The sequence below is a fragment of the Castanea sativa genome, chromosome 8, assembly GCF_040712315.1.
Source record: "Castanea sativa cultivar Marrone di Chiusa Pesio chromosome 8, ASM4071231v1".
Taxonomy (NCBI): domain Eukaryota; kingdom Viridiplantae; phylum Streptophyta; class Magnoliopsida; order Fagales; family Fagaceae; genus Castanea; species Castanea sativa.
Window position 1 is genome coordinate 41,930,858 of NC_134020.1, and position 69,674 is coordinate 42,000,531.

General features: G+C 34.8%; 10 protein-coding genes across 13 annotated transcripts; 5 read left to right on the plus strand and 5 right to left on the minus strand.

The window, feature by feature from the left end:
• Window positions 1–1,461: 1,461 nt before the first annotated feature.
• Window positions 1,462–4,426, minus strand: LOC142606346 (UDP-glycosyltransferase 86A2). The gene is made up of 2 exons (XM_075777712.1): window positions 3,859–4,426; window positions 1,462–2,381 (listed from the first exon to the last, which is right to left on the minus strand). The coding sequence occupies exons 1-2, from the start codon at window positions 4,391–4,393 to the stop codon at window positions 1,462–1,464; spliced, it is 1,455 nt and encodes a 484-aa protein (XP_075633827.1). The 5' UTR covers window positions 4,394–4,426.
• A 5,035-nt stretch (window positions 4,427–9,461) lies between these two features.
• LOC142606347 (uncharacterized) lies at window positions 9,462–9,980 on the plus strand. Its single transcript, XM_075777713.1, has one exon. It carries the CDS (start codon window positions 9,462–9,464, stop codon window positions 9,978–9,980), a length of 519 nt encoding a protein of 172 aa, XP_075633828.1.
• Window positions 9,981–13,329: 3,349 nt separating this feature from the next.
• LOC142606348 (uncharacterized) lies at window positions 13,330–15,383 on the plus strand. The gene is made up of 4 exons (XM_075777714.1): window positions 13,330–13,522; window positions 13,972–14,027; window positions 14,506–14,578; window positions 14,698–15,383. The coding sequence occupies exons 1-4, from the start codon at window positions 13,330–13,332 to the stop codon at window positions 15,381–15,383; spliced, it is 1,008 nt and encodes a 335-aa protein (XP_075633829.1).
• A 4,717-nt stretch (window positions 15,384–20,100) lies between these two features.
• On the minus strand, window positions 20,101–22,097 carry LOC142606865 (cytochrome P450 71AU50-like). The gene is made up of 2 exons (XM_075778228.1): window positions 21,188–22,097; window positions 20,101–20,798 (listed from the first exon to the last, which is right to left on the minus strand). The coding sequence occupies exons 1-2, from the start codon at window positions 22,058–22,060 to the stop codon at window positions 20,184–20,186; spliced, it is 1,488 nt and encodes a 495-aa protein (XP_075634343.1). The 5' UTR covers window positions 22,061–22,097; the 3' UTR covers window positions 20,101–20,183.
• A 3,238-nt stretch (window positions 22,098–25,335) lies between these two features.
• On the minus strand, window positions 25,336–29,196 carry LOC142606350 (uncharacterized). The gene is made up of 3 exons (XM_075777715.1): window positions 29,165–29,196; window positions 25,775–25,952; window positions 25,336–25,645 (listed from the first exon to the last, which is right to left on the minus strand). Exons 1-3 carry the CDS (start codon window positions 29,194–29,196, stop codon window positions 25,457–25,459), a joined length of 399 nt encoding a protein of 132 aa, XP_075633830.1. The 3' UTR covers window positions 25,336–25,456.
• A 3,851-nt stretch (window positions 29,197–33,047) lies between these two features.
• On the plus strand, window positions 33,048–41,457 carry LOC142608411 (dolichol kinase EVAN). 4 transcript variants are annotated; one of them, XM_075780184.1, is made up of 15 exons: window positions 33,676–33,787; window positions 33,867–33,950; window positions 34,063–34,192; window positions 34,879–35,085; window positions 35,318–35,422; window positions 35,852–35,922; window positions 36,000–36,083; window positions 36,159–36,370; window positions 37,792–37,981; window positions 38,074–38,139; window positions 38,401–38,489; window positions 38,588–38,702; window positions 40,074–40,125; window positions 40,240–40,340; window positions 40,912–41,457. In XM_075780184.1, the coding sequence occupies exons 4-15, from the start codon at window positions 34,896–34,898 to the stop codon at window positions 41,023–41,025; spliced, it is 1,389 nt and encodes a 462-aa protein (XP_075636299.1). In that variant the 5' UTR covers window positions 33,676–33,787; window positions 33,867–33,950; window positions 34,063–34,192; window positions 34,879–34,895; the 3' UTR covers window positions 41,026–41,457. The 4 variants fall into 4 exon arrangements, with proteins under 4 accessions (XP_075636297.1, XP_075636298.1, XP_075636299.1 ...); XM_075780182.1 differs by lacking the exons at window positions 33,867–33,950; window positions 34,063–34,192 and adding an exon at window positions 33,048–33,466 and having other exon boundaries at window positions 33,675–33,787; XM_075780183.1 differs by lacking the exons at window positions 33,867–33,950; window positions 34,063–34,192 and adding an exon at window positions 33,049–33,466 and having other exon boundaries at window positions 33,675–33,787; window positions 36,003–36,083.
• Window positions 41,458–45,834: 4,377 nt separating this feature from the next.
• LOC142606351 (uncharacterized) lies at window positions 45,835–47,386 on the minus strand. The gene is made up of 2 exons (XM_075777716.1): window positions 47,382–47,386; window positions 45,835–46,426 (listed from the first exon to the last, which is right to left on the minus strand). The coding sequence occupies exons 1-2, from the start codon at window positions 47,384–47,386 to the stop codon at window positions 45,835–45,837; spliced, it is 597 nt and encodes a 198-aa protein (XP_075633831.1).
• A 3,986-nt stretch (window positions 47,387–51,372) lies between these two features.
• On the plus strand, window positions 51,373–51,896 carry LOC142605664 (auxin-responsive protein SAUR50). The gene has a single exon (XM_075777095.1). It carries the CDS (start codon window positions 51,405–51,407, stop codon window positions 51,789–51,791), a length of 387 nt encoding a protein of 128 aa, XP_075633210.1. The 5' UTR covers window positions 51,373–51,404; the 3' UTR covers window positions 51,792–51,896.
• A 6,642-nt stretch (window positions 51,897–58,538) lies between these two features.
• On the minus strand, window positions 58,539–63,644 carry LOC142607618 (ABC transporter F family member 1). The gene is made up of 6 exons (XM_075779172.1): window positions 63,400–63,644; window positions 63,065–63,293; window positions 61,422–61,495; window positions 61,120–61,330; window positions 60,798–61,032; window positions 58,539–60,053 (listed from the first exon to the last, which is right to left on the minus strand). Exons 2-6 carry the CDS (start codon window positions 63,284–63,286, stop codon window positions 58,996–58,998), a joined length of 1,800 nt encoding a protein of 599 aa, XP_075635287.1. The 5' UTR covers window positions 63,287–63,293; window positions 63,400–63,644; the 3' UTR covers window positions 58,539–58,995.
• Window positions 63,645–63,926: 282 nt separating this feature from the next.
• Window positions 63,927–68,919, plus strand: LOC142607619 (large ribosomal subunit protein uL18c). The gene is made up of 2 exons (XM_075779173.1): window positions 63,927–64,088; window positions 68,319–68,919. The coding sequence occupies exon 2, from the start codon at window positions 68,331–68,333 to the stop codon at window positions 68,709–68,711; it is 381 nt and encodes a 126-aa protein (XP_075635288.1). The 5' UTR covers window positions 63,927–64,088; window positions 68,319–68,330; the 3' UTR covers window positions 68,712–68,919.
• The last annotated feature ends 755 nt before the right edge of the window (window positions 68,920–69,674 follow it).

The following is a 69,674-nucleotide window of genomic DNA, read 5'->3' on the forward strand; positions in this document are numbered from 1 at the left end:
CCCCATCTCCCTCTTCGTCATCTTCCTCCTCATCCCATAAATTTCTTCAAACACAATACACACCCAACACAAACCAAACTCATAAATCACCAAAACCAAAATAATCTTATCTCTCTCTTCGCCATCTTCCTCTTCATTCCATAAATTTCTTATTTGTAAGGGAAAAAAAAAACAGAGAAGAAGAAGACGACGCAGCAGGGGTTGCACCAAGTTGAAGTAGTAGCTTACCAACACAAGTCGCGGGTCATGGTGTCACGCTTTCCTCCTCCATCTTCTTCTTTTTCTCCTTCTCTTTCTTTTGTCCGTCTCTGGTCACTATTGTAGTTTCTCTCTTTTTGTTTTTGTACTCTTTTTTATGTTTTCAAAGCCTCCACGTGACTTTTTTATTTATTTTGAGAGTCGAAAAGGGTGGTCACTTGTGTAATAAAAGATGGGCAAAATGTTTTAGCCATTAGTTTTTTTTAGCTTTGAGCCCAACGTGATGTGAGACGTGTAGTGATGATACTAATCGATTGACATGCAACAAATATCTTAAGTACTTTTAATTCTTATATTATTATCTATGTTTACTTATTTATATAAATAAATAAGTAATTTTTGTTTAAATAATATTTTTCATTTAGTAATTGAATGTTTAGTATTGACTATAGGATAGGCAATTTTGAGATTGTAATCCTAACGTGCAACATTCATTTTTTGTGATGAGAGTTAGATATCTGTTAGTATTACATTAGATATTTATTTGCTTCTTAAATATATCAAATATGACTCTCACTTTCACAAAACGTAAGGTATCATATTTACAAAACTTCATACAAGATTTTCTTTATTTGTGAAAAAAATTTCAAATCCATTTCATGGGTTTGTCTTAGGTTTTAAGGCTGTTAAGCACTGTCATAACTGATAGCTTAACAGCTTTCCCGTATATTGCACGAGTTAGCGACTAATATTTACAAAATTAATATACCACTTAACATAATTAATATAACAAAATAAATGTATTTATCCCATTAGTAATCTCAAAAAAAAGTTTATTATATAAAATTTATAAAAATAATCATATAAATTCCTCTAATATAAATAATTATTATATACATTTATTTCATTGGTTAATTCAATGAACTAATACTTTGATATAAATGTAAAATTTATTAAGGTGAAAGAATAAATAAAAAATTCTCAAGAATACGTTATATGACTCCAGAACCTCATACTATAGTATAAGGTATTTTTTTTAAATAAATAAATAAATATATATATAGTGATTGATTGAATTGTGTACAAGTGAATGACATGATAACGGCCACAGGGCACAACTGATAACATCCTAGTCTGAGACATTCCCTAACCACAAAATTAACCATATTAGAGACTGTGTATATATCTATATTATTCTTGCTAAGCTTGAAGGATATCATATTAACCATATAAAAGGTCCAATGGATATTTATATTATTCCTGCTAGGCCTGAAGGATATCATATTTTTCTTGTATCTTAGCCTTTAGATCTTTGATGAACTTGCCCATATTCTTCTCTGAAGATCCATTTGGTTTCAATGCATTCTCCAATGTGTTCCCAACCTGGATGATTGCTTTCTTATTTGCCTTCCCTAGCGGACTCATCAAACGTTTAACATTGTTTGAAACTTCCTCCTTAGTGATTAACTTTCTGTTGCTTAGGTTAATCCCAATCTTCCAATCATTAACCACTAATTTGCGATTAGTGAATTGATCAGTCAGCAAAGGAAAGCATAGTAATGGGACTTTACACCAAATACTTTCTAATATCGAGTTCCACCCACAATGTGTTAAGAACCCTCCGATTGCCGGGTGGGTCAACACTGTGTTCTGACAACACCAAGGTATAATCATCGAACGGTCAGCAACTTCCTCTCTAAATCCAACGGGCAATGGATCAGCATCATCAGAGCTCACAATATCAGGCCGGAGTGCCCAAACGAAGTTCACTTTGCTAAGTGAGAGGCCATTGGCTATTTCTATAAGGTCCTTTTCTGAAACATGGGCATAGCTACCAAATGAGACATACAAGACCGACCCACGAGGCTTATTGTTGAGCCATTGGGTGCAGTCTGACTCGGACCATAGGCTCGTGGCCACATTACTCTTGGTGAACCCAGATGGGAAAATTGGCCCAATGGCATAGAATGGCATTTTGGCTTGTAGAGCTGATATGGTCTCAGGTTCAAGCTCCTCTATTGTGTTACATAGAACAAAATCAGCACTTCTAGCATCCTCAAACGCCCTGAAGATTATTTGGTGGCATACAGTTGATGTATCGGTGTCTTGAAGATATGAGGTCATGTTCTTTGGATCCATGGCTTGGACACCTGGTATGTAGTCTATGGGGTCCTCTCGAACATCTGATCACAAAAGTAAAAAAAAATATAACATATATTAGAAGAATCTATATATATAATAATAGGTAAAGTAGAGAGAAAATTCAATTAAATTTTGAATGAAATTCAATAAGAGTATAATTTTGGGCTATCTGTCTCATCTAATCTAAATTTTAAAATTTCGTGTCAAGTGAGTTAATTTAGTATAAAAAATTGAATTTCAATTAGAGTTTAATTTTGGGTTAGGTGTCTCATCTAATCTAAATTTTTTAATTTTTGTGCTAAATTAGTTAATTTAGCGTAGAAAACGAGGAGTCCAATATAATAAACTATAAAAAAATAATCATATAGCTAAAAAAAAATCAAATTTATAAGTCATCTATATACATTTATATTAATAGGTAAAACTTAGAGAAAGTTGAATTAAAATTTGAAATTATAATCCAATTTTGCATGTGTCTAAATTTATATGTGGACTATACCATAATTATCTACTTAAACATGTGTCATATGTTTGCTTATATACTAAGAATCTAATATTAATGAACTATAAATTTAAAAAAAAAATACATATACTCAATAAAAATCACCGCATTTTTCTCAATAAATAAATAAAATAAAAATCACCACACGTTCTATCTTATCAAAATTAGAAAAAAAAAGATTATAAGTAGTATTAAATTTAGATAAGAATTTTAATATGTGACTAATTATATTTACTTTAGAAAAATAATTCGAATAATTTCTATATTTTATGATAAAAATTGTATTTAATTTTAAATGTATCTATACGTATGCATGAATGCATGTGTTATATGTTTTTGTTTTTGAAAAAATAATAATAATTTGACTAATTATTTATATTTTTATAATAAAATATTTTGTTTAATTTTAAATGCATCTATGCATTTGCATGGAATTACATACTAGTATATATATAACATCGCTTGTGATATACAATAACATGTAGTAATAATTGATTCCCACAAGATACATCCATGCATATGACTTTACAAATAATAATCATCTTTTGGGTTCTATTATACACAGCTATACTTAGAGATTATGACTTTACATATGTGTATTTGTATAAGTTATTAAAAAATTGTATTTTGAGTTTAAAATAAGCCTATGTAAAAGAGTTATGAGTTATGGTTTCAAAAGAGAGTTTTGAATTTTAAAAACACACTTTTAATCTCCTAAAATGCCTAACTAAACGAAAAATAAGCACAATTCAGTATATATATAGATATTCGTTAACATGTTGAAAACCATTTATATTCACAATTCCTTTGATTGGCATAGTCAAAAATTTTTAACTTTGTAATTTATGAGTGAGAAAATAAGGAAAATTATTGTCTCACATCAAGAATATCCCATATAAAATGACATCAGCTATGTATATTTTAATATCCACATTTATCCTATCAAAAAAAAAAAAATCCACATTTATAAGTGAAAATTAGAACATGCGCAAATGAAAAAACATGAGGGTGCTTACCTTGACAACCAAAATGACCATTAAGCCTAAGAAGATTGAGATGATAATACAAGGTGAAGACCAAAGCAGGCTCTGTCCAGAAAGAAACATAAGACAGCCCAAACTTCCTAGCTATCATTGATGGCCACACGAAAAAAGTGTCCGCAATCAGACAACAAACTCGTGGCTTTGCCGACCTCACAATCTTCTCCACCACCTCCTCCGCATGCGCCGAATACACGTGCAACAAGGCGGCCATGAACTGGTCGTGGTTGAGCGAGCGGTCGAACTCCACGGGGAGGCCGTCGGAGACGGTGGTGTAGCGTATGTCGAGGCCGGAGTCGCGGGCGGAGGAGAAGATGTCATCGTTGGTGTTGGTTTTGGGTTTGGCTCTGGAGGTGTTGTGGTGGATGTATTGGGTGTTGATGAAGGTGATGGTGAAGCCTCTTGATGCTAGCTTGATGGCTAGATGTACGGATGGGGTCACGTGGCCTTGAAGAGGGTAGGGAATGAAGATTGCGTGAGGCTTTTGGAGTGTGTCTTCTGAGTTTGCCATTGTTGCAGAGAGAGAGAGAGAGAGATAGAGAGAGAGAGATGGATGTTAAGGGTGCATATAATTAATGGAGAATTGTATGGCACACATGTACACTTTGATTCAAACAATCATTGTCTAAAATGACGGAGTCGTATAGAAATTTGTGGATGATAAACAAATCATTTGGAGCCAAAAGAAAAATAGCAGGTGTCAGATGCATGCTCTTATATATATAATAAAAATAATAATAAAGAGTATTAAAAAGAAAAAGAAAAATAATAATCACATATATATGCACAAGTTTTTAGATAGAGGGTGTTCTACCATAATTTCATTATGTACTTCTTAGTTGATATAGTCAGTTTTTTAAAATTAGTCTTCAATATTTCCTCTTAAAAAAAAACCTTATACATAAGTTAATTAGAATTTCTACAATGAAATTAAGTATGTTGTTTGTTTTTGAAGCTTCTAAACAGTTTTCTTTTCTACCTTTTCTATTGTTAGAGGTTCAAACAGGTGAGTTTTACTGTAAACATTCTCATACAATAAAATATAAGAGCAATGTAACCAATATAACTGTTTTCACAACAAATTTTATAACTTCTTAGTTGGTTATTGTCGATTCTTATATAGGTATTTTTTTATCCACAATTAATAAGTTTCTACTTTAAACTATTATTAAAAATATAAAGTACAAAGTAATACAAAGATAAAAAAAACTTGGAGGGATTTTTTTTTTTTCTGCATGGTTTATTCACAAGCGTTGTACATTCTGTCAGGTTTATACGTGTTTCAAAAGGAAGAAGAATTGAGTTTTAAGACTTGTAATATTTGTACAAATCAAATAACTAAGATGATTAAGCTTATGTTTATCTCAACGAACTCTAGTAGTACAAATATAGGAACTATATGAGCTAGAGTTAGTCCTACATGAGCTTACAATACATTATTGGGCCTCTTAGGCCATTATGCATTAATAAACACATAATAAACTAACATTTTTAACAACTTACATTACATGCACATAGTTCTATTAGTATTTAGTTTTTTTTTTCCTCCTCCATTTCACCCCTATCGTGTCCCAAAAAAAAAAGGTATACAAAAAATTAGGACAAATGTCATATAGGATTTCCCATTCTTGTCGATTTGCTCTCGTTGTGACGAAAAGATACGCACATCTGTGATTTTCGCGATAGACTTGTGCCTAAGCATTATATCATATATTCTATAGTTGTGCCATGGGAGCTCTGCACTCAGTCATACACAAAAACAGAATAGATGGTGTAAGACTGATGATATGATTAGTCTCTCTATCTCTCGTCGTCCCATCTCTCTAGATAAGCCTCCAACAGCATCTATATACTTCAGACACTTGTCCCAAGATGCAAAAGCAGTTGCCTGTGTCATTTTTCCTTCACAAATGTTTTTTGAAGTTGAAGCACAAATTAAAGCCAATGCAGAAATCAACAACTCAACCATTTGGATAAACATCATAGCTCTCAGTCACCAAGGGAGGAAGACTACCCAAACATTATTTGAGTTCCCTATCGAAAAGTTAGCAAACATTACAGTTTTTTTGTTTTTGTTTTTTTGGGTTTTATTGTTTTAAGTGAAAAGCAACATAATAGACGACATGCAAAAGGGGGAGATTTGTGTATTTACGAATTTCTTGAATCAATACTGTTTATTCAGCAGCTCAGCTGGATAAGGGGATCGACGAATGACATGTTGGGGTTCTCTAGGGAACTTACCTCACTTTGTTTCAATCAACGCAACCATATCAGAAAGCATGAGGAATTGCGAACCATTGTTGGATGCTCTCTCTTGCTGCTTCTTCTTGAGGTGGTGAAACATTTTTTATTTTTATCTCAGCTTTTTAGTTGAGTACTTAGTTTGCTTAATTTGTCGAACGAATTTGGCGAGCTCAGATTGAGATTGCTGGATGCTTTGGAACATTTCATACAATAGCGTAGTTTGAGGGTTCACCATCTCATACGTCGGGCTGCACTCGTACTACAGTGGAGAATTATGTGGTTTAGCTCTCTATTATGGACTGCATGTTGGGATCAATGGTTCTTTCAGTGAGCTTCATGCTTTTGGTGGCATGGTTTCTTTGACTAAGCTACTCGACTCCATAGTGGGGTTACTAAGAATGTTAGTTAGGTTAACTTTTGCTACATTACCTTGTGTTGTGTGTAGATGGGGTTGCCTTTTTTTTTTTGTTGGTAAATAAAAAATGGTTAGAAGGGGTGTTCAACGTGGCTTCTCTACTTGGGCGTGACCATAGTAGTACATTAACTACTTCTGAGTTAAAATCTCACACCATAGTCATTAATGAATTAAGTAAACAGCCGGCAAGTGGGATATAAGAAGCCACAACATGGTGCTCATTAATGGGAAACTCAAACCCAAATGCCTTGAAACATGTTGACCCAAACCCTTACCACTAAGCCAACCAACGTATTGGCATAGGGTTGACCTTTTGTACCGATGTCCAAAATGGAAAAGTAAACTACTTACATCAACACTTGTGGGTAATAATGGCTAAATATGTGCTTTAAGGATCCCAAAAAGACAACTACTCACAATAACAATTAATACCAAACTTGTTTGATAAATTATAATTACTTTTATTACTTAAAATGTGGGTGCGTTTGAAAAAATAGATGGTGAAAAAGAGGGCCCTACTTGTGTGTCCAAAACACCAAAAAGAGAAAAAGAAAAAGAAAAAGGTAGACGAGTCAGTTAAATGAATAAGGTAGATGGGAACTTGATTAATGCTTTTGCTTGGTCATTCCCTTAAAGAGGCTCAAGGCTTCATCTAAGATCCATTTTAGGCAAAGAGGAAGGCTTTTGGTTCTTGGATTTTTTGAGAGGATGACAATTTTGAGTAGTGAGCTTCATCTTGCAATAATCTAGTTTAATGTTAAATTGGGTAAGTTGGTTAGCCAAAGTGTATACTTGGTTTGCTTTATTGAATTGAAGGGATTGGTTCCTCCTAAAATTTCTAATTTAACGGGTCGTGTTAATAAATATTAAATGATGACATACAAGCTCTTCCATGCTTAGAGGCAATTTGGGTGAGAATTAAGGTGATAAAGTAGATTTTTAGAGTTGGTTTATCATATATCAAGGCTTGTATGCAAGTTTGGTAATAGGTTTGTGGGTTTTAAAAGTGCTTCAAGCCCATTTTGTAAAACCTCCATTTGACCAATGGGTAAGCTTAAAATAACTCAATCCATATTATACTCCTTCCAACTTATCTAATAATTATTCGTATGGACACCATGTTTTTGAAATCTGGACTGGATCACACAGTCCGACCTGGTTAACCATGAACTGTTCATTAAGATGGTTTTTTTAACTTCAAAAATCGTTCTTTGTAAAAAAAAAAAAAAAAAACAGTAAAGCATGTGAACTGTGGTTGAACCACTCGAATTTGAGAACCGTGGATGGTTCTTGCGGTTCATTTCAGGATAGAGTTAAAAAAAAAAAATTGAAGAAGAAGAAGGTATTTACAACGCCTTATCACCATTGTTAAGGAAACCTCCAAGAAAAATCAATCAATACAAAGAACTGAAATGAAAATAGCAGTATAAGATCTAACTAAATCTCCGATATTCTACATTCACAAGTCGCCAGTTGCCAGTCAGCTTCTGCCCTTGTTGTCCGCTGTAACCTCCAATCAACGACCGGCGATCGGATCTCTCCAAAGTCTAAACTAGTGGTAGTAACAGTTATGGCTTTCTCTCTCTTTCTCCCTTCCTCTCACTGTTTTGTTTTCATTTTGCTAAGACATCTTTGTTTTGTTTGATAAAGCTGTTGTAGGGATGGCAGGCCCAGAAGCGTATGTTGGGTCATAGGCCTTGTCCAAGAACACTTATTAGTCCGAAGACAAGTAAACGTTGCTGTAGAAGTGCGGGTTGGTGAATGGAGGAAGGTGACTGGTCATGAGAGTTCAGGAAGGTGGTTCGAGGATAAACTCCTCCTCGACTTTGGCGGTGTAGAGGTCAGAAGGGTTGACCTACTATCAAGAGTAACGTTCTAGGCAGTTCCACTGTTAAGGATAAGCATTAGGAATGAATAAGACAAGGGGAAGGTAAGAAGTATCTGAGGGAAAGCTACTACCATTGCATTAAATGCTTTGTAGCTAACTTTCTGGCCGCATTAATGTGGAAGTAATGCCTGAACAGTGATGTTTAGCCTTACAACTACCACTAAAAGTTTTAGGAAGGTGCTGATGGGATAAGGACAAAAGCCAGCCATTTGATCTACACGTGGAGGGCTGAGATAGAGAAAAGGGGGGTAATATAAAGGAGAAGAAGCCCATTACATAGGGGGCATCTAATAATTGAAAAAATATAAATACTATAGCACGAAGAACTGTAATTGTAACCAAGTCTAAGAGAAATATAGATATCCAAGAATTACTTTCCTCTGACATTGCCGAGGAAGAATTTCTTTGCACAAGCTTGTTTTTTGATTGTTTTTCTTGCTTTCTCACTATTTTTGGTCTATTGTGAGTGTTGTTCGATTCATTGAAGCCTAATTTTTAGCCCATTCTCTACAAATTTATTGTATTGGGCTCTTTGGACCTTAATCGATCTATCTTTTGGGATGGGAATACAAAACTCGCCTTTACAATTGGCACCGTCTTTGGGGATTTCTTGTGCTTCAGTGAGTTCAACGTTCAGTTATGGTAGGTTCAGGTACTAACCAAGGGGAGTCCGTTGGTTCCCAACGTCAAAACCATTTTCTAAATCTTGAGCGAAGAAGGGATCGAGAGATTGTGTGCATGCTACGCATACTAGTACGAGTCAGCCTCGGAGTGGGAGTTGCCTTTCTCATGAAGATAATACTAGAAGTATGTAGCTAGAGATTGATCGCTTGCAGAGGAGTCTGCGCCGCGAGCGACGGAGAAGGACTCCTTCAAACTCTGACTTTTCTTCTAATGATGATAGAGATGGCAGTTATAGACCCAGGTCTAGGACTCCCCCCCCCCCCCAGTGAGTCTTTCTTGTGTGATGAGGATCACCATCATAAGCGCAAGAATGCGGGCCCGTCTAGTGAAGGTTTGGGAAACAACGCTATGAGTAGGGCATTAAACCAAATTTCCAAATCACCTTTCACACGTAGAATTGAAGGAGGAAAACTCCCTTGGCGGTTTACTCAGCCAACATTCACCATGTACAATGGCCGAACAGACCCTGTGGAGCATATGAGCCACTTCAATCAGAGAATGACTATTCATTCTAAGAATGAGGCCTTGATGTGCAAGCTATTCCCATCCAATTTGGGGCCTGTGGCGATGAGATGGTTTAATGGCTTGGGAGTAGGTTTTATTAATTCCTTCAAAGAGCTCACTTGGGTGTTCGGATCTCGTTTTGTTACTTGCAGCCGAGTTCCTCAACCTTTGGACTTTTTGTGTTCCATGACCATGCGAGAGGGGGAGACCCTAAAAACATACTCTGATAGATACTGGGAGATGTTCAATGAGATTGATGAGAATTTCGATAATGTGGCCATAAGGACTTTCAAGGTCGGCCTGCTTGCCGAGCATGATTTGAGAAAATCTATGACAAGGAAGCCTGTTAAAAGCGTGTGTTAGCTCATGGACCGTATTGATGAGTATAAATGGGTAGAGGAGGACTAACAGTAAGGGAAGGGGAAGGCTATGGTGATTCCTCAGGATATGAGGGATTTCAGGTTGGACAAATACAACAACAACCGGCCCCAAAGAGACTTTGCTGGGCAATCTGGGTCTACTGCTACTCAGATGATTGGCATAGTGTTCCGGGAACCAGAACATCAAGTCTTAGAAAAAAAATAAAGAATGAGCCATAGTTTAAATGGCCAAATAAGATGGGAGAAGACCCCACGAAGCGCAATCAAAGCCTTCATTTCCAATACCACCAGGAACGAGGACACACCACAAGAGATTGCAGAACTTTATGGAGTTATTTGGAGCAGTTGGTTAGGAGTGGAAAGTTAAAGCAATTTCTGTATCAGCCTAGTGGGCAAGGAGGCCAGGCAGGATTGGGATCTAAGAGAGATGCTCCTTCAAGAGCATCTTTGGGCACAATTAATGTTATTCTCCCTGCTCCAAGAAGGACCGGTTCTCATCCCTCCAGGGTGATGTCTATAGCTCGGCCACTCGCAGAGGATTCGTCTCTTGAGCTGAAGAGGGGTAGGATGGAATATTGACCAGCATTGAGTTTTTCTGACGAAGACAAAATTGGAATCTTTCAGCCACATGATGATGCACTAGTGGTCACCCTTAGGATATGAGGGTATGATGTGAAGAGGGTGTTGGTAGATTAGGGCAGTAGTGCAGAGATCATGTACCTTGATTTGTATAAAGGGCTAAAATTGAAGCCTGAAGACTTGGCATGCGATGATTCACCTCTAATAGGCTTCGACGAGAAGGTTGTTATTCCAAGGCGCCAAATTAAACTACCTGTGCAGGTGAGTTTAGAAGTGGTGGAGGTGGACTTCATTATGGTGGATGCTTATTCTCCCTACACGGCCATTATAGCTAGACCCTGGCTTTATGCCATGGGGGCCGTTTTGCCCACCCTACACTTGAAAGTGAAATATCTGTTCGGGGACCAAGTTGGGGAGCTGATTGGGAGCCAGCCTATGGCTAGGCAGTGCTTGGTGGCTGCAATTAGATATTAGACTGAAGGTGAGTCCTCGGCTTGTGTTACGCAGGGGTTATAGCAATCAAGGGTGCCGGTGTTGTCTATGGACATGGTAGTAGAGCGGGCAAAGTGTGAGGAAATTATTGATGAAGATAAGGAGAAATTTTTCCAGGTTAGAGTTCAGTTGCCTCTTCTGGAGAGGGAAGAGCTGATAGTTTTTCTTAGAAAAAATATAGATGTGTTTGCATGGAATGCTTACGAGGCTCCTAGAGTGGACCCAAGTTTCATATGCCATCATTTAAACGTCATTCCATCTGTCCTCCCCAAAAGGCAACCTCCTCGACACTCGTCTAAGGAGCACTCTAATGATGTCAAGGAGGAGGTGCTCAAGCTTAAACGAGCTGAGGCCATAAAAGAGGTGTTTTACCCTGAGTGGTTGGCCAATACTGTGGTTATGAAGAAGAAGACTGGGAAATGACGAGTATGTGTGGACTTCACAGATTTGAACAAGGTTTGCCCGAAAGACCCTTTCCCCATGCCTCGGATAGATCAATTAGTGGATGCAACTGTAAGCCATCCTCGGATGAGCTTTTTGGATGTCTTTCAAGGGTACCATCAAATACCATTGGCTTTGGGTGATCAAGAGAACACAATATTTGTTACTCCTACTGGAAATTACCATTATAAGGTGATGCCTTTTGGATTGAAGAATGCAGGGTTTACCTATCAGAGGATGATGACCAAGATGTTCGAACCACAACTAGGCAGTGGTAAAAATTAAGGTGGCGTCTGAGCACGTGGGTAACCTCGGGAATATTTTTGAAATACTAAAGAGGCACAAACTGCGCCTCAATGCTTCCAAGTGTTCTTTTAGCGTTGGCTCAGGTAATTTTCTAGGATACATGGTCACTCATCGGGGAATTGAAGTCAACCCTGATCAGATTGAGGTAATTAAAAATTTGCAACCAATTCGGAATCCTAAAAAGGTCTAGAAGTTGACAAGGATGATTGCTGCTCTAAACCGATTTATGTCTCGGTCAGCGGTAGGGGTGTCAAATGGGTGGGTTTGGGTTGGGTATAATTGGGTTGGGTATATAAAACCCATTTACCCATTAAAACCCATTTAATTAATTGTTTCTAACCCAAACCCAACCCAACCCAATTATAATGGGTAAACCCCTGCTCACCCAATTACCCAATTAATAAAATTACCAAAATACCCCTCTAACATCAAAATTTTAATTTTCCGTCACTTTCCGTCACTTTCTCGTTGATTTTCTCACTCTGCTCCTCCTCTTTGACTTTCTGATCTTACTCATCCAATTTCGCCACCTTCACCTCCTCGCTCTTCTTCGTCTCAGCCTTGGCAGTTGAGTCCGTGTGATCTTGTTTAGTGACTAACCCATTAAAATTGTCCTTTTTCTTCGGGGTAGTGACTTGCCGGAGCTCGACCACAACGTCGGTGATGGAGTGGTACTTCTGCATCTGGAGCACCGGGATCCAGTTCAGCCTCTGGCGGTGTATTGCAGCGAACATCGCGTCATATTCCAACGACGCCACCCCTCCAACTCCGGCACCAGCCAACTGAGGCAGGTGCGCGCACAGCGCGTCAATGATCGCGTTCGTTGCCGCGAACTCCTCACGGTGCCACGCGAGAATCGCGTCTCGGGCGATTGAGTCCAATATCATCATTGGATTCTAGATCGGAGAATCACGTTATATTCTTCTTCTTCTTTTTCTTTTTTTTTAAAATTTTTTTTTATTTGTGAGTAATATTCTGTTTGGTTGGAGACAAAATGCTGGAAAGGATAAAGAGAATTTGTATATTTGAGTTTCAAATGTTCTCTTAAATTTCTTAAAAATTGGGACTCTGTTTGGTTGCTGAGAAAATCTCACAAGATGGTTAATTTTCTTTTGTTTAGTCTAGATTTTTTATTATTAAAAACAATGTTTTATTCTTTTTTATTTTTATTTTTATGAGAAGGACTGGGTTGAATTTGAGTATATTGTTTTTGGGTTAAATGGGCTTCAATGGGTTTTTAGTTAAAACCCAATAATCATTAGGTCTAATTGGGTTGATGCCCATTTAACCCAACTAATAATTGGGTGGGTTTGGGTTCAATTAGAGTCGGTCAGTTTGGGTGGGCAAATGGGTTTGGGCGGGCAAATGAGTTTGGGCTTAGTTTGCCACCTTTAGTCAGCAGATAGGTGTAGGCCTTTCTTTTGATTGTTGTATAAGTGGAAAGGATTTGAGTGGATTGAGGAGTGTGCCCTAGCCTTCCAGCAGTTGAGGAATACCTTTCTCGGCTACCTATTATGTCATGGCCTGAGAAAGAGGAAGTCCTGTTTGCTTATGTTGCTGTGGCCTCTTATGCGGTAAGCTTAGTACTGCTACGAGTTGACAATGGAGTGCAGAGGCCAGTTTATTATGTGAGCAAGTCACTGCATGAGGCCGAGGTTCGTTACCTACCACTAGAGAAGGCCATTTTGGCAGTGGTTCATGCCACACGTAAGCTCCCTTACTACTTACAAGCTCACACAATTGTGGTTTTAATCCAACTTCCGCTTCAATCACTACTTTGCAGAGCTGATTACGCATAAAGTATTGCCAAGTGGAGCACGATCCTAGGGACTTTTGATATCAAGTATATGCCTCGTACCTCTATTAAGGGCTAGGTCCTCGCAGATCTAGTGGCCGAGTTTACTAAATCACTACTGGAAGAGGAGGGAGAAAAGCATACCATGGATGAAAAATTAGTTGGTGTAGTCTCCCTGCAAGAGCCTTCATCCTAGAGAGCATACATTGATGGCACAGCAAATCAAAGAGGATCCGTAATGGGGCTAGTTGTAGTATCTCCTAAAAAGATCATCATTGAGAAATCCCTAAGGTTGGGCTTCTTGGCCATGAACAATAAGGCTGAGTATGAGGCTTTGTTAATGGGAATGACTATGGTTCAGAAATCGGAGGAAAAATAATGGAGGTGTTTTCAGATTCGAGATTGGTTGTAGACCAGGTAAGAGGAGAATTAGAAGCTAGGGATTTGAGAATGCAGGAGTATCTGAATCAGATTTGACACTTACAATCAAGGTTTGAGTCTTTCACCCTACAAAAAATCCCTAGGAGTAGGAATTCACATGCTGATTATCTTGCCACTCTCACAACCTCCTCGGCGCAGAGCTTACCTCAGATTATCCTTGTTGAGGACTTATGCAAACCCACTGAGATGAATAGGGAAAAGGTCCAAATTCATAAAATTATGGTGGGACTTAGCTGGATGGATTCTATCATGCTATTCCTTAAGGAGGATATCTTGCCTGAGGAAAGGGCTGAGGCTGACAAAGTGCGAAGAAAGGCTTCTCGATTTTGGTTGTTCAAGGATCAAAAATTGTACAAGCGCTCATTTTCTGGGCCATATTTGCTATGCATACACCCTGAGGCAATAGAGCCACTCTTAGAAAAGTTACATGAAGGGATTTATGAATGTTATATAGGAGGCAGATCCTTGTCTCATTGAGCCCTCACCCAGGGATATTGGTGGTCGAATATGCAGAAGGAAGTACAAGAGTACGTGAAGAAGTGTGACCAATGTCAAAGACTTGCTCCAAATATTCATCAACCAGAGGGTGTCCTCAATCCTCTATCTAGCCCTTGACCTTTTGTTCAATGGAGATTGGATATTGTAGGGCATTTCTCTAAGGCAGCAGGGAATAAGAGATGGCTGCTGGTCGGCACGGATTACTTCACCAAGTGGGTTAAAGTTGAACCATTGTCAAATATCAAGGAATTGGATGCCAAGAGATTTGTGTGGAAAAATATTGTTACTCGGTTTGAGATCCTTCATACCCTCATCTCAGACAATGGTCTTCAATTTGATAGCAAAGCCTTCAGGAGGTATTGCTGTGACTTGGGTATTAAGAATAGGTGCTCTACCCCGGCTTATCCACAGGGGAATGGACAGGCCAAGACTGTCAATAAGGTCATAGTGACTGGACTCAAGAAGATGCTGGAAGACGCAAAGGGTAAATGGGTGGAAGAGTTGTCGTATGTTCTTTGGATATACCGGACTATTCCTTATAGGTCAAGAGGGGAGACACCATTTTCAATGACTTATGGGGCTGAGGCTGTGATCCCCCTGGAGATTGGGCTCCCAACATTGAGGACAAGCTTGTTCACTCCACATAGCAATGACAACCTACTAGAGAAAGGCTTGGATTTAATTGAAGAATGGAGGGAAAATGCCACGGTTCAGTTGGCGTACTATCAGCAGAAGCTCAAGCAGAGGTACGACTCAAATGTGAGGTTAAGGCCATTAGCTCCTAGAGACTTGGTATTAAGAAAAGTTCTGGGTACTGCAAAAAACCTAGCTTAGGAAAAGTTAGGGCCCAATGGGAAGGGCCATACCGTATCACCTCGGTGGCTGGTATAGGTGCATACTTCTTGGAAGATCTAGATGAAAATATTATACCACGTCCCTAGAATGTAAATAACGTGCGAATGTATTATTATTAACAAAAGGCATTTCTGCCATGTCTTTATTTATGACATTATGTGTTACATTGATGGTTTGTTTAAGTATTAAGCAAAACCTTGGTCATGCCTAGTTCCTCAGACCACATACCTTGGGTAAATTAATACTCCTTATCATTTTTTAAGTATTAAACAGAACCTTAGTCATGTCTGGCTCATCAGATCACATACCTTGGATAAATTAATACTCTTTATATCTTGTTTAAGTAATAAACAGAACCTTGGTCATGCCTGACTTCTTAGACTACATACCTTGGGTAAATTAATACTCCTTGTCATTTGTTTAAGTATTAAATAGAACTTTAGTCATGCCTGGCTCCTTGGACCACATACCTTAGGTAAATTAATACTCCTTATTACTTGTTTAAGTATTAAATTGGTCATGCTTGGCTCCTCGGACCACATACTTTGGGTAAATTAATTCTCCTTATTACTTGTCTAATTATTAAATTGAACCTTTGTCATATTTGGTTCCTTAGACCATCTACTATGGGTAAAATAACACCTATCTTTGTTTTGGTGTGCTGTCAAGTGGATGATCAGGTAAAATTGTAAGTAAATACATGGTACACCATTATTTAATGTTAAGAGGAATAGCCTAAAGCATGTCTGGTAATGTAAGCAGCTTGTTTCAAGCATGGCAAATATGTTTTTGAAGCTGAAATTACTTTTTATTACAGATTATAGACTTGAAAGTTTTAATTTGTCATGGTATTAATGGTATAAAGTTTAGCAACTATACCACCACTTGTACGGATGATTGTTGAAATCAAGGGTGTGGGAATATCTCAAGTTGAATGAAGCTATATGTCATTTATATATCAATTAAGTGCAAGGTAATGCAAATGTTATATCAGAATTTATGCGAGTACCAGGAATATAAAATAAAGCTCATAATTATCATTAAGTTGAGCTTTAGAAAAGGAAAAATGATTACAACCTTGAAAATTTAAACAGTCATTACAAAAAAAAAAAAAAACTACTACAAAATGTGTCTAAGCACTACTTGATCTTCAATAGGGGGTTTTCCTTCCCTGTGGCCTTGGGGGGATTGGCAGCTTCAGCAATAGTAGAGGCCGGACCTTTGCCCTTAGGGTCTTCCTTGGTAGGTACGGGAAGGGTAGCAAGAACAATTTCTAATTGCCGAGGAGTTTCTCTGCTCTAGAAGGATCCTTAGGTGCAGTTGGAGGCTTGGTGGTATTAGGAATCACTCCCTTGGATGGGTCTTTGTCATTTTTAGTGGCCTTGACTTGTTCTGCTTCCTTAGGAGGACTGGTAGAGGAAAGAGGGATCTTAGTCGGGCTGCCCTTGTCTTCATCTGCCTTTTTGGAGATAGTGGTGGCCTAGAGGCCTGAAAAGCTTGGAAGGCTGCATGCGCGAATTGCTGGGGGATAGTAAACATTCTCTACTCTCCTAAAAGCAGAGGAGGCCTCAACCCCAGCCTGGTTGAGGGCCTCGTTTCACACTTGGAGGCAGTATGTCCTACACACTCCTGAGACCTCAGCCCTGAGAGCCTCTTTGGTCAATACTACCCCCACATCGTAGCCATCCTGCTTGGCTTAGTCCTTGGCTTTCTTGGCCTCTTTAAGCTTCTTCTTCAGACCCGTGATCTGCTCTTTGGCTACAGACAGTTGGTCCTCGGCTTGGCGGAGCTGCTAATATTGGCTCTTCGCCTACCTTTCAGCTCCTTAGAGGGTAACCACAGTGCTTTTCTTGTCTCTGTCAGTCTCATTTAGCTTCGAGGTCAGCTTTTGAGTCTTCTTCTCTACCATGTTGAAAGCCTCCATAGATGCGATGCTCCTCCTTTCCTTATCCTTCATCTGCCTATGGGACAAGTTTTCCATCTCCTCAGCCCTGTATGTGGCTTGAATAGCCTGCCAAGGAAAGAAGTATAATAGTAAAAAAGGAAGAAGGGGTAAAAAGGGGTGCAATTTTAAAAGTAGGGAAATTGGTTGAAGGACTTACCATGACAAGGTCCCTCTTCAAGCTGAGGAACACTTCGTGCTTCCTCATTGGCCTAAGGTCAGTCATATTAGTGGGCTGCAACCTCCAGTCGACGACCGGCGATCGGATCTCTCCAAAGTCCAAACCAGTGGTAGTAACGGTTATGGCTCTCTCTCTTTCTCCCTTCCTCTCACTGTTTTGTTTTCATTCTGCTAAGACATCTTTGTTTTGTTTGATAAAACTGTTGTAGGGATGGCATGCCCAGAAGCGTATGTTGGGCCGTGGGCCCTATCCGAGAACACTTATTAGTCCGAGGACAAGTAAACGCTGATGTAGAAGTGCGGGCTGGTGAATGGAGGAAGGTGATTGGTCATGAGAGTTCAGGAAGGTGGTCTAGGGTTAAACTCCTCCTTGACTTTGGCAGTGCAGAGGTTAAAAGGGTTGACCTGCTATCAAAAGTAACGTTCCGGGCAGTTCCACTGTTAAGGATAAGCATCAGGAATGAATGAGACAAGGGGAAGGTAAGACATATCTGAGGGAAAGCTGCTACCATCGCATATTAGTGGGCTGCAACCTCCAGTCAACGACCGGCGATCGGATCTCTCCAAAGTCCAAACCAGTGGTAGTAATGGTTATGGCTCTCTCTCTTTCTCCCTTCCTCTCACTGTTTTGTTTTCATTCTGCTGAGACATCTTTGTTTTGTTTGATAAAACTGTTGTAAGGATGGCATGCCTAGAAGCGTATGTTGGGCCGTGGGCCCTATCCGAGAACACTTATTAGTCCGAGGACAAGTAAACGCTGATGTAGAAGTGTGGGCTGGTGAATGGAGGAAGGTGACTGGTTATGAGAGTTCAGGAAGGTGATCCAGGGTTAAACTCCTCCTCGACTTTGGCAATGCAGAGGTCAAAAGGGTTGACCTGCTATCAAGAGCAACGTTCCGACAGTTCCACTGTTAAGGATAAGCATCAGGAATGAATGAGACAAGGGGAAGGTAAGACGTATCTGAGGGAAAGCTGCTACCATCGCATTAAATGCTCTGTGGCTAACTCTCTGGCCGCATTAATGTAGAAGTGATGCCTGAACAGTGATGTTCAACCTTACAGCTACCACTAAAAGTTTCAGGAAGGTGCTGATGGGATAAGGACAAAAGCCAGCCATTTGATCTATACATGGAGGGCTGAGATAAAGCAAAGGGGGGGTAATATAAAGGAGAAGGAGCCCATTACAAAGGGAGCATCTGATAATTGAAAGAAAAAAAAAATACTGTAGCACAAAGAACTATAATTGTAACCGAGTCTATGAGAAATATAGATATCAAAGAATTACTCTCCTCGGACGTTGCCGAGGAATAATTTCTTTGCACAAGCTTGTTTTTTCATTGTATTGAACTCTTTGGGCCTTAATTCATCTATCCTTTGGGATGAGGATACAAAACTTGCCCTTACAGTTGTAATAGGTATGTAATACATAGCCTAGTTAAAAACGCCTTGATAGTCTCGCCCATTCTGTACCACAGATGTCAGATCATATAATATATATATTTATTCATTTTTTTGATGAGATTAATATATTTATTATATAATTAGTTTTAATCTTTGTTGATATTTATTCTATTCATGCATTACAGTACTAGTGTTCCACTGTCCCACATTATATAGTACTAGTGTGCTACTACTACAATAGCTTTAAGCTTCATCAACTATCCTCCTTAATATTTTAATAATATTTTATATTAGATTTCAAATTGATAATAATGGTTTACTATTTGGTATGGTTAGTGATTTAAGTAAATATCAATATATAATCTGTAAATCAACTTTGACATGGTTATGTACTTATATACTTGCTTATTTATTATGTTTGCTTTTTATTTAATTTTTTTTAATTTATCATATGAACAATACATTTGAAATATAGATCTTTATATTTATTTAGGGATTATTTTAGTCAAATTTTATATTTATATTAATTTATATTTAAATAATTATTAAATTAATTATGACGTTATTACGGTTCGACTTTAAAAATCTTGAACCTCTCATTTTTACGGTTCATTGAATGGTCCGGGTCTGAAAACCATGGTTCTAACGTTTGATAATCACTAGGTCTAACATCTCTATAAAGAAAAGAGAGAAATTAATCAATTGTCTAAAACTGGAAACCATTAGTTTAACCCACTCTTTCAAACTTTTTTTTATCTTTCTTCTATTTGAGAAACAATCTCCTTCAAACTTAGGACCACTTAGCTCGGTACAATCATAAATTATTAGTAATCCCATTTATTAAATTGTTAAGAAATAATGAATTTTATATTCAAGTATTATTGTAACCGGTAAGCAGAAATGCGAACTGGCTTTATGGATAAAGTGCGTCAGGAACTTCCATCAAGTTTTTACCTACGCATTTGAGCATTTGGATCTTCTCACATGCATGTATGGTTGTATAAGAGGAACAGCAAAACAAACCGCAAAATTAAATGATGTAAAATCAAGATTAATTAATTCTTCGACACTTTTCCATGAGTAAGGAATACCAGGTATATGGTAGCTTGTAGAGTTGTACATGATAGGTACGTACAGCAGAAAATATGATCCACAAAATGAGCAAATGCAGTAGAAGTAAACAACCACAAATCTAGACATTCATACTGGCACTTTAATTAGTAGTCTAGACAACAAAAACCAAAAAGAACACATTGTCACTTGTGAAGGCGATAAGTAGGAATAGCAAGTAGGTGCTTGGCTCTAGGAGTTGTGAGACCAAACTCTTCGGTCATGTCCAACTCCGTTGGCAACATGTCATTAGGAAGCTCCCAATCAAAGCAATGAACAAGTTGTGCTAACACTAGCCGAACCACAGTTAGACCCAATTGCATTCCTGGACAGCTTCTTCTCCCAGACCCAAATGGGATAAGCTCAAAGTCATGTCCTCTAAGATCTATGCTACTGCCAACAAATCTCTCTGGATTAAACTTATCTGGCTCGGTCCAAACACTTGGGTCTCTCCCAATTGCCCATACATTTATTAAGAGTCTAGACTTACGAGGTATGTGGTAATCATTGATAGTGCAATCTTCCAATGACTCGTGAGGTATCAACAAAGGTGCTACTGGATGTAGCCTCATGGTTTCTTTTACAACCATGTCCAAGTACTCCAAGCTATCCAAGTCAGATTCATCTACCATCCTCTCTAAGCCCACCACATTTTCCAACTCCTTTTGAACTTTCTTCATTATACGAGGATGCCTGATTAGTTCCGTGAGCATCCAATCAATTGCTGTTGCTGAAGTGTCCATTGAGGCGATAAGCATATCCTGTAAGAAAATCATTGTTAGAAAATTAAAACAAACAAGTCTTAATCCCAAAATTATTGGGATCAACTAGTAAAGAAACTACACTAGAATAAAATTTTGATTCTAGCAAATGATGCCGCTTTAGCTTCAACTTGATTAATTCTTATAAAAATTAGTGTTTAAGTAGATAGTAGGATAGTATAAATAAAAATAATAATTAGAAATCATATTGTATACACCAGATTATATTTGGTACATAATTGAATTCTACACACAAATATATAGAATCGTTTTTTTTCCCTAATACACAAACATAAAGAATCAGTTTTGACTATATTATTAATTTAACGATTTGATATATGATGTGTTTGACTCCTTACTACTATCATGTGAGTTCTTTGAATAATTACCAAGATTATAGCTTTGATATTGGGCCGTTCAATTCGGTACTCAGATCCCATGAAGCCCAACATGACATCAACAAAGTCCTTGGTCTTATTTTCATCCTTGGATTGGACATGCTCATCAATGGTCTTCTCCAAAAAGGGATCAAAGATCTTACTCACAGCCTTCATGCGCTGAGTTAGCCCTTGAAGGTCAAGGGATGCAACAGAAGGAATGTAATCACCTAAGTTAGGAGTTGCAGTTAGCTGCATACCCTCTTGGATTACAGACTTGAATCCCCTCTCATCAAACTCCTTGTCCATGAACTTCTTCCCAAACACCAAACGGCAACTCATATCTGCGCTGAGAGATGAAACCTTGGCACTGAGATCAACAGCAACATGTTCATGTGCTGCCTCTTGAATGAACTTTATCAATAGGTCAAGCTCTTCTTTTCTCATGGATTTGAAAGAATTGATTTTGAGGTTGCTAAGTAATTCAAGGGTGCACATCTTACGTATATTGCGCCAATAAGAACCATATGGAGCAAAGGCCAAGCTCTTTTGCTCATAAGAGATGTGCTTTGCAGCCTCATTAAGTGGTCTGCTAGCAAAAACAAGGTCATGTGTTTTAAGGAATAGCTTGGCAGCTTGAGGGGATGAGACAACAATGGTAGGTACCATCCCTAAGCGCAAATGCATGATAGGACCGTGTTTTTGAGCTAGTTGATGAAGATCTTGATGAGGGAATTCTCCAAACATATGAAGGTTCCCAAAGATAGGGAACCCTCTTGGACCAGGAGGTAATTTCTTCTTCTTGGTTTTGCTTTTCCATTGTACTAGGATATAAGTAAGCAAAACAAGTGAGAGTATGATCCATGTCCAAGCCATGGTGGGCATTTTTAAGGCTGAGCGCACTGGGTGGTGAAGGCAAGCTCAGTTCATCAGTTGCAACATATGGAGTTGTTATTTATAACACGGAAATCGTACAAACGGACAATAAACTTTAAATAAGTTTGATGCTGACGTATGTGGAAGATTTTTTTTTTCTTTTTCTTCTTTTACTAAATATAGTAAGTATTAGGTGTCAAGTAATTGGACAAGGAGTTGATTGGATAAAGTTTATAAGGTGGTTCTCACTCATACCTCGGCAATTTGAGATTTAGTCTATACCATTTCCATCATTGATTTTTTATTTATTTATTTATTTATTTATTTATAGTTTTTCCTCTTTTGCTAATTGAGTGAGAAATAAGAGTAATTACTTTTAAAATTCAAGAGTAAGGGTTAAAAAAGAGAGTAATTATTTAGTATTTTTGTTGATGTGAAGTTATTGTATTCTAGGATTATCCGATAAATTTCTATTATGATGAAATATCATCTACTTCTCATTTCTCTCTCCGATTGAGTATATTTTTAGTTGTTTAATTATCATTTTCTCTTCTCTTTTACTGTTTGAGTAATTTTTTTAGTTGTTTAATTAAAAGAATGGTAAATGTATAGGATAAAAAAAATAAGAAAGTGATCTTATTCTAAAAATTTGAAATAGGATTTTCACTATTAAAACTTTATTTCTTAGATATAAAGGTTTACAAACTGAATCGTAATTTAAAATGACTTAGTAATCTACACACTTTTAAGTTTATAATATTTAATCTAAATTATAAAGTAAATCAATTCTAAATGCAGATGATCATTTTTCACAAATTTTACTTATATAAATTTTATAAATTGATGTGTTATTCATAAAAAATCTATATATTCTTGATATAAAAAAGAGAGTAAAGATATGTATGTGTATGTGTATGTGTGCATGTGCAATATATTATCTCTATATATTAAGAAAATTTAGAAAGTTAATTATAACTTCAAAAATGTCAAAAATACCCCATAATCTAATTAGATAATCCTTGTAAGTGCACAATTGCACCTGGTCCCAAGACCAGTTATGGGCTCAGGCCCAATGAGCCTTAAACAATATGAAGTTGTAGAGTGTGGGCTTGAAACCCGGGTTAGAAGTGTGTGAGGATTAAATGACAAACTAAAGATTGCAAGTCTTGGAAACAATAGGAATATTGTAAATCGAACATCGGATGTAAGCCGAGAGTTGTTCTTATATTATATCTTTCTCTTTTTTTCTTTTTCCTTTTAGGTTACAAAAAGTCCGTCCCCCTTTTTGTATTCTAGGTTGCCCCTTAAATACTCCTCTCTTTGATACTTTGTACACGTGTTGTCCCATCTCCCCCTTAACCTAGATATTTCTTTTCTCAGTGCCTTTGAATAGTAACCAGAAGTTTCCCTTCCACTGTTCAGGTGTCACTTCCCCATTAATGCGGCCAGGGTAGTAGGTGCAGGGTCTTTAATGCGGATGTGGCAACCTTTATCCTTGACATTTCTCCAACACCGGTGCTTCTGGGGCATTCTAGGGTTCCCCCCTTTTAACCATTGGCCTTAACCGTGTCATCCCCTAATCTTTACTATGAAATTCCGAGTTCTTCGGTGTCCATCCGAGGGTAAGTTCACCCTCGGCTGGATCCTCGGCGTATGGGCCGACCCATAGTACTAACAAATTCTAAACCCAGGAGTAGGTCGGCCTTCCTTAACACCGCCCAAAAGGCCCACATTTCCATCAGGATCTTTTTACCCCCCACAATCCTTATTCTTAAAAAATTGAAATTAGGGTTAAAATTGTAATTCAAAAAAATTCAAAAATTCAAAAAAAAAAACTACCGAAGAAACTTTTTTTTCCTAAAAATTAGCACACTCTATTTAAATATAGATATCTCACGCATGCTTGATACATTTTTTTCCCTAAAAGCTATCACATACTAAACCAAGCGGTTTACTTCATTTTAAATCATAAATTTTAGTTTATTAAAAATCCCTTTCAATATAACCCTACTAACAATAGATAAATTCAAATGAAAAAATTACATTAAACTCAAAAAAAAAAAAAAAAGTCTCATATGTGGAGCATATGTGATGAGGTTAATGTATATTTTGTTGTTGAAATATTAAGCATTGTCAAGTTAATTTGTAAGTCATTTTTTTAAATTAAAAAAAGTTGATAATAATTTTAACATTTTATGAAGAAAAAAAAAATTGGAGATTTGCAAATCTGATTTCAAGTTGTGCTAACTACCAACTACGGACTGCCTCAAGGATTCAAGATAAGCTCGTCTTTGTTTGTGGATTGTACGAAAAAACAGTGAGAATGGCTTGGACTTTAATGTTTAAACGCCACATTTTTTGACTAGAAAATTAAATGCGAATACGATAGCGCGTGAGTTAAAACACTCCTCCGTGTAAAAGATTTTGGACCCTATAAACATTATCAACAACTTTATTTGTTTGTCCTGTATATAAAAAAAAAAAAAACTTTATTGGTTAAATATTATCTATACTACAATTTAAGTGGTTTTTCTTATTTAAATCAATTTTTTTTGTTTCAAAACACCCTTATTCATGAACAAAATTGGAGGACAATCAAATAAAATTACATTTCTAACTTTTAAACAACCCAATTTTTATTTTTATTTTGTTTTGACCCTTAAAATAAAATTTTGAACACTCTAATACTAAATTTTGTTTAAACTCAATTGAAATCAACTTGAAATATGATTATATTAGTGCTATTTTCACAATATTTTTACAATAAAGGTTAAATGACAAGTTGTAATTGACTTTTTATCTAAACTCATAACTGACATTATTTTTTTACATACTTTTACAACTTACTATCTAGATTTTATTGCGTAAATGTTTTGTCAATAATACTACTATTAAAATTGCTCATTTGATAAAAATAAATAAACCTTATCTCTACTGTTGAGGGTAGAATAAAACTATTTTGGGTAGGGTAAACTACAAAGTTAGTTTCTGTCCTTTACATTATATGTGAATTTGGTCCTTAACCTTTCAATTGTATCAATTTAGTCCTTAACATTTTCAGTGTTGTGTTAATTTGATCCTTATAGTTATATTTTGCATGGAAAAATTTATTGTGTCAAACAGAATAACAAAAAATAATTTTTCATGACATATCATTTGGCAACTATACTGCCGCATCAAATTATTTTTTTTTTAAAAATGAAATTTTCTATTCACACCTAAGATCAAATTTGGGGAAAACTAAACTTTAAAATCCCTAACTCTGTCTCTCTCTCTCTCTCTGTCTCGTTGGATCTGCGAAAGAAATATCTGGATTCAAATATGAAGAATTAAATGATGTGATAAGTCAAAACAAAAAAAACAAAATTACAAGAATCACACACTCAATCCGACTTCCATTTTTGTTTACACGGAGAGTATGTTACAAAATGGAATACAGACTAATGAAAAAAAATTCCAAAGAGTTGTGCCTTCATAAATTGTGCTCAGTCTGTGCCTAAAGGAACAAACCGCCATCTTAGCTCTTCTAGAAGTAAATCTCTGCAACTTCTTGATTGACCCAGGCACCAGCTCGAGATAATCCACCAGCACCAACTACACCTGATGGCTTGGATTCAAAAACAAAGGACTTTTTTGTATCATTAGGTCCATACCCATAATTATTATACTCAAACCCATTATTATATAATCTTGTTATAATTTTCTGAAGAAACCGATTTATTAAACCCCAAGAATACGAGCCTTCTTGCAGCAATGACTATCAATTCTCGACGCACTTTGAAGAGCCACGCTGAATTTAATAGCCAAAGTGGCCATATCCGACATGGTCAAGCGCTGTTGAAGCTGAGCCACAGGAAGCACAAAGTAGATTTGGTTAGCCTCAAGTTCATCGTTCAAATTTCTTTAGTAACCTATGTTACTGGGCTGTTAGATATTTTTTAGGAAGTTATGGCAAGGAAATTGCAATTGATTGTGTAAGTAGGGAGGGCGGTTTTGGTTTTGCACGCGGAGTGAGAGTTTTCTTGATGGAGAGTTTTTTTTTTTTTTTTTTTTTTTGGGATAAGGATAAGAAAGGGTTTTTCTTTTTAAACCAACTTAACGTGAAGGGGAGGGGAAAAAAAAAAAAAAAAAAAAGAGATCTTGCAAAAAAGGATTTTTTTTAATGATGGGATAAGGATAATAATTATAGATAAAAAAAAAAAAGGATAAGAATAAGGGTTTTCCCCCATATATATATATATATAAATAAAATAAAAATAAAATAAAAAAAGTAAGAGTTTTAAAAAAAAACTAACTTAACGTGAAGGAGAGGAGAAAAAAAGAAGATCTTGCAAAAGAGATTTTTTTTTTTTAGAGAAGATAAAGAAGAAGAAGAGAGTTGGTTGCCGTATTTTAATAGGAGTAATTGTAGCAAATTTGAATTTAAGTAGTGGTTTATTGGATGTGAAGTTATTTTGTAGTGGGTAGGAGTCATTATAGCAAATTGAATTTTAGTAGTAATTTAGTAGATGTAAAGTTATTTTGTAGTGGGTAGGAGTCATTATAGCAAATTGAATTTTAGTAGTAGTTTAGTAGATGTAAAGTTTGAATTTAAGTAGTGGTTTATTGGATGTGAAGTTATTTTGTAGTGGGTAGGAGTCATTATAGCAAATTGAATTTTAGTAGTAGTTTAGTAGATGTAAAGTTATTCTTGAGATCTTCTAAAGTTCTTAAGGTACTCTACCATGTAGAGTTATTTTAATCTTAACCTTTCATTTATAATAAAATGTTTAGATTTTGCCATATCATTAATCCACTAACAAATCTACAAAAATAATGATTTTAAAAAATAATTGCTCATAAATGATAGGTATTACCTTAAATGCGAATAGTGGCTATGACATTGCAGCATTAAATACAAAAGAAATTTGCTTATTTAGAAAATTGATTATTATGCACATAGACCAAGAAGCATATATATATATATATATATATATATATATATAATTGATATATGAATGGTAGAGACACTTGAGTTTTCATTCCAATTTTTTTAGTCTTCTATTAATTTTATTAAAATTAAGCATATAAATGTTTTTCCTTTCTTTTCAAGTACATGATTGGCACTTAGGATCATAAAATATAATTTTTCTATGTCCCATTTCAGTCGAACCTATGCTTTGAAATTAACAACCAAAATGATTTAAGTAACAAATTGAAAAATGAAGAGGGGAAGGAGAAGATGACTTCACGTTTTCCTAGAAACCTGATTTAGGTAAAAGAGGTAAGGCAATAATTATCATTTATGAGTAGTTATTTTTTAAACCATTATTTTAGGGGATTTGTTAGTGGATTAATGGTATGGAAAAATTTGGACCTTTTATTATAAATGAATGGTTAAAATTAATAGAACTCTACATAGTAGAGTACCCTAGGAACTCTAGAGGATCTCAATCCTATTTTGTAGTGGGTTGTTTAAAAGTTAGAAATGTAATTTTACTTGATTGTCCTCCAATTTTGTTCATGGGTAAGGGTATTTTGGAACAAAAAAAATTGATTTAAACAAAAAAAACCTCTTAAATAGTAGTATAGATAATATTTATCCAATAAAGTTTTTTTTTTATTTTTATACAGGACAAACAATTAAAGTTGTTGATAATGTTCATAGGGTCCAAAATCTTTTACACGGAGGAGTGTTTTAACTCACGCGCTATCGTATTCGCATTTAATTTTCTAGTCAAAAAATGTGGCGTTTAAACATTAAAGTCCAAGCCATTCTCACTGTTTTTTCGTACAGTCCACAAACAAAGACGAGCTTATCTTGAATCCTTGAGGCAGTCCGTAGTTGGTAGTTAGCACAACTTGAAATCAGATTTGCAACATACTCTCCGTGTAAACAAAAATGGAAGTCGGATTGAGTGTGTGATTCTTGTAATTTTTTTGTTTTTGTTTTGACTTATCACATCATTTAATTCTTCATATTTGAATCCAGATATTTCTTTCGCAGATCCAACGAGAGAGAGAGAGAGAGAGTTAGGGATTTTAAAGTTTAGTTTTCCCCAAATTTGATCTTAGGTGTGAATAGAAAATTTCATTTTAAAAAAAAAAAATAATTTGATGTGGCAGTATAGTTGCCAAATGATATGTCATGAAAAATTATTTTTTGTTATTCTGTTTGACACAATAAATTTTTCCATCCAAAAGATAACTATAAGGATCAAATTAACACAATACTAAAAATGTTAAGGACCAAATTGATACAACTGAAAGGTTAAGGACCAAATTCATATATAGTGTAAAGGACAGAGACTAACCTTGTAGTTTACCCAAAATAGTTTTATTACCCTCAACAGTAGAGATAAGGTTTATTTATTTTTATCAAATGAGCAATTTTAATAGTAGTGTTATTGACAAAACATTTACGCAATAAAATCTAGATAGTAAGTTGTTAAAAGTATGTAAAAAAATAATGTCAGTTATGGGTTTAGATAAAAAGTCAATTACAACTTGTCATTTAACCTTTATTATAAAAATATTGTGAAAATAACACTAATATAATCATATTTTAAGTTGATTTCAATTGAGTTTAAACAAAATTTAGTATTAGAGCGTTCAAAATTTTATTTTAAGGGTCAAAACAAAATAAAAATAAAAATTATATATATAATTTGAAGCCCTGAGCTGGCTGTAGAGCCGCCCCTGTTTAAAACGATATAAATATGCATGCCATGCACATCAGGCTGGATGTAGAGCCGCCCCTGTTTAAAAGTATATAAATATGCATGTCATGCATATCATGCTGTCCATTCTTGCTTTTCTCTGATTTTTTTTTTTTTTTTTGATCATAACTTTTCTCTGATTTGTTTCTTTCATTTTCTTTCTATTGCAGGTGTAACACGTTTGCAGGAACAGAGACCCTAAGATTTGGAGGATCAGAAAAATTGAAGGCAATAGCAAATTGTAAAACAAAAATGCTTTACGCGGCACGGCTGTCATTTTCATATTTGACGAAGGAGATGAGCCTGCGACATATTTATGCATGGGACCAAGATTTATTGCAAGAATGTGTCATATAAAAGTCGGTCCCAGATTTATTTATTTTATTATTATTATAGACTCATTGTCTGTCATTACTTCATTGGCGCCACGGTTAATTGCATCGACATCGATAGCTGGCAAATTTTACCAAGTTAATTTTCTAATAATTTTTTGTTTGTCTTTTTCTTTTCTAACCGTTCATGGGGTTCCTATCACGTACACTCAGTGGCGGAGCCAAGAATTTAGGTTAGGAGCCAAAATTAAAAGACAAGATTGGAAGTAAAAAATTAATCAATATTAATAACAAAATAAGTAAATAACTATATGATAATATAATTGTTACAACTATATTATAATTGACCAAAGAAAAGTAGCGTACAGAAGGACGAAGTGGAGGAAGGAATTGTTGAAATAATAAAAGTTATAAAAATATTTGTGATGATTATCTGAGGTACCAGAATCTGGAATTACAGAATTACAAAAGTTGGTAAGAATTCAGAAACCTTTGAAAATTACATGGGCTCGCCTTGAATCTAGTTTGGTCAGAAACCATTGAAAAATTTCTATGTTCTAATGAGGCTAATGATCGAGAAGGATCTTTTCTTTGATCTAGAATAGGCCCATTAGGTTGATAGTTACAAATTTTTATTCTTAAACCAGGATCCGTGGGAAGATTTGCAACATCCACTTCGATACAAGTTCGTTTAGGATTTGATCCGGACTCATTATTATGATCAAGATTCTTCATAATCTCAATTAACTACAAATATATATGTCATATCATTAAAATAAAGAAAAAAATTACAATCTATGATTAAGAATAATCAAATGAGGAGATCATTATAAATACAAATAGTTTAAACATATAATTTGAATTATAAATTTATGGTTAAGAATAGTCAAATTAAGAGACCCATCTAAATATAAACAGTTTAAACTTTAAACATATAATTTGATTCTTTAAAAAAAAATAAATAAATAAATCAAAGCAAAAGTATTAAGAGTATGCATACCTATAAATATTTGAATGTAACTTAAAAACCTAACTTGAATGCTTTTAAAAACTGCACAGCAACTCTGAGATCCAAAGAAAGAAACTGGATTGAAAAGGAATTTTTTCGTTGGGATGGGAGGCGTGCCTTGTTTGCATTATATATACTTTTTTTTTTTCCAGAGTTCTACTGACTTCTAATCGGGGTAGGTGTAGCAAAGTTGTTATAGAGATTAGAGATCATTAGAATTGTACTACTTCTAGGGGTAGAAGTCTACTACTACTAGGAAAGCAGGAAAGGTTTTATCACTTCTGTCAAAAAAAAAAAAAAAAAAAAAGCTAGAAAGGAAAAGTAACGTGACTTAATTGATTTCATTTTTTTTTTTTTTTTTTTTTTTTTTTTTTTGTAGAGGGGGGTGGGGGGCAAATATGGTATTTCATAGTCAAAACAATTGAAATTTGGGGGGCACCTTGCCCCCCCCCCCCCCCGGCCCCCCCTCCCACTGCCCCTGCGTACACTATTGGAAAAGGGTAAAAGGAAAAGGAAAAAAATAGTGAAAGAATGGAAGGGTTTATGACATATTATATATATAATATACTATATAATAAAGTTGAGTTTAGAAGTCGTAATTGCGTCAAGTGACTTCACTAAATTATATAATTTAAAAAAAAATACATATATATATATAATTTTTCTTCTCCTATAATTTTTAAGTTGATAAAAATATTAATTTGATTACAATACAAACTCTTCATCTAATCCTACGTAAAAAATGTCCATGTAATCCATATATATATTTTTTTAAAATTATAATACTACACGTAAGATTTGCAATTTTTTTTAGATCTATAAAAAAAAATAGATATAATTTTTTTTTCTTATCTTCTTCTTCTCCTATAATTTTTAAGTTAATAAAAACCTTAATTTGATTACCATCTAACTTAATTTCATCTAATCCTTATCTTAAAAGTACACATTTAGGTCCATCTAATCCTTATTTTTTAATTACTACACGTAAACAAAAAAAAACAACAACGTATAGCTAATAAAGTTTATTTTCAAGCAAATTATCTTTAATATAATTTAAGAGTGTAATTTTGAATAAATTTTCTTTATTTTAATGTACAACCATTCTTTTTACTAAAAAAAAAAATTGTTCTCTTGGGTCTATCCAAAAAAAATCTCTTAAGGAGTGAGAACTGAGTACATATCCAGATGTCCTGCCATCAAAAAAGTAAAATCAATTCTAATTAAACTTTTTGTCTCAAACTCAAACTCTTATTAATTAAATTTTCCCACCATGTTACTGTTAGGGTTTATGCCCTAAAATCCAAAAAGAGAGCCCTACTTGTGTGTTCAAAACACCAAAAAGAGAAAAAGAAAAAGAAAAATTCTCTTAAATCTGTTGTTTATAAAAATGATGAATTGACTTTGAGTCAATTAAATGAATAAGGTAGATGGGAACTTGATTAATGCTTTTGCTTGGTCATTCTTTTAAAGAGGCTCAAGGCGACATATCTAAGATCCATTTTAGGCAGTGAGGAAGGCTTTTGGTTCTTGGATTTTTTGAGAGGATGACAATTTTGAGTAGTGAGCTTCATCTTGCAATAATCTAGTTTGATGTCAAATTGGGTAAACTGGTTAGCCAAACTATACTTGGTTTCCTTTATTGAAGGGATTGGTCGCTCCTAAAATTTATAAATTTAAGGGGTCGTGTTAATAAATATTAAATGATGACATACAAGCTTTTCCATGGTTAGAGGAAATTTAGGTGAGAATTAAGGTGATAGAGTAGATTTTTAGAGTTGGTTTATCATATATCAAGGCTTGCATGCAAGTTTGGTAATAGGTTTATGGGTTTTAAAAGTACTTCAAGCCCATTTTGTAAAACCTCCCTTAGACCAATGTGTAAGCTTAAGATAACTCAAATCCATATTATACTTCTTCCAAATAATCTAATAATTATTCATATGGACATGGGTAACATGGCCCATGGGTATGAAAAAAGAAGAAGAAAAATAATGGACCCAAAAGTTTTTGGGCTTTGCCATGTATTGGGTTCTACAAATATGAGCATGAACAGTGAGGAAAGTAATAAATTCAGAAAAAAAAAGAGAAAAAATAAAACCTACCAAAAAAGAACACAGCACAAGTCATGGCTTAGCGGCGCGTTATTGTGTTCGGACTTTGGCCCAGTCAAGTCAGTCTCCCATTGGTTCCAAAAGTCGTCTCTTACACAATACGAAGCAAATTCCGCGTGGTTGTTTCGCCGTTGCAACCACGCGTAGATCATTACCCACTACGTTTGAAATGTTTCACGTTATGGCGGTAATCACATGTGTTGTGGCTACACAGTTGGCAGTTGGGTAGAGACGAGAGAGGCCTCCTGTGTAACCTTTTTATTGTTTTGTTTTGTTTTGTTTTCTAAATTTAACTAGAGCAATGCAACCAACACAAATTTTCTATTTTTTTCACAATTAATTAATATTTTTTCACCTAAATTAACTACTTATATTTATTTTTAAATTTTTATAATTTATTAATCACAACAATTTACACTAACGGTTATGAAATTTTATATCTTATAAATGTTATTATTATTATTTTTTTGTGATGTATCGTTTTCCTAAAAGAAACACCTTTTACAAAGTATAGTCAATATCAAGCTAATTAGCTATCATTTAAACTTTAATAAAAAAAAATTAAGGTAATTATCAAGTAGTAGTTTAATGTAACAAAATATGACAAAAATCTAATCGTTGAATAGCATATTTTTTATATTCTTAAAGTATATGTAAAATTTTGTGTCAATTAGAGTAAAAATCTTATTTTTTATACATAATTTTAGATTAAAAAATTTTAAAATTTAAATATTTAATTGATAATATAGTTAATTTTTGATAATTTAAAAATTTTCCAAATTTCAAAAAATAGTCTGCAGTAGGATAGCTCAACGGGTTATAAAAACCAAAGCCGCGGGCTAAGTCTGTGGTAGGTGGGTCCCATTCTATGTTCCCTCAACCTAACGGAAACAACCGTATTAACGAAGCCTGAATTAAGCAAACCCAAACTCTCTCAAAGACGATTAACAATGAAAACCATATTATGATTATCACTCCAATTCCTATCTCTGATTTAACAAAAAAAAAAACTGAAAAAAGTTTTGAAATTTAGAGAGTGAATTTTTTTGTTTTTTGTTTTGGCGAGCAATGGCGGCGGCGGTATTGAATGGGGAGAGAGTGGTGGTGGTTCTATTCATCGGTCTCGTTCTCTTCTCTCTCCCTCTCTCTCTCCTCCTTCACGGCGTCGCTCTCTCTCTCCTCGCCCTCTCCGCCCTCTTCATCGAGATCCGCGCCGAGGATGATGCCTCCTCCTCCTCCTCTTCCCTTTCTCTCTTCAAAACCAGGTCACAATTCGAATTTTGTTGCTTTCCTGTTTGGTTCCTGAGAAACCGTAGGAAAATTTCTATAAACGTAATTCAAAAGTTCAATTTCGTGTTGGTCTTCTAAATTCTTAATTTTTTTTTTCCCTTTGGATTGAGTTGTAATTTAAGAGTCAATGAGGGATTAGGGTTTTTGTGAAATTGAATTGTGAATGTTTTGGATTTCATGTAGGCCTGGCGTTTCATCTGGAATATTTCTTGGGGCAGTAACACTTCCTGTGGTTATGCTTTCAAAGTTGATACAGCTTTCGCGAGCATTGTCGTTGCGTCAAGTTCCGCTTGAAGGTACTACCACCACGCATTGATCCCTTTTTTTTAAGTTAATCACAACATGAACTTATGTATTTCAAAAAAATGAGTGCAGCTGAAATGTGAATGTTAAGATCGATAACTGGAAATACCTGGAAAGATAGGATTTTGAAATGAGACGATTTTATTAAAAGTACAGGTACCCTCTCTTTTGATTTAAATATGATCAAATGGGTTAAGTGGTGTCGCGTGGTATTTGTTTTAAACGTTGCAATTGCGTACGAATACTTATGTTAGTTGGGCTTGAACAGAGACATTTGGTATGCCCCATGGCATAATGGGAGGGAATTGTGGAATTGGCTTCTACGAGGGAGAGTTGCTTGAGATGGTTTGTTCATGGCGGGATAGTGAGTTGATTTAAGTAAAGGGAACAAAAAAAAGGTAGAGTAAGACCTAAAATAACATAGTAAAAGTAGTAAAAAAAGAAATTTCATTTAATGAGGTGATAGAGAGTATGATTTTGGATAGGACAAAATGGCGAAATAAAGATAAATATGACTGACCCTGATTTGGTTGTTGTTATTGTTGGAGAAATGTTGGATAGTAAAATGAATGTGTCATCCGCATTTGGCAGTTGAAATGTAATAACTAAAGAGCTAGATTCGATAGAATAGCACCTATGATGTTTCTACGTTGTAATACTATTTTCTAAGATTTAACTCTGTGATAAGGAGTCATGACTTGTTGATACAAGAGCCAGTAATCATTTGTGGCTTGGGTTTTTGACTCCTTATAATAGCACCTATGATGTTATAGAAACCATTGTCTTTATTTTGGATGAGAATGGTATGCTTGATGTTAACTTGCAGGGTCCATTTTCTAACTGTCTGTCTCCATCACCAAAATTTCTACTATTCCATTTTCTTAATGGAGAAAAGGTTGTAACTTGTTAGGTTTTCTGCATATAACAGGCCATCCTCCGTCATGTAAATTGTTTTTCTTTTATCTTGTAATACAAATTCTTGGCTTTCTGATTTTCGCTTCCCAATTTTCTTCCTCCTTTGTTGAATGTGTTTTATTACAATACCACCCAGTATATGACAATGTGTTCAATTTTCTCTGTATAGAGCTTGAATATCTGACAATGCAATACTGGGCCACATCTGCCAGCAGCTTGAGCGTACTTGTGTTCCTCTGCATGGTTATATGGGGTTCACCTGACCGTACACGCCCGCCTTATACGCGTGGTTTAGTGGATGCAAAGCTGAGTTTAAGTGGAATTGTCTTATTTGCAGTGGTGTGCTGCGTGTCTATTGCTGCAACATCCCATACTGGTGAGTTTGTAATTCCGCATCCTTTTTGACTGTTTTCTCTCTAATAATTTTCTGTGATGTCATGTAGTGTTTAAGATAGGAAGATAAATATGAGAAAATGAATTACATCTAACATTTATTTTTAAATTTAGTTCAGGGGGGAAAAAAGAAAAAGAAAAAGAGAACTCTGTTAGATAAACAATTACCACCTTTTTAATTATGATTGTTATATATATAAATTTTTTTTTTACAGGCTTTCACGCAGTATTGAAGTTATTGTGGGTGCTTTTGCATGGATTGGCAGCAGTGAAATTAATTCAGCATGTTCTTAGTACTTTTCCCTCTTGTGCTTCTATTGGTATGTGTCTTATTACCTTTTTTTGGGGGCCTTGTTTTCTTCTCTTATTGCATGTAATGATTTTGCCTATTCTAAATTTGGAGCATTAAGAAGTGTTGACCAGCTCCCTTCTTTTTAGTAGTATATAGGTAATTGATACAAGTGTAGCTTGCATATTGTTAATTTTTATTTAACAATATGCAAGCCACACTTGTATCAATTAGCAGATCAGTTTGTAAAATTTATTTAGTGGATCAATTTCTAATAAATGTAAATTACAATTCATAGAAACTACATAAATTTTTAGTGCCTAAATTTAATTAGTGGAATCCCTGTGGCATTGGCATAGATCAAATCTCACTTATTTTGGAAAAATATTCTTATTATCTAATCAGTTTCACCGGGCTATCTCTTGTACTCCTTATTTATCACTGCTCATCATCTTTTTAGGGGAAGCGCTTTTGGTGACCGCAGGCATTGTTCTTTATTTTGGTGACATGTTGGCATGTACGATTGCAAAGGTTAGTGGAATTATACCTTCAGTAATTATTCTCCCTGGGAAAAATGGATGTACACACGTTTTATTGGTATTTTTTAGCAGGTTACTGGATACGTGGATTCATTGGAGTTGGTTTCTGCACAATATGGAGTCAAGAGAAGTAAAATAAGCATAATTATTCAGGTATGATTATTTTAAAGTGATGAAAATGATTATAATTGATGTAATTAGGTAGCTAAGGTTCTTCTCTTCTTGCAGGGGGTGCTACTAGGCCTTCTTCTTTTTCCAATGGTCTTTAAATTTGTTCTTCGAATATGGGAATGCTCTTCAATTAGTGCTAACTCTGAATCAAGAACATACAAGATAGGGAAATCTCTTATATTCTTTGCATCCCTTGGATTTATCTTGATTGTGGTAATCCCATCATGGATGCAGTTTGCTCAGGATTTTAGCGTACATCCGTTGTTATGGTATTACTTCTATCAACACATAACTGAATATGATGCTTGTTTTTCTTCTTTGCGTTGTGTTATCAACATATCATCAAACTGATTTGGTGGTAATGGGGTAATTGAGTAGTTAGCGTTGTTTTCACAAACCATGGGTAGGAGATGGGGTATCATGTGCTGGTATTTGATAGTGCATGGATTAGCATGCTTTTCCATTGTATTCCAGCAGAAAATATAAGCTGCTCCCTCAGTGCCATTATGGTGCTAGTACTTGAATTATTAAGACATTAACAGCACTAGGCCTTAGGGATTCAAGTCAGTTTGTGCTGCAGTGTTTTAATTAATTGAATCTCTGAGCTGATAAGATTTTAAAGAACTATTCTTTTCCCTCAGTTTTTTGGAAACTTGTTTTCCTTTTCCATAAGTTTTTCAACTTTAACGTTCACTTATTAAATTTGCAAATTGTTTTCATAATTAACAACTTCACCATTACAGATGAGATTGACTTGTTATCCCGATAAAATTATTTCTTTCTATGTGCATAATAAACACAAAAGGTTATTAGTTCTATCCATTTAAATGTTGAGCGCTATATTTGCATCAACAAGATAACCAACTTGAACTTAGAATCTTGGTATGTTCCAGTTTCAACTATTCAGCATCACGAGAAGCATCATCATATTTCTTTATCATCAACTGGAACTATGTGGTCACTCATCCTATCATGATTTTCTGGTACAACTTGGTTGATTGAAGCTCTAGGTGATGTAGGAAAAAACCAAAATGATGCTACAATAAATTGAAAAAACAGAAAATTAAAGGATAGATAACCTTGTATTCAACACCAGGCAAGAGAGAATCTCTAGGAGTCAGTACTTAGGGTTGGCTAAAGTCAGCACCAGACCATTGGAAAGGGAGAATGAAGCATCTTTGGCCACTAACTTTGATAGGGTAGTTCTCCTACCATTAACAGACCTAGACAAGGGAGAATTGCAAGCAGCTTTCTAATTTAGAAGCACATTTGCTGTGTGGAACATTCTCCATGGCATCTAGCTTTCTTTTTATGTTGTAAAATTTTCATTGGATGGCATTTTGTCCACCTTTTGTCTTTGATCCCTTGTTGGAAACTTCTTATTATGGGGGTTAGAATCATAATTTACATTGAAATTTTACTGGTAATCCATGCTATTGACTATATATGTCACAATGATTACTTGAATGCTTTTCCTCATACCAAGTGGCCTGAGTCATTTGGATGATTTGCTTGGTGAAATGACCGCAAGTCTTAACTTTGTCTAGTCTTTAATTTTTTATCCTATGCTATGTCTGTAAATTACCTATCAAAAAAAAAAAAAGCTATGTCTGTAAATCAATTTACATCACCATTATCTGGCCATTCCTCAGCTTATCTTCTTATGTTTGCACCATATCTTTTTTGACAGGGTAATCTCGTTTGTTTTTTCTGAGCCACTGAAAAGACTATCTTTATGTATGTACTGGGTGTGTGTGATATATGTGTCTGTTTTGTGGTTCTACAACATTTCCAAGAATAACAAGATTGAAAGGATTCTTCTCCGAAAATACTACCATCTGATGGCTGTTTCAATGTTTCTGCCTGCTCTTATCTTCCAGGTGATTAGGACTATGAAGGATGTATCTTTTGTGCTAGTCCATTCTAGTAATGGTTTGTTTAATTATACTGCTGACTGGCATTTGCTTTTCAGCCAAAGTTTCTCGATCTAGCATTTGGTGCAGCTCTGGCAGTTTTCTTGGTGGTAGAAATTATTCGAGTAAGTTCACCATCCAGCCACAGTAATTGATGTTGAAAAATTTGTTATTTATCTTATTCCATAAACAAAATGATTTCACTAATTGTTTCATTTGGGTCAGTCTTTTCTGGCCTGTATCTCTCCAAAATGATGTAAACTTGCTATGACCATGTTATTGACAACTTATAAGCTGGGTACTAGTGTTTATTGCAAACAGTGAAACTGGTTTAATTTTTTGTTATAGCTTTGGTCGATCTTCCATAACTATATTTTTTTAGCCAGGTGTGGAGAATTTGGCCTTTGGGACAACTTGTACATCAATTTATGAATGCTTTCACAGACCATCGTGATTCTGACCTTCTTATTGTAAGGTATGGCATGTTATTTTCCATGTAGCTCAAACCTGTAAGCATATGTTTGATACATACAGTTTTTAATTCTTCTTTCTTTATGTTATCTGCTTTTTTAGCCATTTCTCTCTCTTATTGGGTTGCGCACTTCCAATTTGGATGTCTTCTGGATTCAATGATCGACCACTTGCCCCTTTTGCTGGAATTTTGAGTCTTGGAATTGGAGATACAATGGTGAGTCAGCTTGTTGCCATGTATGATTATGTTGATTTCTATAAATGCTTTAATATTTCAGACCATTAAATTTATCAAGTAACATGTTGCCATGTATTATTATGTTGATTTCTATAAATGCTTTAATATTTCAGACCATTAAATTTATCAAGTAACATGTCAAGGTCCAATATATTTACTAGAAAGCTTGCTTAATTGGATTCAAGGTGCATTATCTATTATGCATATATGAAATACGGTTCAAATTAAACAGTGCAAAATTAGTTAGATTCTTAAGTTGTTGGCCTTTCCTAAATTTAAAAAATGAGTCATCATGTGTAAGGTTAAATTTTGGAGGGAGATTTGCAAGCTATACTGCATTTTTCAATTACTTTTATTGTTTATTTGTATTATCATCATCATCATCATCATCTTTGACTTATGCATAATAGGATTCGAGGTGCATTATCTATTATGCATACATGATATACAGTGAGAATTAAACAATGCAAAATAAGTTAGATTCTTAAGTTGTTGGCCTTTCATGACTTTAAAAATTGAGTCATCATGTGTAAGGTTAAATTTTGGAGGGAGATTTGCAAGCTACACTGCACTTTTCAGTTACTTTTATTGTTTATTTGTAGTATTATTATTATCATCTTTAACTTTGACTTCAGGGAAGTGGAATTTACTTGTGGAACATGTTGAAGTACAGGTTTTTAAATCATGATGTTGTTGTAATGAGGGAAATGATGTTATCAGTACATTCCCTGTAACCATACACTGTCACTGTCGTTTTTAAAATTGTTTTGTCCAATAGAAGTATAATGAATTTTTTTTAGTGAGGAGACGCTATGGAAAAGGTACCTCAATAAGATCTAGAGCAGTTTTCTTGCTGTATGCCTTTATGTACTTGTCCAGAAGCCATAGATCTTCTTTCTTCCTTATAACCAAAGTCCCTTTGAAAGGAGTTGAAGTTCACTCAAGGCATTCCTCATTTTTGGTTTTCATTGCTATTAATAAAACTTCTAACAGTTGACTTTTTATGACAACAATCTTACTCCTGGTGCAATGCCTGTGGTCAATTTGGCATGTAGATCTTTTGATCTTGCGGTTTGGCATATAGATCTAGAGCAGAATGATTCTTCTTTGTAGAAGACAATGGCAAACCCAATTTATTATTGCACTATGGTATTGCTAAGTGATTTGCTAATCCAAGAAATGACAAGCGAAATAACATTGATGAGAAGAATTGTGAACATGTATTTGGCAGAAGTATGCTATAAGAAAACAATTTAATGATAAGATCTACCATGCATGCTGTATGACTACCATCATACTATTCTTTTAGTTGTATCTCATTATGAAAACATAACTATGGTTATGCTCCAGGCGTCAATGGTTGGCCACAAGTATGGTGCCCTCAGGTGCAGTAAAACTGGCAGTAAGTCCCCTCACCCTTTGACCCTGATTATCATCCTTTAATATTTTTTAATTTACTTATTTTGCCTAATAGGGCTAATTTCCTGACATATGTGGTATTCTTTCCAATCACTAGAGAAAACTATTGAAGGGACTGCAGCTGGTATAACATCTATGCTGGCTGCTTGCTCAATTCTGCTTCCACTTCTAGCATCTACTGGATATATTTTTACCCAGGTCCTCTCTCTATCACACTCTCTCTTGCTTGTGGCTTTATTGGACTTAATTTGCTTACATAACTGAACTGCCTGAATCAATTGATTTTTTCTTCTATACAAAGCATCGGATGTCTAAATTAGTGTAATAAATTTAAAGTCAAGGCAACTAGGTTAGTCTTTGACTAAGATGCACCATTCTCATGTATCCAATCCAGGTTCGTCTGGTTTTTACTAATTGGAGAATGAGCTGTATACCCTTTTTATGTGCCCATATTACAAGAATATTGTTACTTAAGAGGTTTCATGCCAAGATGCTTGGATGATTTTTTTTTTTTTTATGTCTTGAGGGTTTTGGGTTCAAAATTAAGACTCATCGACTTATTCATGCTCCTGTTGTACCATTTTAAAAATCCCTTCGCCCTCTTCTTCCCCTTCACCCTTCTCCCCCCCTCCCAAACCAAAAAAAGATGAAACATAGCCAGAAGCATAAATTAAAATAGTTGGATTAATTTTGTTAATATAACTTGATGGATCTGTTTTGTTTGGGTTATTGATGCATTTGTCGATGTGTCCCTGTCAACTTTTTGCAGCATTGGTTGTCTCTTCTCCTAGCCGTGACAGTCTGTGGTTTGTTGGAGGCGTACACAGCGCAACTTGACAATGCTTTCATACCACTCGTTTTCTATAGCCTTCTTTGTCTGTAAATGCAGCTCCAGCACCCTCCTAAAAGTATATATATACATGAATGGTTCTGACAAATACTGCCTCAGTTCTCTGCCTTTGAGCACGTTTTTGTAGATATAACAAATCCACCAGTACCAGTAGATTTCAAACAGCCAGTTGTAGACTCTTCTTAGATAGGTTGGTCTCTGGAGTAGGAATAGGATTGATCAAGTTTCAGTACTTTAATGTTAGGTTTTGTGAGCATTTATTTATTGGGTGAGGCCCCATGTATTTACAGAGTATACGAGAATGACACCATTTTTTATCCCCACTGAAAAATTAGTCACATTTTCCCCCTATTTTTCGTTTTATTGTTGAGGGAGAGAATAATACATCTTAGAGACATGTTGGAATTATTGGAATTCTTTGATGATGATAATAAAAAAAAAAATTCAGGTTATATATTTTCATTATCTTTGGCACATTATTATTCAGACTGTTAAGTTTTATTTCTTGCGTTCATGGAGGGGCAACAGTGTTTGAGATCTTAGATAATTTTGCTGCTTATGTAAAAAATAAATGTAAAATAGTAACAAATGAATACACAACCTAGGTCTCTAGTAAGAAACAGTCTGGATCTCCTCAAGGATTTGACTGCAAAACTTCTGTAGAAATTTTGGATTATACACCCCACCATTTTCTCATTATTGTGTTGCAGCACAAGACACGCTGAGCTTATTGGTACCGCACAGGACAGCCCGACTTTATTGTAATGAAAATAAGTTCATACCAAACATTATTGTAATCTACGCTAGAAACAATTGAAAATGGAGATGAACATGGAGAAGACCGTTATTCTTTTAAAAATACTATATATATTTTATTACATATTGGTAAATGACTGTAACTTGTAAGGTGTGTTGGCTCTGTTGGGTGATGATGAACGATAGCTGGTATGAAAACTCTTGCTCTTGCAGATGAAGCTAACATAGTTGGAGGTGGGAGCTCAGTGACATCGAGGGTTAAAATTAAGAGTTGAACTAATGGTTTTTTGTTGTTGTTGGCATATATTGATGAAGTTGGAGGTGAAAGTCTGGTGACATTATGGTTTGAAATCTTGAGTTAAACTCAGAATTTATTTTGCTGACAGCACAATGAGCTTTTAACTCAGCAGCAGAGATTAAGCTAGCACCTCAGCTTAAAATCGCGACCTTAAATCATGGTTAACATGAAATCATAGACTGAAGTATAAATATGGTATTTTGACTATTTTCAGGATATGTTTTTTGAAATTCCAATTTATTGCCAAAAGATTTGGAGAAATAGGGACTTAAGACAAATAAGAAAGAAAGACACAATACAGATGAGTAACTATTTGTTTGAGGAGAAGGTCGATGATATTTTCACAATACTTTCACAATAAACTATAAGTGATAAGTTGTTATTAGTTTTAATTTGTATTCACAATTAAAATTACTTTTTTGCTTATTAGGAACAGCCAATAACAATCCATCACTTAGAATTTGTTATGAAATTATTTTGAAAATGTTGTGGACATTGCATTTTTCTTATTTATTCACTTTTACTTTTATAGTAATAACACATTATTATTTGGAGGGTTTAGAATTTATGCGCCTGTATATATAGATATGCACTTGACACTACCAAATTTTTTAGGAATTCCTGTCTAGCAAAAAAAAAAAAAGTTTTAGGAATTCCTACTTGAAGAAGGTACGAAGCATGAATCTGTCATATATATATATATATCTTCCTTCTTATAGAAAAGCTACATTATATAATATAAACGTTTTACTCTTGATAGTCAAAGATAACAACTTATCTTCCAAAAGAAAGAAATATTTCTTTCTTCTATATCTTCCATACAGAAATTAAGAAGAAGAAGAAGAAATGTTTCTTTCTCATCCAAAAGACGCGAAAAAAAAAAAGAAAAAAAAAGAAAAAAAAGAAAAAAAGAAACACATGCAACATGTCTGTTGGTGATGACTTTTACGTAGGACTCATGTACTGGTGAGAGGGAAGATACACAAATATCTAATAAATGAGGTAATAATTAATTGTGAGAAGGAAGATATATACAAATATATCCAATAAATGAGATGATAATTAATTAAGAAGATGAGTAAAGCCTACATTGAACAATAGTGTCATGAGTGCGACCCAACTTATAAGGATCATGCAAACTTGGGCACCACAAGCAAGAATGGAACTTGGACTCACCAAGGAGAAAATGCAGGTACGTCTTTTCTTCTACAATGTTATGGATAAGCTAGATTGGGACATTTTGCTTTTGAGAGAAATTTAAATAATTTATTGAAATGAAGCCGAAAAGGGAGATCCCTCCCTAGATATTTGATACATTGATAAAATAAAACAAAACGCAGTTTGAAAAGCTTCCTTATCCTCCCCTTTTCCCTATCTTTTCCTCTATTTTTTTTTCATTGCTAGTTGCTCTATCATTTGCTTCTTTATCCAATTATCCTTGTAGACTTCAGGAGAGAACGACGGAGTGGAGTGCAGAAAAAGTTGGACAGACAAGAGGGCCATCATCCGAGATTGAAAATGAAAGTTCTTCTTAGTATTCAAACAAGTCATATAATTGCAGATAAAGTGATCTAAAGTACTACCAATAACTAAACATATTAAATGATCATTTCACTATGTTCTAAACTTGCACAAAAAGTGTTTATATCCTACGTGAACATGCATGCATGTTATATGAATTCATATGATTGCATGTGTAAATAGAGGGGAAGTATTGAATCCTAAGTATAACACATTACTATTACACTCAAAAACCTACTCTAAACTTATAATTTAATTGATACTTTTTGGTCTTTTCAACAAAATCACTCAAAGTCACTTACTATAGCGAGGTGTTATACTTAAAAATCCTTATTTTATTTCTCTCTCTCTCTCGATTTTGGGTGAGTGGATTTGTGGTGGGGTTGGTGGGTTGTGATTTGAGTGGCAGTGAGTTGCGATTTGGGTGTCGATGGCAGTGGCTGAGTTTTGGTGTTTTAGTTTTTGGTGTGGTTGGTTTTGTTGTCTTAGTGGTGGTGGTTACTTGGTTTGGCGTTTCAATGGTTAGTTGGTTTTGGTGTTTCATTTTTTTTTTTTGGTGTGGTTGGTTGCAGTGTTTTAGTGGTGGTGGCAATTGGTGGCTGTAGCTAAGTTTTCCTAGTAGGTGGTTGCTGGCGGTTTGCGAGAGCGGTTTGCGAGAGAGAGAGAGAGAGAGAGAGAGAGAGAGAGAGAGAGAGAGATTGTTTATATTATTTGATTGAGTAGTTTTGATTATTTTAATGGGTTATATGTTAAAATAGGAAATGAAATGTAGGGTGTATTGTTAAATGAGGTGTCAAATTAGGTGGAGTAACTTTTTGAGTTGTAAAATGAAGTTTTATTAGAAATCTGAATGCTATTGCTATAATTGTTTTATAGTTAAGGTGCATGTGCTTGACTAATTTTGTGGTGGTGACATGGTAGCACATAAGCTACTAGCTAAATTTTAAGTTAAGAAATGCCCATAATCCCACATGTTGGAAAAGCTAATGTCATCTGTGACGTGTACCATGCACTGACCCTTAGCGTCCGCGTTGTATTGCCCTTTTTCCATACACGGAAGGATTCCTGGGTTCTAATTTTGAATATGATTTGCATTTGCGTGCATGTTAAGGTGGATATGCTTGACTAATTTTGTGACCTGATAGCACATGAGCTACTAGCTATACATTTTTAGTTAAGAAATGCCTCCACTACTCCACACGTTGGAAAAGTTAACATCATCTGTGATGTGTAGCTTGTACCAAGTCTACCGACCCTCAGCGTCCACGTTGTTTTGCCCTTTTTTCTCATGCGGAAAGATTCTTGGGTTTTGATTCAGAATATGATTTGCATTTGTGTACATAAATTGGACTATAAAAATTTTGTCCCCTAAGCCCCGCAGCACTAATTAGATTGTCTTGAAAACTTAGGTCATATTTGGTATATGTGTTTGAACACATATTTTTAGTTTTTTAAACAATATTACACGTATTTTTACATACTTTTTCATCTACATGTATTTTCAAAAAAACTGAAAACGGTTGTTTAAACACATATATCAAATGACTCATTAATCTTCTGTCTTGTCAAGTAATGTACCTCAATGCGTACTCAAAGACTAAGATAGGAAAGTCTTGACGGCAACATATACATTATATCTTTTATACGTGAAAAGAATTAAGAAAGTAGTTATGCATAAAAGAAGGAAAATAAAATCATGCTTGTATATATGAGCCCATGAAATAATAATCAATATATAAAATCATGTAAATAAGTTCCATGCATGGATTCATACTTATGTGTGTCTATCGCAAAGCTTAAGAATATGCTTCTGATCCAGTGAAAATAGCATCACAGAAATAAATTGATAGATTGAAGCAAAACCTTCAGATTATATTCTTACCTTTCATGCAATTCACGAGGTTCAAAATAAGCAACGGTCTCTATTTGTAATATTGGTCCATATATATTGTATTAACAATTGATCAATATAAACGTGGCTGGATTATTCAGCAAAAAAAAAGAAGGTGGCTGGACAATCTCTTCTCAATCGGTAAGTCCCACAATGGTGACATGAATTGCTGTGCATGACAGAAGACTCAGTACTTCGGATTTATACGATTAGATAATGGGTCATTGAGGCTTGAATAATCGAACTCTTCATACAATGCAATTGTAGGACCCCTAATTCTGTATGTATAGTCCTTGCTTTTCAGTTTACACACGACTGAGTAACATTGCGTCTGGCAGATTTTTTTTTTTTTGATAAGAATGCTGATAAACTTTCATTAAACTGGGCTGAAACCCAAATCAGATACATCATTTAAGATTTGAGAAGCAATTATAGGTGGAGTATCTTCCACCCAAATAGAACATTCAGAAATCTGCTTGGCATGTTTAGCCATGAGATGAGCTGCCTCGTTTCCTTCTCTACGCGTGAAGGAGGTCTTCCAAGCTCTAAACTGCGACTCCCAGGATTTTATACCATTAACTGTGTGCTGGATCTGAACAGGGCCCGGGTCATGGCTGGCAATGGCATTCACAACAGTTTGTGAATCCCCCTCGAGAATTAGCTCCCTTAGACCCAGCTCCCATGAGAAAGTTATGCCAATCTCGGCTGCTTTGGCTTTGGCTTCTAGAGCTCCCAGTGGGTATGGGAGTGCTTTGCTAAGGGCTCCCATTATTTGGCCTTTATCATTCCAAACCACCACTCCAATCCCGCACTGTCGACGATCTGTGAAAACAGCCCCATTGACATTTGTCTTGTACCAACCAGGTGGAGGTGGCCTCCATGAATTGGGAGCGTGGGATTGGTGAGCTTGAGGGGGAATACAGTGGGAGCGTCTGGCAGATGTTGATTTGCAATATTGGAGACATGAGCTTTAGCAGATTGGAATCAAAAACAAAATCTGTATATATTGCTTATTCCAAAAAGAAAATGATGGATTTTTTTCTTAAGGGTCTTAACCTGAGGGTTTTCAAAAAACATTATCTTAATCTAATCTAAGAGAACTTTTAACAAATTTCAATTTTCATTATGCCATTTCTTATGAAAGAATAGTTAGTATTTGGAAGGTCAGCCTGCATTTATCTGAAAAAGGACTTGTACACAGCTATAGTTTGGGGGGCAATAATTGGTTTTCCCTGCATTATTTCCTCCAATAACATTTTGGAAATTTGCATGATTGTTTGAATCATAAATTTCATACTAATTAATAAGAACAAGAAACCTCAACTAACCTAATGTTCTCGATCGGTATTGTGAAGACCCTGCTAAAAGTGCTTCTCTAATAGAATATAATGTCCCTTTGTGGTCCAATATCACAACTCTCATTGCTCTTACCAAAAATGGATGGCAAAAACATGTTGTCCCTAGAAATATCTTTTCACAGCTAAATGTGATGCTCACAAAATAGACAAAACTTAAATACAGTATTTTATGTGCTCTTCATTAAGTTCTCCTCTTAAGATTCAGTAATGTGACTACCTACTTAAAACATACACTTTCATTTCATGAGAAAAAATTCAAACCACAAAATCTTAAGAAAGAAACCTAAACAACATCTAAGTACTATACTAAAGTTTTACTCCCACAAAATATACCTTTCCAATTCAAATGATTTGTGCACTTTCCATCTCATCAGTACACTTGGAGCTTAATTGCAAGCTTTCATCAAAGGCTGTATATATGAGAAAAATTCATGTGAAATACGCACTAATTACCAATGCATTTTGGAACATGATCCTCTTTATTTCAGATCTTATAAAAATGAGGTCGGCGTCTTGGAAAGACACGGCAGAACGTACATTTTTAAAGTTTTCCCAAGACACCAACCTCATTATTACCTTCATGGTTGTTGGAAAAAACATAGGTAGGGGCCGGAGCAGGAGCACCCAAAAATATCAAAATTTGATGCTGTAGGCCTCAGGATGAGACGTGAGTACTTGAGATTGAAGCTTGAATGTCTACTGAAGACATTTATTGCTAAATTTTAAGCCGTTAAAACTCAAAAGATCTCAAGGACGTTAAATATCTTTGGTCGGAAAGATGGTAACAAGACATATTTTTGTATGAGAAAAGTCATTCAGAGGAGAAAGAAAATATTGGAAGTACATCTTATGAAATATATGTAACATCTATATCGATATCTTTCTGTTTAGTATTAAACATATATAATTCTGTTAAATTTCATCTTTATTTTATGGTATTGAAGTATAAAGTTTCAAGAAATATATAGCAATATGGAAAAATTTTCAAAAATGTGAAATTTATTACTTTGAATGACGTAATAAAGCTACAATTATAAAATACTAATTAAAAAAAAAAAATTGATATATAACAACTTGGGTGGGGTGCGTGATTTAAACCATGTTCCTACTCGAGGCTTTAGGATATCTATCACCGACCTTCATGTCAAAGCATAAAGAACATAGACACAGTAGTGAACTGAAGAAGTTAATATTGTTTAAATATGCTAGGTGATAAAATGTTACCGGTTCTAATTTAAATTCACTATTTAAATTGTTTTTTTTGCTCACCTATAACAATTAGTAATAATCTGTTACCTTAAATTTTTTGTGAATATGTTATGAAAATAGTATTTACCAATTACTTAGAGCATCCCCATTGAGACCAATTCTCCAAAATTGTGGCTACAGCAAAGCAATTAAACTTAAAAAAATTTAACTTTGAGCTATAGTGGGCTGCTATAGATAGCAAACCACTATAGCTCAGAACTCAAAACAAAAACAAAATTTTTTTTTAATGTAAATTGTTAAAAAGAAAAAGTATTTTAATGTATTGATGGTTGTAATTGTAGGTTATTGTGTTAAATAAATTATTTTATTGTGTTGTTTATATTATTTTAATGTGTTGAATGTTAATATAAAACTTTTGTTATAAGATGTATTATAAAGTGAGTTGTTAAAATAGATGAAATATTATTTTGAGTTGCTAAAAGCTAAATTTTAAGGTAAAACATAACCATTTGCAGTTGTCTCCAATTTAGGCCGCCTGAGATGGTGTGGTACATGGTATATTTTACATTTTGAAACATTTAAGCCAAATATGTAATCACTGCAGGATATTGGGCCAGGGCAGAGGCTTCAGTGGATATGGGTCTTTGTCATTCATCAAAACCCTAATGATGCATTCATTATTTATTTCAATAATATAATCAAAGAAAATATACAGTTATTTAGATGCATCTTAATAAATAATCAAGATGCATTTTTTACGCTCATTTGAAATGATAGTCCAAATGTATATTTTTTTCTTCCAATTTTTTTTTCCACGTTCGTTTTATACTCCATAAATAAAAACTTACCACATTTTCAACTATCTAACTAATTTCTAATTTTATACAATTACTTAAAACAAACAATTAAATAAAACTCACAACCACCGGTCCACCACCATTGGCGCCATCAATCCCGCTAGTCACAACCAGGGATGATCCCAAGGGGCCCCTAGGCCCCCCTAGCCCTAAGAATTTTTTTTTAGTGAATATATTTTTCTAATTTTGTTATTGGGTCCTTTTCTTTCAAAACCTTAGATCCCATCTCCTCCGTTGAGTATTTTTCAACTACTCAACCCAAAAACTTAACAAAAAAATACTTTAAAATTTTTTTTTAAAAAAACCTATCAGCCCAAAAGTTACAAACTAAACTCAAAAAGAAAAGAAAAGAGTAGATGATTGCATTGCATTATGATGTATTAGAAAATAATAGTATTTTGTGTCTTTTGTCTTTGTTGATCTTTTCATAAATAATTGCATTGTAATGTATGGAGAAACAATAGTATATTGTGTTTTTTTATTTTATCTTAGTTAATAGTTTATTAATAATATATAAATATTTATTTTGAGTTTTTTTTAAAACTCTGCCCCTTAACTTAAAATCCTGAGTCCGTACCTAATCACAACCAATATCGTCTGGCCTGCCTTCAACCGACCTCAACTAACTTAGTTTTTCTGCGCAATATGCAACAACTTTTAAACCAGTAAGTTTTATTAACACTCTAAATAGCTAGGTTAAGTTTACTTAACAATGGTGCACTTATCGATCCACATGCACTAGTAATATATATGTTGGCCCTGTGGAAGGTTGGAGTAGATTGTAGAGGCATCTCGATGCTAACACGTTTCAAAAGCTCAATGCTTTGGACTGGCGTGGTCGTCCATGCAAAGGAGGCCTCATACTTCCAAGTGGGGTAAGAATGTAATTAAGATCACAAATTTTCGGGGCATACTTTGAATTAACGCACCAAAAGAATACAAAAATTGATGCCACCCGTACGTGTCTCTCGAAATTTCTAAATTAATCCCAAATCTCCCATGATCATTGATAGAGGTGAATCAAAAAGATAAAAGTAAATTACAATTTTCTATCTATCATGTTTGCACAAAAGAGTATTAGAAATTGTCAAGAACTTTATAGTTCAATGATATTGCTCATTTATGAGCGGAGCTAAGTTCAAATTCCCACTCTTACATTATTGTAAAAATCGAATTAAAATAAAAATAAAAATAGAACTTGAGAAAGTATTATTTAGTTAGGGAAGAATTCTACAGTACACATTTTTTATATAACATGCTTTACTAATTTTTATCTTATTTAATATATATTTTATGATAATAGATGAACAATTAATATATATATATATATATATACACACACACATCAAAATGGGGATATACCCTTTTCGCGCAAAAATTCGAGCAAAATGCCTACTGTCAGAAACTATTTAAGGATGTGCCTCTATCAATGAAAAACTTAATTTTTAGAAAATCGAGTTATAGGCAATCAAACTTAAAAAAAAAAAAAAAAAAAAAAAAAAAAAACTTGCATGGAACTTGAGTTCCATGCAGCTTTTTTCAAACAACTCAATTTTCGCCAAATCGAGTTTTTCATTGAAACTCAATTTTCTAAAAATCAAGTTTTTCAAAACAGGGGCATATCTCTAAATAGTTTCAGACAAAGGGCATTTTGTTAGAACTTTTCGGCAATAAGGGTATATCCCCATTTTCTCTTTTATATATATATATATAGAATGATCCTTAATAAAAGTAGGTAGTTGGAGTTTGTGATTAGGGAAATGACCCCTATACGCATACTAACACAAAGAAATTTACACTCATGTGTTTTAAACAGAAAATCGTAAAGTCACAATTTCAATTTAAAATACACGTGTATAAGTTTCTGTGCATAATAAACACACCGCTTGTAACTAAGGATCTATTATGCAAATGCTTTCATGTACTCATTTTGTAACAGTACTTAATTAAAGAATTAAAGGGTACAAAAGATACGTTACACTTTACAAACTTTTTTGTTGTTGAAATAGATGTTGTGCTTATGGTTAGGGTTAACGAGTGCTTGAAGACAATTTTGAAATTAAGTTTTTTTATTAAAATTGATCAATATATTTTTGGGTAGTCGCAAATGACGCTAAAAAAGTAATTGTTTTTATTGCTTTCAAATTTAGTGCGCACTAATTAACAAAACTATAAATAGTGAATATTCTACTAGTAATTAGTAAAGTTAAATAGATAACAGTGTCATATGGTTTGGCTACTGAATGTGGCAGTGTTAATAATTTGGAGGCAGGCGTGACTAGACAAAAGGGACGTTTCATGGTTAGTTGTAACACTCACTCACATGCACTGGTCTGCCAAATATAACTCGGAGTTCAGTCCGACCATGTCGTTTCCTAACTTTATTAATTTTAAATGTTAGATAGCATAGCCATCGCATCTCTTGAGTCTTATCTCTGACCCTCCTAAACACTATATATACTACAACCTGACGTACTAAAAAGAGCAACAAACATTGATACCAAACAAAGCATAAAAAAGTCATGGCTAACCTCAGAACCAGTAGTAGCAATAAGAAAAGGAATGGCATTGTCAAGCTCAAGATTGTGGTTGAAAAGCTCCAAAAGAGTCTTTTATTGGGCAGGAAATCGAATTCCTATCATGACGAGTATGAAGACGTTAGTGACACATCTTCTGTGCCAGAAGACGTAAAGGAAGGCCATTTTTCTGTGATTGCTGTGAATGGAGACGAACCTAAAAGATTTGTGGTTCCCTTAAGCTATTTGACACACCCTACGTTTATAAGGCTGTTGGAGCAGGCAGCTGAGGAGTATGGTTTTGATCATGAGGGACGTGCACTAACAGTACCTTGCCGCCCAAGTGAGCTTGAGAGAATATTGGCTGAGCAATGGCAACAGGAGGGAGACTAAGATCATGTTGGGGATAATTGGGGTTCTTGTAAAAGTACCATGGTGCAAAGCTATTGAAGAAAGTACATAACAAGCTTCTTTCATAGCTTAATCTTTGTTTATGTATGTATTTATTTATTTTCATGTGTATGGCAGGAAACTACAATGCAATAAAATTTGTAGTTCAATCTCTATCATGCATTGTTTTTATCATGTTGTAGTCATTTTTTCTTTAAAAATTAATAATTAGGAGTGAAGAGATTTGAATCCTAAATTTCTCTATTAAAAATATCAGGATAGTTGAGTTATAAGACTTCTGGAGATACAATCATTTTTAAGTTGGGATTTGATTTAATATGCTCACTTGGGTAGAAATTGAAATGAGAGAGTCATGGATCCTGCAATATATGATATTTATGCAATTTATTAACTCAAATATAAGAGTGATATAAAGAAGTACTATAAAATTTTATTATCTATAGACTTTTACAAACCAATATGTCAACTTTTAAACACAATACAAAAAATTGTGTTTATTCTAAGCCGAATTTCAAATTGATATATATGGTCACTTGGGTAAGAATTAAGACCCAAGGATATGGTGAGTCCTTGCATTCTACTATGATTAGACACTTTGCTATCTCAGATATAAAAATGATGTTAGGGACAATAGAAATTTTACTAGATAGAAGTGTTTATAAGTTTATTATTTAATTGTGATGAAATGTTTGGGTCGGTTCATATGTGCAAGAAAGTTTTTCTCATTGAAGGATGTTGACCTAATGAAAATGAAAGAAAATCTTTTGTAAACGTGGGATGATTTTAGGGGGGAGGAATGATATGTGGAAGTTCAGATTAACATTTTTTCTACCCTTCTAAAGTATATTAGAGCATAGAGTATGCAATATTGTGGTTTTTATTAAGTTATTTGCATAGGAATTGAGAAAAATAGCTACAATAAATAATCGAAAATGTTCAACTTTTAGTTGAGCTCATAATTAATATTTTGTCACGAAATTTTTTGAGACCTACACTTTTGTAGGATGTATATAATTGAGATTATACTCTATTCTATATTTAAACTCTCAATTAGAATCTTGTCACATCATATTTTCTTTAAATAAATAGAATAAATAGTTTTATATACAAATGCAATCATAATAAATATATATTAATAGTTCCATTTAAAAACATGGTTATAATGGTAGTAACTACCATTATTATTAAATTTATATTTAATATTTCATACACAAACATAATATCATAATTTCAAATTTCATATTTATATACAAAATAAAAGAAAAACGATAGTTTTTTCAAAAATAAGATATAAAATTATATCTTGTTAAACTTTCATTTGCATTACACAAGTTATTGAGTAGTTTATATTTATTCCCATCAAGTAGGATTAACTTAGATACAACTAGTTGATCAAGTACATGTAGTCTTTAAGAACTTTTGTGAGCGCGCACACATACATACAGTCAATTTCTTTATGACATTCTCCCATCCTTTTGTACGTGTAATTGTTAAAATTTTTAATATTCTCAAATATATATATATATATAAAGCATACATTAGATTGCTTCATCAAAAACAAAATGGCCCCCACTTTTTTTATTAAAAAAAAAAGAAGAAGTCTGTTGCAGGGCTTCACCCACAAAAAGCATTTCGTACTTTTCACTACCACCACAACCACAACACAAAAAGCGCTTGGTATGATATTTTCCCAATTTTTTATTTGAAGGAAAAGTGGTTGAGTTGACTTGCCAAACCAAATTTTCTCTCTCAATTAATGTTTGCTTGTGCTAAAGTTGGTTCCAATTGTGGGCAAAATATGAAAAACCTTCATAGGTGCAGGGCGCATGCGTTATGTGTCTCACTGACATATGGGCCTATATGAGAAATTGTCTTGCAAAATACATGTCACATTCAGGGTTGAAGGTAGGATTTGGAATTTGGGGGCAATTTTGTTGCTGGTTGTGTGTAGGAGGCGGTATATGGTGTACCCGGCATATATGCCGGGTCACTCACACAAGGGCGGGTCCCACACATTGTGGGGCCCGCCCCTGTGTGAGACATCCGGCATATATGCCGGGTAGAAGATATATTTTTCGTGTGTGTAGAGTTTTGGCTTTGCTACTTAACTGCTAAGGGGTTATATTTATTTATTTTTGTGTGTTTTTTGATGTGTGCCTTGCTTTTAGGTAATGACAAAATTATTTCATTTAAAATTTTTTAAATGATCGGACAGTTTATTTTAGGTAAAATTGGTTGATTAAGCTTAATTATTTTTAAATTTACTATTGGTAATTTTGTTGTTGGGCTAATTTTTTTGAGCTTATATATATTGTTTTAGATTTTAGATCAAGTTTTTATTTATTTTTTATTTTTTATTGCCTTTAAAAGGAGGAAAATGCTAGAGTTACAAACTTCTTTTTACAAATTGCTAATGTGGTGAGTGATTATTGGTAAGTAAAAAAGTGGTGTAAGTGGTGGACTTAAATGTGAACCAATAAGAATTTACTATTTTAGTAGTTTGTAAAAATTTTGAAGAAAATTTTGTGGCTATAACATTATTTGTAAAAGAATTAATGATATTGTTAAAGAGTCAAATTGTAATTTTATAGAACAAAATTACTAAATTAATACCTATATAATATTAGTATTTTTTTAAAAAAATTTTAGGGGGGGCCATTGCCCCCCTTGGTCCAACTATGCCTCCACCGTTGGCCACATCATCGTATTACATATTAAAGAATAGGTACAACCATACCCAATCAATTCTAATACTCAGTTGAAAATTCATCTTAACTATAAGTTTATTGAAATATTATTATTATGTGTAGTAAGTTGTATTGAATTTTAAGTAAAAAACTAATGTGACAATCTCTTATTAGATGGTGTAAACACTCCATTCTTACCAAATTTGGACACATAATTTGAACCCAAAGAGAAGAAGTAGTACTGCAACATAATATCTAGGGAAAGACGAGATGAATGAGCTAAGCCAAACAAAATTTGCCAGAGTTGAAAGGGCAGAAATTCAATTGTTATTTGATTTTTCATATCCAAATTTGCTTGAAAAAATATAGAAAATTTCTTTTTGTGTATTTTATGGTATAAAATATTGAAATTTTCTTCTAGATAATTATATAGAGTTAGAATGAGATTCTAACCATCTTGATTTACATATTCCATCAAAGGCATGAGACACCGCGACATTTCTAAAGGGTATTGGATAGAGTTCAAAGGATGGGAGTTGAGAAAGTTGAGGAGTAAAATTGAATAGGTGATTTTTTTTTTAATTTATAACATTGAATAATTCTCAAGTTTCAGTAAAACTATATTGATCAATTTTTCCAGTACAACTTTTACTGCCTTAGAGTTAGATTAAGGCATCCTATGCCTATGTGTAATGAAAAGTTATATAATTATATGAATAGATAACATAATACACGTGTTGTTAGCTCAATAATATTTACTATGCGATGAAAATTTACAAAAATAATAGAATACAAATATGTTTGTTACCGGACAACATATTTCATTTGACCCTCCAGTGATCAATCCTGACTCCGCCACTAATCAAGTGTAATTTATTTAAATTTGACTAGTTACCAAATAATGAATAGAAGAGCTTTAGTTGTTTTAAAACACTAGTTTAAAAGCATGTTCTAAAGACTTTGGTTTTCTCTCAATGCAAAACATCTCTCATCCTGTGTGTGCTGCCATTTTTTTGTTACAAATTTATTAACACTAGAAGGCAATGAAAAAGTTCGTGGATGCTTGAAAGCCTTGAATAATTAACTGGCCCTCAGCTTCAAAGACAAGACCAAACTTGAAGTTCTGATCCCATCCCATAAATTTCACATCTAAAGTCTAAAATGCTGATTAAAGTAATACTTTTTGTTTCTCTATTTTCGTCAACCTGATTGCAAAACATGCAATGGGGCTCCACTGTGCTGGTCAAAACATTTACTATGATAGCTATAGTTCATGAACTAGTCATGAATGGCGGATTGGTACCATGTTTTATTATTATTATCATTATTTTGATAAGTCGGTAATTCCATCAAGAAGATATCAAGTACAAATCAGCAAAGAATGAGCTTTAATGTACCAAATACAATCACTCAAACAACCCCTCAAACCAAGTTCTGAAAAAGAACTACACAATTAGCCAAAGTTACAGCAGAAAGAAAATTGCAACAATGAGAGAACTAATCTATTGGCAACAACCAAAAAACCAATGCCAAAAACTCTGGCACTAGGTAGCAGAAGCCCCAATTGGTCCTCAACACTGCAAGGAAAACAAAGTTGCCTGAATTAGCAATCTTCCCAGTTCTAGTCTTGACACCCTATCAATTTCTCTTCTGAGATGACATCTTCCATTTTGAGCCATATTGTTTCTTTGTACCACGTTAACCAAGCCAGTCAACTTTTTCCTCCATTTTAAAGCTAACCCAGTTAAGTTGGTATTAAGGATCTAACAGTTATCTGAATGCAGATATTTATGTATCAAGGATATTTTTTTTATGGATAGTTGCTTTAAGGGTTGCACAATATATCTTAGATCAAACTATATAGATAGAAATTACAGAAGCTGAGGGTCTGGATTTCACATTTTTATCATTTTTCTTTTAAGAGCCTCTAAGAAGAAGTAAGAACATGTGATTATGTGAAACACATTATTTCGGTGAACATGTTGCATAGCTATTACAGAACAAAATGCAGACACCGCGTGAAACTAAATAGGATAACATTGTCTTGTTCTATTTTGCTCCTTTTATTTTCTATTGACATGTGCTTATTATATATTAAAATATCTGTACCGTAGTCGTGCCTACTTTGAAATAACATCGAGTATAATCCAAAAACGTGGTTGTCGGTGTAAATGTAATACTGTGGAACACCTGAATAAGAATTTAATTTCTTTTGTCATGTGCTCACATGTCGAATATGAATGAGAAAACATCTTATGCATTTGTGTTTAGTAGTTTAGCAACATTTGTGAAGAATTTAGATTGACATGTTATCATCATCCAGTGCACCAAATGTTAATTTGTTCTTGGTGAACTCCTCATAGGATTGCGGGAAGAATACTTAAAGCATTTGGATTGGCTTTTTAACCAAAGCTTTTAACTAAAGCATTTGAACTCCTCGTGATTAATGTATGGATACGGAAATTCATTAAAAATTCACTCCAAGTACCCTTTGCACTCTTCTCAAAAAAAGAAGAAAAAAGAAGAAGAAGAAGAAGAAGAATATCCTTTGCATCACTAAAAAGAATAAAAGTCATTGATACCAATGAACTCTAACTCAAATGATATTTCCTTCTTTATCATTCCTTCTTTTTAGAATGGATGACTGGTAAGCTTATAATTGACTTAAATATAGACATAACTTATATAAATATTAGTGCAGGGGGAAAGAAGGTTGATTTCTTGTCAAAGAAGTAAATTGATATTTCTTATCTAACAAGGAATACGAGTTGGTGTCTTTTATATATATATATATGTGTGTGCGCGTGCGTGTGAGTTTGTGTGCGCGCACGCGCACACTCCCAATCCCATATAAGGAGAAAAAGACTCATAAAAAATAAAAATAAAAACATGGTGGAGGTTTTTTTGAATATTAGTTTTGTAGTTCTTTTGGATAGACCAATATGTATGAGACCAATATATTTGAGTAGATGGCTTGCTTATTTTTTGAGTACAAAAGCACTATTGGGTTGGGGTTTGAGGATGGTAAGTAAGCATCATGGGGTGTATTGGGGTTTAAGGATGGACTGGATGGTAAAGTCTCATTTTTAAGTTTGTTAAGAGGGTATTGAGATTTTTAATTTTTTTATTATTATTTATTTATTTTTGTGTTACGCAAGTTATGATAGTTCATATTTTTAAGTTTGTTAAGAGGGTATTGAGATTTTTAATTTTTTTATTATTATTTATTTATTTTTGTGTTACGCAAGTTATGATAGTTCATGTTTGTGAGAGGTTTAAGTCCATTTGTGTTTATGAACCGTTTCAGTCTGATTATACTTTTGAGGTTTGTAAATGTTGTTTGTGGTGTAGAGTTTAGCTCAAATAATAACCTCATGTTTCTAGATTGGAGCATTATTGTAGAGTTCGACTCAATTTACAACTATTGCCTTTTGGATTGGTTGCTATCTTTTTGGATTTAAGAGCTTGTGTGAGTGATAGAATGCTACCTTTGTCCTATCTGGTTTTGGAGTATAAAATGTGCAACCACGTGAAAGATCTGTAAAGAGAGAGAGGCTTGGTTCGAATAGACATGAAATGAATACATTATATCAAAAAGAAAGATGTGATTAATCTATAAGTGAATGATGGAGAACACAAGTGCCTAGTGCAAAGAATAGATCACAGAAAGGAACGTATTGCGCTGCTACATCCAACCCCTAGATTTTGCGCTGCTACAACCAAACCCTAGATTATGAGGTTATTTCATGAGACAATCTTATAAAATATATTTTCCCATATAATGTAACTTTCATTTATATTTTGCTCCCTCTCACATTCATAAAATGAACAAATTTATCTAATAGCGTAATAAAACGACTACTATTACTGTTCCATTGATTGCTCCATCCATTTTTACAGTTCTAAAAAAGGCATAGAACCTCAAATGACACTATAAACGATTAGGTCCATAACATAAAATTCTAATTATGATATACACTCTATTCCCAGTAACATATGAAGAATGAGGGAAGGGCATGTATTCAAAAAAGAAAACACCTCGTTCCACTTTAATACCTTTTTCAACATCAAATTTCCCCATAAAATTTCAGTGCAAGGACAATAGGGCTAAAATAATATAGCAAATACGCTCTCCAGTACATATCATCCTCGAGGAAACCACAGGTACAAGATGGTTCAAATATGCGTTATGACCATCACAAATAAATATTGTTAAAATATTTGGTCAACAACCAAGTAATAATAGAAGCACAAAGATAAATGACGAAATACAAAAATATCACCTAGACGAGCAAGGGGTCATGGAACCTGTCAGCATGAAACAATAATCAGAATAACGAAGCCTTCATGACCCATTCTGCTCGTTGGCTTTCAGCAAAAGCCACACTGAGAAGAACTCACTCAGATGCGCTAATCCCTGTCTTAAACCGTAATATTAAGTAAAAGCTAGGGTTTACTAATAATACTCTCAAATGATGGATCCACCCCCCCTAAAGGCTTCAATCAGATAAACCAGCCCTTCGCTTGAGATGCGCCTTGAAGTCCATAATATCACCCTCCCACCGGGTAACAGCTTGATTCTCACACACCCATATCTCATGGGCAACCTGGTTAATAAGCCTGAAATCATGGCTAACAAGAACCAAACCCCCATCCCACTCATTCAATGCCTCAGCCAGTGAGTCAATGGTCTCAATATCCAAGTGGTTAGTTGGCTCATCCAGCAACAGCATCTGAGGTTGTCTGTACGCCAACCACGCAAAGATCACCCGGCTCCTTTGCCCATCTGATAAATTCTTCATAGGCATCACCTGGGCTTTACCAGTCAGTCCAAATTTCCCAATTGCTGCCCTCATTTTCTCTTCCTCATTTCCTGGGTACTCTCTAATCATATACTGAAGGGCAGACAACTCCAAGTCAAGTTTCTCAGCCAAATGTTGATGGAACTGTGCAATTCTAAGGTGATTATGCCGCCGAACCATGCCATCAGTGGGAACCACGTCACCTGTCATCAGCTTCAGCAGTGTACTCTTACCAGCTCCATTGGGACCAACCAGAGCTACCCTTGAGTCCAAATCTACCCCAAAGTCAAGGTTCTTGTAGATGAGATTATCAGGTGTATAACCGAATGCTACTTCCACAAATTGAAGTACAGGAGGAGGAAGCTTCCCGACATCAACAAAGCGGAAGACCAATACCTTGTCTCTTGCAACCTTCTCAGTAAGTCCACCTCGCTCCATTTTTGCCAATGTTTTCTCTTTGCTCTGTGCTTGTCGAGCTAGTTTTGCTGATCCGTGCCCAAATCGAGCAATATATTCCTTCATTGACGCGATCTGCTCCTGCTCCCACTTGTACTGTTTCATCTGGTTCTCTTCCAGTTCAGAACGGGTCTGAACATATTGATCATAGTTACCAGTGTAAATCTTCAATGCCTTGTTTTGCATGTGGATAATGTTTGTGCAGACACCGTTCAGGAAGTCCTGGGAGTGTGATACCACAACCAGGATGCGATCAAACTTCTTCAAAGTTTCCTCCAACCAGACACAAGCCTCTAGATCTGTATCCCAGAAAAAAAAATTAATAATTACGACCCAACTAGTCCATTTTTTTCAACCACAGAATAAAACAAAAGGACAAATGCTATTAAACAAATTAAAGAGCTGTGAATCTATTCAAGTTGGAAATATCTGTGTTCTCAGACACAAGGATTGCCAAAGGAAAAGGAGAAAATTCTATGGTATAGTAGAATATAACTCCCTTGGTGTACTGGAAGGGGCTAATAGGCAACAAACAGGCTGAATAGGGGGAGGAAGCTGCAGACCAGCAACAGATGTGCAAACAAAATATATTACTTGTGACATAATGCCAATATGAAGCACCTAAAAATGGCATTCTAGCTTTGTTTAGATACCATCCAATATTCACTTTGACATAATGCCAGCTATAATTTATTAATTTTTCCTGATGCAACAGTCAATTAATTGCTAGTTAGTGAAGATACCAATACTCTAGAAGCATACAATTTGGCTCATCATACTAGAATCCTACAAACACAATGAATAGGCCCACCTCCAGGATCGAAAAATTATGGATTTTGTTTAAACTAGAGTTATGACGAAAGAACCCAACAGAGGTTCTTCAAAACTTACCAAAGAAGAGGAAAAAAAAAAAACAGCTACAAATAAGAAAAAGTTGCCCCTACAAACATATGCCTAGCAATTGAAAAAAAGAAGAAAAACCTGCAGTTGTGAAAAAAAAAAAATTTAATACTGTACACAATACTTGCATCAAAAAGACTTACCAAGATGATTGGTAGGTTCATCAAGCAACAGGATGGTTGGATTCATAAAGAGAGCCCGTGCTAAAGCAATCCTCATTCTCCATCCTCCTGAAAAATCACGAGTTTTCTTTGCCTGCATCTGCTTATTGAATCCCAGACCAAACAAGATTTCAGCTGCACGTTTCTCTGCAGTTGCTGCATCCATGGCTTCTAGACGTTCGTAAATGCGTTCAAGAGCTTCACCACCCCCATCATCCTAGAGCCAGAAGTATATTGAAGTCACAAGAAATGCTCAACAATTAACAGGCACTAAAATACTATGTAAATTTAACACATTACACACCTGTGCAGCCAAAGTTTCAGCTTCTCTTTCCAATTTCAACCTCTCCTCATCACATTCCATGACAGCCTCAAGTGAAGATAAGTCAGAAGCTTCAATCTCCCTCGAGAGATGATAAATATCCATGTGCTCAGGAATTGGAAGCTCTCGACATCCTATTGCAGTAAGAAGTGTAGATTTTCCACACCCATTTAACCCAAGCAAACCATAACGTCTGAAGACATAAAATTTTATGAACATTAGCTACATGCATCCATAAATGGCCCCCACAAGACGAATAATAAAGTAACTAGAAAATTACGAACCTGCCATAGTTAAGCTCCAGCTCAGAATCCACTATTAGATCATGTCCATGAAAAGTAACAGATAAAGACTCTATCTGCAATGAATAAACAAGTCAGTTAATCATCAACATTGCTTATTCTAATGACACACACGACTAATAACAGGTATGCAGAAATTTTCTTCCCATACAATATTACCTCCTCCAAGGAGTTCCAACAAGGATGAATAGTGGATTATATTCACATTGGGATTTTCAAGCAACTGACCCTGGAAACATAGAGGTCCTGGTGACAGACCCAGCTGCTCAACTAGATGTTTGTCTAGGTGCACCAAGCTAGCAACAATAAGCTAAAAGTGAGACTTGCTATAGCAAGGACATCCATTATATTTTTAGTTCTGTATAGTCATCTACAGACCCAATAACTTATACTGCCTAGGAAACCTTAATTGAACTTTTTGAACCATAAAAATCCATTGGAAACATTTCCCCCTCCAACAATCAGCGAGGTCAACAAGTTCTTTTTTTTATATATATTTTTTAATTGCTTCACAAGTTAATTGAGAAAGCTCACAAAATACAACATGCAATATTGACATTACTTTATTAATGTCAACTTCAAATACTTAGATTGATATTAAATATATAAGGCTAATTTATTATCTTAGGCTTCGCATCATTTGGAAATATTAGTCTTTTTCTAAAAAATTATACTAGGTAATTGATGTCGTACATTTGGTTTGTACCCATTCCCTCAGAATATAGTGTAATATTCCCAAAGAGTTGCATTCTGTAATAGGTATACCAGAATTCTTTTGTACATAATCTATGTATTACAAAACTATTCACCAACACCAAAGTGTATCAACAACACAGGTTAATCATATCCTTCCAAAACCATGATCAAGACTACTTCTAAAAATAAGACCATTCAAACCTAATAATAAACTTGAAGAAAATAAAAAAACGAGCAACAAAATCAACTTTAAAGAATAAAAATGCAAAAATTGGGTGTGAAAGGGAGGAATCAAACTCTGAATTTTACTATACATATCATGAACTCAAATCACATGTATCTAATGCTTATAAGGCACAGATTGAACTTTCCAAAAGAGTTGGAGGCTCTATAAATTAATCTAAGAATAGGCATTACGACAAACTTCAATAAAAAAAAAATTTCAAAAAAATACAAAAGGTATAAGAGAACAACTCTCTTTTGAACCTTCACCAAATATGGAAAAGCTTAAATTCCCTAAATCCTACCAGACTCAACTTCATACAAAGAATACAAGCAGTGTAGAACAGACACCAAAGTAAAAGGCCAATGTTTGTTTAAAAACAACCCTTTTTTTCAAGCTTAAAACAACACTCTTTAGTAATAAAGAGCAAATTTTCTTCATAATTAATCAGATATGAACAACTAATGCAAGCTTTTTACTTATCAATACAAAAACCCACCTACCAAAATCCGATTTTTTTTTCTCTCCCATGAATACATTTCAATAACTACTACTTTCCAAGCATAACATCACACAAAACTTCGTTCACACATTAAATCACAAAAAACAGTTTATCAACAAAGCCCTAGGATTTCAGATTCAATTCCATCAATCAACAGGCACGAGCTCATCGATCGGAGAAGGAGAGAGAGAGAGAGAGACTTACGCGGATATCTCGGGAGAGAGGATGCGAGCAGAGCACACCAGTGCAAGTCCGATCGGAAATCAGAAGCGCCTCGACCCCATTCGCCAACTTCTCCGCTCCGTTCTGCGAATCCGCCGCCGCCGCCGCCGATTTCGACGAAGTCGCGGCTGCCTTTCCTCCTCTCTTGGCCGCCGCCGCCGCCTTCTTCTGCGCCGCCTTCTTCTTGCTCGCGTCCGACACCATCTTCAACCTAAAACAAAAAAAAACCCCAATCATGAACAACGCTATAACGAAAATCAAATCAGTTGGATGAATCGAAAAGAGAAACAGCGCAATCGGGTATTAGAGAGACGAACCTTTGTTGCGGAGATCGGAGGAGGAGGAGGAGGAGGCGAAGAGCGAGAAGAGGGGGGGTGGGTGGTGGAGGAATTTGAGATCTAGGGTTTTGGATGAAATAGAAGCCAAAAGTGGAGGTAAAGAGGATTTTGTTGGTGGTGTTTATTAGGTTATATATAAAAGAGAAGGGAGAGATAGAGAAGGGTATTGGGTGTTAGGGAATGGGAATGATGATGTATATATTTATAAGAGTGTCATACTTCCACGTGGCTCAGAACCTGAGGAGTGTTTCTTTTTCAAGACTTAACTTTTGTATAAAAAGTCCGACACCACAACAACAACAAACACTGTGTGGTTGCGTATGAGACTTGATTGGCTGATATATACCCTTTTTGCCTAAATTATGAGCCTTTGAAAGGGTATATCTGGCAAACAACTACTGTGGTTTTGATGTGATTAGGTCGGACTGATTTTTTTTTTTTTTTTTTTTTTTAAGGGGTTTTGATACGACGCCGTGTTACTCATCATCAACATTCCATCACTAAAACCCCTAAAGATCTCAAAATTTTTCAATCCTGCCACTCTTTACAATTTCATTTCAGCCTTTTCTTTTCTTTTCATTCCTTCGGGTTTCACTGTTCACTCTCTCCAAATCAGTTTGGACCCGCTTGCAACCCAAACCAAATCCACTGCTTGGTTCGATGATTTTGTAAGTTTTTTTTTTAATCTCTCTCCTTCTCTGCAATATATTTTGTTTGGGTACTGAGAAAATAATGGATAAAGTAAAGAAAAATTTTCTTTTTGTAACTTGCTGTAGTTTGCTCAGAAAAATAGCATTTTTTTTTTTTTATTTCTTTTGTCTGGATGATGAGAATATGATTAACGAATGAAATACCTGGTATTTTCTTCAACTTGTTGCAGATTTGTCGTGATACAGAGAGAGAGAGTATTCTAAAATGCCCTTCTTTTTTTTTGACAACGTAATAATCATAGACAAAGGAAACTTTTTGTATGATATAATGAAAATTTTGAACAATTTTTTTTTTCAATTTAGAAATTATTGCATGCACCAGTAAAGCTGAGAGGTTTAATTATTGCATGAATATTGGTTGTTAATCTTGATATATGAAGAGAGTTTCTTCAATGTATAGGTTAGCTAATACAGAGGGAGATTTGAATGTTGGGTGAAGTTGATTTTTAGGCATGGGGAAGAGAAAATGAAAAGGGTTAAAAGTTTTAGGTGGGTGAAGCTGGAAATCTCTAGATTCTTGGGTAGTAGTATTTTTTGGCAGTGTCAAAAGACCCAAATTCACGTTTTCCAGGAATTTGGTGAACTTGTCTTTTTGAAACCCAGGTTTTATTTCAACTTTGAAAATGAAAAATTCCAATCTAATGCTTTAAAGACATGTTTTAGGAGTTCTGGACTCGTCATGGTTTGGCTTCTTCATCAATAGACTTTGTGTGTTTCCTCATCAAGTGTATCTGCAGCTAGTGTTCTTCCCTGGCTTTGTTTTTACATTGTTTTAATTTTTCACCATTACAATTAAAATTTAACTGTACTGCTCTTCACTTCAATATCTTCCTCTGCATTGTCTTTCTTTGACACTTGCATTACTGTCTTTCTGTTTTTTCAATCAAACTTTTTTCTCTTTAGTCTTTATTACTTCACTTCTCAAAGACAAAACCAAATCTTGTTTGGGGTGTGCTTCTTGCAAGCTACTTTAAGTAATAGTGGCTTTTATCATGTCACCCACTTTACTTTGATGTAGACAAAGTAAAATACCAACACTTGTGTGGAGATCCCTTAAAAGTTAAAACCCAATTATTTTTATTTTTTTGGAGAAGTTGTTAAAACCCAATTGTATAATAGCCCCAATTAGGTCTTCTATTCCTTTAAAGCTGCTAATATGATTTTTATTTTTATTATTTTTGGGTGGGGAGGGGAGGATGGTCTAAATTTTTATGAATTGTTATGTTTTTTGCTTCCTAGTTTGTGGTAGCTTTTTTCATGCAATTTACACGGGAAAGTGATTTTTAAGAATGTGGGTGCCAATTGCTTTGGTTTGTAGTAGTTATCATAGGGAGCTAATCATCTTGAATTGAACTACATTTTGAAACGCATCCTTATTCTTAGAATGGATGCAAATGGACAAGAGTTGCAATCATAACCATCAAGTTTGTTTAAGATTTTTATGCTTTCTTCTTCATTCATTGACTCATTTGATGTAGTCTTATCCTCTTATTGATGTGCTATAAACTGTGTTCCTTTCTAGGTATTGAAACATAATATTGTAGGTTCGACAACCATAATAAAGTAACAAAATATTCATTCTTTTCAATATATATAAATTTTTTTTTTACCACTAGTTTTATTATGATTCTCTTGCTCTCAATCTATTTTCCTAAGTATGTGGTATTGTTGATTTGGGTTTGACTTAGATTTTTCTGACGATGCAATAGATTTAGATTTTTCTGACGATGCAATAGATGCTTAAGTTTTGCAGTTCAGTAACTGAAGTTATCTGGGTGTGATTAAAAATGTGCAGCTTGGAATTATTGATGATAATTTATTTTGGGAATATATCACTGTATTTTGGACATGAAACTTTCTTTGCAAATTGTCTATGTGGTTGAGTTTTGGCTTTTACTTATGTTTTCAATTTCTCTCTTAGATTTATTATCCCCTAGATTCATGAGTACAAGTACTAAAAGTGCCATTCTCTTTGATCATACGACTCATATGTACTATGACACAATGGAATGTACTATGTTCACATCCTTTATATTTTCAATTAAGATTCTGCATGTTGGGAAAGTTTGAGGAAAGAATTTTAATATGGATTATCTAAATCCTGGAATTTGGATGTATCATTTCTATTTTCTGTTCTTTATGGTTTCATCACTATCATGGGTGTCAAATGAAGTGATTTTAACTTTGATTTCTGACTATGTGGGCCTTGATTTTGCATCTAAGAGTTTTAGTGGCCTCCTTCAATGACTTCAAGAATGTGTAAAAGGGTGGTTAAGCTTACATAAAAAATTTTAGCCCATTTTCTCAAAATTGGAATTTTGATGCTGAGAAAGGTTATCTTTTTTGTTGTACACAGAGGTATATATATGTTTATACCTGCTGTTCTCTTATTCTTTCAATTGAAAGCATTAGGAATTTGCATCTAGAGTGTCAACCTGATCTGTATCCTTTGTTCAAATAGCATAGGTATTGCTATCCTCTCTTATTTTATTGATTTAATTATATAATTAAAAAATTTATTTATTTACTTAATTAATTAAATTTTTATATGAACGATCAGTTATTTTGGTTCAATTTGTATTACTTACAGAGTTCTGGTGAAAGAACTTCTTGCTGTTTGTGATAGCTTGAGTTGCTCCGTGAGTAAAGGAAAAGGCTAAGCTCCGCATAGGAATTAGCTTACATTTAAGTTACATTTTTTTTCTTCATAGATTTTGTTTCCTGTTATTTCTTCAAAGTTTTGGGATGGCTTCATTAGGAAGGCAGCATTCTGTTTGTTTTGCTTTCTTTTATTTTTCCATAGATGTTTGCAGGATGAGTAGAGCTTCCTTATTCTATATTTTTACTTGCATTATAAATTTGATTTGTTTACATGGTGGTCTCAAGTGCTATTTTCAGTATACCTATAACATGGTTTTGGTATTTTATCTGAATTCATCTAGCTTGATCTAGTTGGTTGGGAGGTGATTCCATAATGTTTATCTTTAGGAAGACGTATAGCAAACCTAAGGCCTAATGCAAGATTAGCTGGGCCCCTCCCTCAAATTTGTTGTATATACAGCCACAATTATTCCTTTATAGGATCTAAACCGAACTTTAATATATGGCTAAATGCCACCCTGGTAGTTATATTGACTCATTTTTAGAGATAGCATTATTAGAGCCTTCAGATTTACTTTTATGGGTCCACCTATTATGGTTTTGTTATTTAATCTCATGCCTTTAGATTTACTGCCTCCTTTTAGGTCTTGGTATGCCTGGAATATTTAAGGATCTCTTTCTCCTATATTATTGGAGCATAGTCTGAAATTTTTTCTTTAAAACCTTCAAACCATAGACAGACTGCTGGCCTTACAGCTATAGAATTTCATTATTTTAGTGGAATCATGTTTATATAAAATGCCTCTTCGTTCTTGGTGAATATGAGTTGCTTAATTGCAATGCCTGTGTAGTAGTGGCAATTTACCAACCCCCTGGTGCCAAACGGAGTGGATTTTCCTGCCCCAATGAGTGGAGGGAGCAAGTTAATTGTAACCTAAAGGTGAGGTTGGGCGAGTTTTTGGAGCAAATGATTTCAGGATATGTTCTTGTGATTCCATTCATATATCAACCATCCAATTGATTAATGCCTTGGTTACCAAAACTACTGTGCTGTAGTCTTCCCTAATAACATCTACCCTTTTTGTGGGTACTTTTGATTGTTGTTTGTTGTTTGTTTTGTTTTTTTCTTTTCAAATTATTATATCGTACTAGAATAACATCAACACAAGTTGAAAGGTGTTCGTACCTTATTAGATACAGAGATTTCTTGGAGAACAGATGTAATCTTTGACATATTCAGCAATATATAAAGCCTGTGTGAACCATCTGTATTATTTCTGCCTCATTTCTCAGTGGAAATTCCATCATTTGATCTTTCTCTCTCTCTCTCCCCCGTCCCAGGGAGGGGGGGGGGGGAGATACACCAGGATTTTTGTTTTGGTTTTGAAAGGGAAAACTTTATTCTTTCTTGTTGCTTTTTTCTTGTGGTTCTTCATCAGACCATAACTGTTACTTTGGTGGATCTAAACAGAACTTCTATCTTGCTATGCCAACCTGTTAATTATATGATTCATTTCTTTGTGGACAAATATTTTGACTAAAATGTAATTTGACGTCAAATTGATTTATTGTTAACAATAACATCAGGACTGTCAAAGGATGACGGTTTTAAAGCGATATGTGCTGCGGTTGTTCATATCTATAAAGTACATTACGGCAAATGTGGTGGACAGAAATAATGGACGAATTGTTGTAACAGCATCAACAGTTGAACATTCTATCAAGGACTCACTTGAGTGTGGTCGGTCTTGCAATGCAAAGGCAGCCTCTGTTGTTGGAGAGGTGTTGGCTATGCGACTCAGGGTGGAGGGTCTTGAACAGGGGCAGGGCAGAGGGATTCATGTTGATTTAAACAAGGAAGTAGAGAAGAAAGGCTTTAAGAACCGCACTAAGATCTGGGCCATTGTCAATTCTCTTAGGAACAATGGAGTCAAACTTATTCTAGATGGTGATGATGATAGTACTTCCCGGCCAAGTTAATAAAAAAAAGTTCCTGCATTTTTCCTCTTGGTATTATATATAGAAGATAGCTTTACAAATGTTTTGTGATGGAAATTTTGTTTTCTTGCAAAGAAGAAAATGGATATAGGAGCATGTCTTTAGAATTTTAAATTTGATATGCAGGAAAAATGTTAATAGAGGTAGCTGGCTAATCTAGCCGGTAATTATAATTCTCACTTTTGCTTTACACCCACATCTTCTATTTTGAAACCATAATTCTATTTCTCCTATCTTGAAATAGGAGAAAATGGGCCTAGGCTCTGCCTGTGTTTACAGGGATGTTAATGAAGGAATGGGCCTGGGATTTGCCTGTGTTTCTCCTGGGCAAGTCACATAATTCTATTTCTCCTATGTTGAAAAAACATAAAATATTGCTGGAATGTGGTGGTCTGTCTTTACGTGATCTTCAAATTTTAGACATTAAGGATAGCATGGGGTTACTGCGTATGGGAATTCACAACAAAATACTTGAGCTGTCATGGACATTTCATCTCATCTCATTAATAATCTAACTTGACATTGCCATTTAGCTAAATAAACTAAAATTCTTCAAAGTGAAAGTGGGATTTGATTGCAATGTGTCTCGATTTTTTAATCTGACTTTGTTTCAATAAGGCTAGAGTTTAGTTTAGCTTCAATGAAGGATGAGTTATTGTGGTGCTCTGGCGTTCAGCTAATAAAAAAGAATAAAAAATTGGCATTAATTGATGAAAGTGGCTGAAAATACTGTTATAATAATAAAATGAAACTAAAAAAGTTGGCTTTTTATTCACATTCAAAGAAATTCAAACTGTCTTGTAATCAACCAGACTTTCTTTACCTTGCTGTGATGGAAAGAAATAAAGTACAAGAATGAACCAGGGAAAATACCTTTAAAAGAAACTTCTTTCGATTTCATGGCTTTGCATTTTCCACACAATTTCACTGATACTCAATACAAAA

What these genes read in the sequence shown, in the direction of transcription:
- LOC142606346 (XM_075777712.1), bottom strand. Translation starts at nt 4,393, where the DNA reads ATGGCAAACTCAGAAGACACACTCCAAAAGCCTCACGCAATCTTCATT. An exon ending in TGGTCATTTTGGTTGTCAAG is followed by an intron (nt 2,382 to 3,858) that starts GTAAGCACCCTC and finishes TTTTGTGATCAG; the next exon opens with ATGTTCGAGAGGACCCCATA.
- LOC142606347 (XM_075777713.1), top strand. Translation starts at nt 9,462, where the DNA reads ATGAGTAGGGCATTAAACCAAATTTCCAAATCACCTTTCACACGTAGA.
- LOC142606348 (XM_075777714.1), top strand. Translation starts at nt 13,330, where the DNA reads ATGTCATGGCCTGAGAAAGAGGAAGTCCTGTTTGCTTATGTTGCTGTG. An exon ending in CGAGATTGGTTGTAGACCAG is followed by an intron (nt 14,028 to 14,505) that starts GTAAGAGGAGAA and finishes AATGTTATATAG; the next exon opens with GAGGCAGATCCTTGTCTCAT. An exon ending in ATGCAGAAGGAAGTACAAGA is followed by an intron (nt 14,579 to 14,697) that starts GTACGTGAAGAA and finishes TGGATATTGTAG; the next exon opens with GGCATTTCTCTAAGGCAGCA.
- LOC142606865 (XM_075778228.1), bottom strand. Translation starts at nt 22,060, where the DNA reads ATGCCCACCATGGCTTGGACATGGATCATACTCTCACTTGTTTTGCTT. An exon ending in ATATCAAAGCTATAATCTTG is followed by an intron (nt 20,799 to 21,187) that starts GTAATTATTCAA and finishes ATTTTCTTACAG; the next exon opens with GATATGCTTATCGCCTCAAT.
- LOC142606350 (XM_075777715.1), bottom strand. Translation starts at nt 29,196, where the DNA reads ATGTCGATGCAATTAACCGTGGCGCCAATGAA. An exon ending in TTAACCGTGGCGCCAATGAA is followed by an intron (nt 25,953 to 29,164) that starts GTAATGACAGAC and finishes AGGTTACTAAAG; the next exon opens with AAATTTGAACGATGAACTTG. An exon ending in AGGCTCGTATTCTTGGGGTT is followed by an intron (nt 25,646 to 25,774) that starts TAATAAATCGGT and finishes CATCAGGTGTAG; the next exon opens with TTGGTGCTGGTGGATTATCT.
- LOC142608411 (XM_075780182.1), top strand. Translation starts at nt 33,270, where the DNA reads ATGGCGGCGGCGGTATTGAATGGGGAGAGAGTGGTGGTGGTTCTATTC. An exon ending in GCGTCAAGTTCCGCTTGAAG is followed by an intron (nt 33,788 to 34,878) that starts GTACTACCACCA and finishes TTCTCTGTATAG; the next exon opens with AGCTTGAATATCTGACAATG. An exon ending in CTGGATATATTTTTACCCAG is followed by an intron (nt 40,341 to 40,911) that starts GTCCTCTCTCTA and finishes AACTTTTTGCAG; the next exon opens with CATTGGTTGTCTCTTCTCCT.
- LOC142605664 (XM_075777095.1), top strand. Translation starts at nt 51,405, where the DNA reads ATGGCTAACCTCAGAACCAGTAGTAGCAATAAGAAAAGGAATGGCATT.
- LOC142607618 (XM_075779172.1), bottom strand. Translation starts at nt 63,286, where the DNA reads ATGGTGTCGGACGCGAGCAAGAAGAAGGCGGCGCAGAAGAAGGCGGCG. An exon ending in CTCTCTCCCGAGATATCCGC is followed by an intron (nt 61,496 to 63,064) that starts GTAAGTCTCTCT and finishes TATTCATTGCAG; the next exon opens with ATAGAGTCTTTATCTGTTAC. An exon ending in TGAACCTACCAATCATCTTG is followed by an intron (nt 60,054 to 60,797) that starts GTAAGTCTTTTT and finishes TCTGGGATACAG; the next exon opens with ATCTAGAGGCTTGTGTCTGG.
- LOC142607619 (XM_075779173.1), top strand. Translation starts at nt 68,331, where the DNA reads ATGACGGTTTTAAAGCGATATGTGCTGCGGTTGTTCATATCTATAAAG.